The sequence below is a fragment of the Drosophila grimshawi genome, unplaced genomic scaffold, assembly GCF_018153295.1.
Source record: "Drosophila grimshawi isolate 15287-2541.00 unplaced genomic scaffold, ASM1815329v1 contig_311, whole genome shotgun sequence".
NCBI lineage: Eukaryota > Metazoa > Arthropoda > Insecta > Diptera > Drosophilidae > Drosophila > Drosophila grimshawi.
Genome location: NW_025063098.1, coordinates 9,764,699 through 9,818,046, shown reverse-complemented (window position 1 = coordinate 9,818,046; position 53,348 = coordinate 9,764,699). Strand labels below are relative to the sequence as shown.

Here is a 53,348-nt window from a genome sequence, read left to right as displayed (position 1 = left end):
GGGTGAGAGAAAGAGAGAGAGAGAGAGAGAGAATGAGATATAACCGACAACAACAGCAACACTGCGAAACAAACAATGCAAAATGCAATTGAGATGCAAATGCAAATTGCATTGGCCACATGTAGCATGTATGTGTTTGTGTATGTGTGTGTGTGCGTGTGTGTGTATGTAAGCCATGTGTTTGCCAACAACATAAATAAACATCAAAATAATGCACACCATTAGCATTGCCAATGGCCCCCAAAATGCAATGGGTCTGATGGGAAGCAGCTACGGGCAGATACAACAAGAGCAGCTGCAGCAGCAACAACAGAAATACCGACAGTTACACTACGAAAAAAAAAACAATTTTAATTTTAGGTAACCCGCATTCTCATTCTTATTACTTATTATTAAAGCTTTAGTTTGATAGTGTTTTTTGAGGATTTCCCCAACCTTGGCAATAAATGTTGGACCGTTTTTCGTTTTAATACCCATATTATTTTAAATAAATAAAAACCAGAGCTTTTTTCTAAACTTAAAAATTATATAATTTACAATATTTCATTTTTTTTATTGTTTACACAGCACTTTTACTCTTTTTTGTTAATTATATTTTTATCAAGCATTAGGGCCGATTTTAATTTTAGGTAGAATTTTTTCTGAGTGTATTCCAGGGCAGACTGCTTGACTGAGAGAATTGGCGCTGAAATGTCATTGGCATAGGCCAGCAGATGGGTGAGGAGGCGGTACTGCTGATGGTGCTGATGGTGCAGCATGCCCAAGTAGTAGACAGCAGACAATGAATGCATTGCATTGCAGTCGCGGACAGCCTCTATGGCTGACTAACTCTCTGGACGACAATGGGCGACAACTTTTTTTTTGCTTTTCTTGTTGCCTTTTCTGCTGCTTGGCTCTAATGAAGTTGCATTGCAGTCAACGTTTAACACGAACTCAGACTCAAGTAAATAAAAGCGGGCACTCAAGCACTGTCCAGCATTTAGTTTTTGGAAGCGAAAAAATATGTAAGAAAGTCATTGTAAAGCCGGATAATAGCAGCTGGTAGTATATCCTAGTGTATAGAAGGAGTTTTGTTCTGAGTGCGAAGAAACTCAAAAGAAAATGTTCAGGAATAGTTAAATTCATCATTTTTTAATTTGTAGATAGCTATACTACTATAATTCCAATTAAACTAACAATAATTTGTAAGTAGTAGTTTTACAAAACTTTCGAAAACTAATTATTATAAATTTATTATGATTCTTATGATGACAAATTATAAGAATATACTTGTTGCGCAAGGAAGGAAAAGTATTAAATAAAATATAAGTTTATAAAACCAATTTTTAAACATTTAAAAAAATACCTTACTATTTTTAAGAAATGTATTTTTAAAATATTTGCAAACATTTTTTCTAGAACTCATTTCGAAATGAAATTATAGCTTCAGAATCTGAATCTAGTTCGAGTGATAGTCAAGTTAAGTACTTTTTATTAATTTAATTATTTATATTTGTAAGCTATGTCTTAAGGTATGAAATCGTAAAATATTTGTACTTAATTATTTTATTATCAGATTTAATTTAACCGTTTTAATTTAATTAATTTAAATGTGTATTTACCCAGGATTTTTTTTGTATTTCCTAGAAAATCAATAATATAAACAGAGCATTTTAAAAGACTGGAAAATTGGATGGTAATAAATTTATCTCTTGAAAAACGCCCAACCATCATAGAGTTCAATTTTATACCTATCTCAGTCTTTCTCTTGCTGTCGTCTCTGTGCCAGATTCTGCGTGAGCGAGAAAGAGATTTACGCGATTTTTATTGATAGCTGAAAAGTTTATTGCATACAAAACGAAAGACTGCGGCAACGAACTTGCCGTTAAAGTACACAAAAAAAAACCCAACAATTGCGCATTGTAGAATTTATGATACATCTGAAATTGGGCGAAGAGAACTCTATTCGTGCAGCCAAGCGCAGCAGCAGCAGCAACAAAAGCAACAAAAGCAACAACAGCTACAAAAGCAACAACTATCACAATGCCAACTGCTGCCAGCATAACGGCCGAAAATCAGTCAGAAAGCAGAATCTCAAAGAAAAAATATAATAATATTAAAGAGACAACGCTTGGAAATTATAACGCAACGCAGCGTTTTGTATAGCGTAGCATAACGGTTAGCGGCTAGCTTAAGGAGAGCCAACAGACAACGGAACTTTTTTCACTTTTGCTGCATCTATATATATATATATATATATATTTCAATAGTATGAGAGACACAGATACTCGCACAAGAAGACGACTCTGACAACTGCCACCTGCAGCTGCAAGAAGATGCAGCTCGATGACTGTGCGCTTTGTGTGTTCCCTCATACTCCCAAATCCCCCCCCTCTCCACAACCCCCCTCTATCGTACGTGTGTTGTTTTTATATTTGTTGACTGTTTTTTAATTAAATTTTTGGGTGGGGGAGATCTTTAAAAAAAGAAAAAACGCCATGCAAGTCGGCAGCTTTTTGGATGCTGATAATCAGTAAAACGTAATGGGCCGTTGAAGTCTGGCATTAGGATAGCTGCATGACAGGGAGGGGGAAGGGCAGGGACAGGGGCAGAACGTCACAGTCACCGTTGTGTGGCTCGACTGGGTTACCGTTTAAGCGCCTTAATTGTTTAATTGCCATAGACACAGTCGCATTGCACGCTTGGGGGGCTTTTGGGTTACCGTTGTGACAATCCACTGAAGCAAATTAATCGATTTGCTGTTGCTGTTGTTGTTGCAGTTGCAGTTGCAGTTGCAGTTGTACAGTCACAGTCACAGTCAGCTCGATTACAAACACAGCCACCGCAAAGCCCTAGAAACGTGGGTGATGCTCCAATGATAGTAGCATTCATTCTTAAACTAACTCCGTTTGCTCTTCTCCCAGCTTCCGATTTGCATATCTGACTTTAGTTGCAGTCTCTCGTCTTGTTTCTCTGTCACTTTGCAATCAGTTTGTCATTAAATGCAAAGCATTGCGTCTTACAGATACGAGTGGAACTGACAGTATCTGGCTGCCAACTCTCTTTTCTATTAGTGTAACAAATGGCAGAGTTAGTTCAGTTGACTAGATAGCTTTTAGCATGATTCCTGGTTGTGTGCTACTGAAATGTCACTCAAGTCTTTTGATTCTGTACAAAATAGAGTGTGCCATAGAGATTGATAAACCTGATGGCATAATTAATTTTAGCTAAGCTAGAAATTAATTTTTGTTTGCTTACATTTATTTAAACACAAGATTGTTTTTAATTCTAAATTTATTTAAAAACAAAACCATGCAGACTGATGATGGGGAAAGACTTTTTTTAATTGGACCTATTCGCAATTACCATCATGAATAGTAAAACTATGATTTAGTTTAATTGTATAGTCCATCGTCTTAGGATTGTTAAGTTTTTCCAATTAATATTTCTTATTAACCGAAATATAATGCCAGTAAGAAAAATATTACATAAAATACTCATGTATAAAAATTCTTCGCTTTAATACATCATTACAAAAAATACTCTTCCCTTGGGGCACATCCGACATTTATTTAAAATGCCCAAAAGCACCACAAAATAAATACAAAGAAGTATGAAGTGAATGAAAAGAAACGGCAATTTGAGTTTTAATTTATTTTTAAACGAAATTCATCACAGATTGTATTTATTTTTCTCATTTATTAGCTGTATTACTCAGACACAGGTCACACTTGTCATAAAAGAAAACTTAAATCTGCAGCAGATTACAGATTTTGCCTTTCTTTGGCTGCTGTCAAAATGTTCTCCAGGATGAACACAAAATTTGCTCAACTTGAATCCGGAATTGAAACTGTAACTTGGGATTGGGGAAGAGCGTCAGCTTTGCGCTTGCCACACAATATTAACCCAATTATGAAAGGCGCAACATAATCAAAGTGGACATGTTGCCTCTGACGCAGCAGAGGCGAAGGAGACTGATGCAGATGCACAAGACTTGGCAAGTTAACCACTTGTGGTTGCAGACTTCACCACCAGCCACCATCAGGCACCACCAGCACCCCACCCAACCGAGCACACAAGCAGCAAACCCGAACCAAATTGGGTCACGTGCTCAGCTCAGCTCAGCTCGCATCACAGCGGCAACTTCAACTGACAATTTTCACAATGTGGCAGAGTCGAAGAAGCAGTCGCACTTTGTTGCAGATGGAGTTGCAAGTTGAAGCTACAGACTGCGGCTGCGGCTGCGGCTGTGCCAATGTGCGTAGCCAAAATGTAAGCTTGCTGTCTTTGCCCAAAAGATTCGCACCATTCGACAAGTGCAATGTAGCTTTATTGTTGTTTTTGTTTTTGTTTTTGTTGTTGTGTTGTTATTGTTGGCGTCGCGCCCATAAATTAAATGCACAAACGAGTTTCGCATCGCATTGTAAGATTAAGTGAAAAGGGGACAGCGGGTGACTGTGAGATGAATTCGAAGAAGACGGCAACAGACAAAGAGACATATAGAGAGAGAGGAGACAGAGAAAGAGAGACAGTAAATTCTCTGCTTTCGCATATAATTCAGCTTTGGGCTACATAATTAATTCCGCCAGGCCGCCCAGCGTTTTATTTAGGCCCCGGCAAAACGGCCACGTTCCTCAGATTCAGTTCCAGTTTTAGTTCCAGTCCGAGTCCAAAGGGAAGGAGTACCCATAGTATGTAGTACGTGATATGGGCCAACAGGTTTTCCGGCGCACTTGCTGCTGTCGCTAAGATGCCCAAAAATTCAATAAAATGTCGGCATTTCACGATTTTTATGATACTCTGTTTATAGTTGAATATTCAATTTTTAAATTATTTTTCCATTTTGAATAAATAAAATAAAAATAAATATCGTAATAAAATAAATACAACTAAAATACGACTGTTTCCTAGTAATAATCATAATAATTACTCATTTTAAGATCATCGATAAAATTTTTAGTATAAATATTTTGTAGTCAAATTTTTAGTAAGATTTAATAAAATACAAAATGTAAGAAATTTCATTTTAAAAGTAAAATTAAAAATAATAATAAACTATAATTAAATATGCAAAATATCAAAAAAAAATGGAGATATTCAAATCCAAAGCGAGCTTGTATGGACGAACTGCCGAGTTGACATTGTCTCAAAACCAATATGATCGTTTTCCAATTCAAAATAGAGTATAAAATCGACCAAACACAAAAAATTCATATGCGTCGTCGATCCGTGGGCTTCAAGTGGGTTTCGGGTTCGAGCTTGATTTTCAGGGGTTCGGCCGACCAACGCTTCCACTTGATTTGATTTTGGTATTCCATGCACCGTTATTCAAAATATTCGAAAAACGTTTTATCTGCTATCTGTGTGTGTGTGTATGGGTGCGAGTGCGTGCTTCTTTCAAGTTGTAGAGCCGCCGACGCCACTGTCTCACAGTGGTCAATATTTCAAATCTAATTACATCAACAATAAAAAATGGTATTTATTCAAATAGTTTATACTGGAAAAATATGGATTTAGTAATTTAGATAGTTACTTATTGAATAATAAATCTTAAATGTATTTATTGTAAAATGTTGTAAGACTGATTAGCTAAGTTCTTATCAAAGAAACGCAGGTTTAAACTCGTTTTGTGAATGTCAGCGAATAAGCGATTGAAAGTGTCGATTTTGAAATGCAGCAGCAACGAGTGGGGAAATTATTTTAATTTCCTACATTTTAGATTCACTAAAGACTGTAATCGCTACTAAAGAAAATTTCCAAGTTACGGCCACCCAAATGCTTAAGTTAGCGTTTTGTTTTCCAGCTTCTTAGTAGTTATTTTTTTCTTTTATTATTTTTTTAATTACAAGCAGATGGCGACCGCATTCGCAAAGAAAATGGAAAATGAAAATTGTGCGGGCAAGTTGAAAGCTTCAAATTCAGAAACAACAACTTAAAAGCCCCGCCAGAGGCAACTAGACAAACTGACAGACAAACAGACAGACAGACGGCCAGAAAGACATCAGAAAGAAGACAGAAGAAAACAGAGGCAGACGCAGACTGAGACTGAGACTGAGACTAGACCAGGCCAAGTGTGGAAACTAGTTAAATTCAGTTGGTATAATAATTGTTATTGTTGCTGGTAGTTCGCATGGTAATGAGCATCAGGCAGCAGGCAGCAAGCACCGACTGATTATCATGAGTAAGCATGATTATGCTTATATGTACATACCTACATATATGTAAGAATGTGCATATGTTTATGGAGCCAAACGAGTGTGCAGAGAGTAAAAGTGTTCGCATTGTAAGTGCATGTCTATACGCCTGAGCCTGAGCCTGAGTGTGTGTGTGTGTGTGTGTGATTAGAATAGCGTATGTTGGTGAATGTAGGCCAAATCTATTATGCGTCTGTTGGTAAGTGTAAGCCAAGTCTAGAGTCAATGTCTACAGCTGCAGGCTTCAACTGAGCTTTGAGTGGCACACAAGCACCTACATACACACATAATTATGTACATACATACATAAGCCGATATATATACTTACATACATAAATACATACTCGAGCATACTTGGTTATCTTTTATACAGTAGAAAATTATACTGCCCGAAATAATACTTCAAGCATATATTTTATGTGTGTAAGAAAAAACACACAAAAAATGTAATAATTTTTAGTTTGAATTTTCAACATTAGCCAAATCATTCTGCAATCAAAATTATTTGCTTAAAGGTGTACAAATGACGCATCCGGAATTACGAACAAAGAGTTGTTAAAATCTAAAATAAACAATAAAAATTGCTGACCTAAAAAGGTAAAATTGTTTATCACAGCATATGTAATAGGTAATATACAAATGAGGTGGAGCATTGAAATGAAAATTCTAATTTATTATATTTATTATATATATATTCATTTATTTAATAATTTTTCTGCCGTATGGCTTTTATTAATATCAACTTATATCAGTCAACGCAGAAAATGAAATTTAATGGATGATATATTTGCTTATGCATATTAATACAACCCAAAGAACTAATAATTCATTCAACGAACATTCTTCCAATACTTTTCACTGTCTGTATGAAACCAGTATTTATTTCATGTGCTATTAAAGATAATTACCTTTCCGAAAAGTATACACTTGTATATGTAATCAAACCCTTACCATAAATAAAAGCTCGGTGCACGAATTAATTTTAGGTTGGACTGTGTTATTATAACATATATATTACAATATTATTATAACATTAAATGCAACAGAAAAAAATGACAAGACTTATTGTGAAAGGCCCCATCAAATACATGCGAAAATATTATTGCCGATGAGTTGGTTACAGATAGAGTCTATTGTAATCATTACATACTTATAAGCAATTACATTTGAGCTGACCTGTTAGATAGTCTTCTAATACCACTTCCTATATTATTTGTATTATTTTATTGACAAGAAATATTTTGAGTTATATACAAAATTATTTTAAGCTGAGCTTGCTTAATAAGCGTATTTTCCTTTCGCTTAGCTTTGTCTTTCTTTTAATTTTTCTGCAATGACATCCTTTAGCATCGCCTGAAAACACAACCAGCATCTTTCTTTATAATACTTTTCCCACAAACACAAAGAAAAAAAAGTGGGAGCGACGCCCGCACGACAACTGCAACCTAAGCCATTAGATAAACTTGAGGTCCGCCTCAGCCATCTGTTTGGAGTGCTTGAGTGACGACTGGCGCTTAACCCGATGTCCAGGCAGTGGCCGTGGCAGTGGCAAAAGCTGAGGCAGAGGCCGAGGAAGCCAGACGCCAACACACAGACCCACAAATGTCATCATTGCACAATGCAACGGGCTCATGTCTAATGGACACTTGCATCAGGATCGGGTACGGGAATGGGAAGGGGTACAGCACCCATGTCGCTGTCGTCAGTCGAAACAAATTGCCATGGCATACGAGGCAGAAACCACAGAGCGGGGGGCTTACATATGGGCTTCCAACTTCCTTGTGTAATTTGGTCAAGTTTAGTGACGCATACAAGCTCCAAGTCACAAGTCCGGCTTGGCCAAGTATGCCAAGCAACAGCAGCAGCAACAAACAGCAAATAACAACTACAACAACAGTAAGTAAGAGTGCTCTAGTCGAGAGCGAACAACTAGCAGATACCTACATTGAAATACGTCAAAATCGCAACTAAAAGTGTTTTCTATTGGAACTCGTGACGATATTGAAAAAGGATAAATTCTTGTGTGTGTGTGTGTTATGCATATAATCTAACTAGTGCGATGTACAACTGATCCCAAATTAATGTCAGTAAATCTATATTTGATTTAAAGATTTTGAAAATAAGGTTAATATGATGTTTATAGTTCACAAGTGGTGTATAGTCTCTTATACTTATTCAATTGTAGTTGCCTCCTTCTCTGTGTGTTACGTTCACTTGCACATATTCAAGTTGCCCTGTATAAGCTTTTTTAATGGGTATATGGCATAGACAGCAACTAGTTAGTCGGGCCGAGGCCTATGGTATCTGGTATCCATTCATGCCAATCGCTATCGCCGCCACTTTACCTCTCCTTGTTTGTTGTTCTCTCTTTCTCTGTCACTCTCTCTATATATATGCATATGTATTTGTGTATGTGTGTGTGTGTGTGTGTGTGTGTGTGTGTTAGTTTTGCCAATTATGGTGTCCTCCTTATTTTGCGTTGTTGTCTATCTATCTAGCTAGTTGGGTAGTTGGCTGTTGGCTGTTGGCTCTATGCTGTTGTCTGTTGTCTGTTGTAGTTGTATTTGTTGCCGTGACAGTGGCTCTATCTTTAGCTTGTCATATTTGTCTGCATCGTCGACGCGTTCGTTGCTTGAGTCTTTCGTTTAGTTGCTGCTGTTGTTGTCGTCTTCGTCTTCGTCTTCGTCGTCGTTGACGTCGTTATGGTGTTGCCTCCAAGTGGGTCACTTGCGATTTCATGACCGACTTTTAAAATTTTTTTTGTTTTTCATACTCACACTGTCTCTTCTTCTACTCTCTTCTCGTCTCTTCTTTTCGTCGCCCCTCTTCCGTCATTGTGTGCAGTTATTTATGATTGTTGAGCTGGTGGCACTGGCGAATCCCATTCAATGCCAATGGCCAATGTATACGCTGTTAAAGAAATGCTTTCTATGCGCCAGCTCATTTCAGCCATTATGCATCCAGTATAATAAAATTTTAAATGATATTAATTGGTCTGCCTTACAAATGCAAATGGCAAGACATTTATTTCACTCTGTTTGTTTGAGTTGTCCGCTATGCTCCATTTTGAAAGTGACAGTTACAATTCTCTGCTTTTGTATATCTGCTAATAACCGGTGTAAATATACACATACATACATATTAAAAGGTTCTTGGTGGTTTTGCTTTGGCTCTTTCTTTGTCATACATTTGCTTTCGTTAACGCTTCAGTTGCGAAGACAAAACAAATATATCAAGATGCCAATTATGCGCTTGGCTCCCCCCTCAACTGTCATTATATATTATTCTGGACAGCAGCTTATACAGTTTTCCCTCTCCCTTCTGTCGTTCGTTAACACGTGATTTACCGTACATTCAATTGAAATATAAATCTCAGAGACCAGCAATAAATAATATAAAGAAAATAATCTGTATACATTTGCTTGAGTACTTTTCATAACTGTTTGCGGCTATCACAGCCCTCACCCCTAAACCCCCTCTCTTCCTTCAGCCCTTTATTATATTTGAACCATCCCAAAAATTTCTGGCCATTTCTTTGCACTGCCCACAAATTCAATTTAATGGCCATGTTTCGTTTGGCAGTTTCTGTTGCCGCTTAACGACTCGCTGAAATTGTTGCCTAATTCTATAATTATTTATGCATTCTGCCGCTCTGTTAACAAGACTCGTTAAATCTTTATTGAATATAATAAAAATGCGCATGACTCTCTTCTGAAAACACGTCCGGCGTTCGTGCTTATCCTTAGCCTCAGGCTTGACATGAATTTAATCTCTGGATTTTATGCGATAAACAAAAGGCAGATGCTAATTGTCGCAATAAGACGAGCTGAGATACGATGAGAACATGTTTTGTTTTTAGGGCAAGCAAAAAATACAAATTTTATTACATACAATTGCCATAAAACGACATTGTCATTTGCTATAAGCGAATTGTTAATATGTAGCTAAATTTTTTGGCAAGTGAAATATTATCGTATATACAGATCAAATAGATCATATGAAAACCAAAAAAAAAAACCTAGAATATATTTTGTAATTGGTTTTTTTAGGTTTTCCCCAATCCATAAATTTTAAAATTACATTTTATTTGTAACTTAATTAATTTTGTACTTTGTTTTTTATTTTTCTTATGTCGATTAACATTAATCAACATTAAATAAATAAGAAATAATGGCTAATTTACCACATAATGGACTAACTGGTTTAGGTTAAGGTACGGAGGTGGTCAGCAAGTGGTGAAGAACATTTGCCCACCAACCCGTTTAAACCATGATTTGGTTATTTGTGTTTTCGCACGGTCTTGGATTCCCTTTTGCCATATCTCCTAGAGTGCCATTCCGATGATTGAACATTAGACGGAACTTTAATATATCTCAGAAGGTAGACCTCAAAAATTGTATCCTTCTCTACGGGAAGCTGGGGAGTGGCAGTCGAAATTGTGGATTGATTTCTCTTATTCTTCATCGAGGTAAATTTCTGCAAAAGTCAGAGCTCAAAGTGTTTTTCGACCTGCATGGCCAGATCATTTGAGAATTGTTGCAGATAGTAAGAGATTTGAACTTCCTGTTTCCTTGAACTTCGAATTCTGGTTGCACCAAGAGTCTGCTTGTAGCGAGGGGCATTCTGAAGGAGTGGTGAGGTAGTGGCTCTGCAGTGCAATTTGATTCAATGACCTTTGACCTGTAAGCTGTAAGTAACGAAGCTTTTATTTGTTTATAATTTTCATTATAAGTAAAATATGAAAAGTGGTTATACTTTTTGTTTTTGTTAATTTTCTATTTTATCTTACTTTTTTTATTGAGTGTTCCACTTCTGAATACATATTCATAGCTTTCTTAAACTTACAAATGTAATATGGACACATTTTAACACTATTATGCTATTATTTTATTCGCAGCTATATGTGAAATATTTAAATAAAAACTTAACTTTGGAATTAAACAATAATTTATTAGGTATACAAGCTCGATTTATTTATTTATTAATCTAGTCCCTTAAACTTAGCTTAGCTCTTTTCTACCAACTTTATGGCAAATAGCTTTTGATGTGCATTTTCTTCAATCGATTGCCCGATAATTTAAATTAAAAAAATTGTCAACACTCTACAAAACAATTAAGTGCAACGAATAGCCGCAGCGTGCTAAATGCGTCCCAGTCTAGTCATCAACTAGAATAATTGTTCAACAACAGAAACAATTACTGAGACGGAGACGGAGACGGAGACTGAGACTGAGGCGGGCAGAAAACAGCTGCTAAACGACAATCACCATTATCATCACCATCATTTGTATTTAGCTGGTGGCGCGCACATCAACGCGACAATCAAAAACGATTAACAAGATCGCGACTGCGACTGCATCTCCATCTCTATCAGTTGTGCCACCACTGACCAGTACCCCAACCCCCGCCGCTGCTGCTGCTGCTGCCGTCGCCTGACCCACTTGGCTCACCTGACAGATGTGTGTCAACTGCGGCCGGAGAATTGTACAAGTTGTTAAGTGTTTTGATTAAAAAACTAGGAACTGCTTTGGCAGCGACTGCAAATGTTTATTAAAGTCGCCATGCAACATGTGCAACAAGTTTAGCAACTCCAACTCTAAAGGCGACTCCGGTTTGTATTTACTTCTGCTTGAATCCGGGTACAGGAGCAACAGCAACACCAACAGCAACAAATGTAGTGCAGCATTTGGTGTCATGTTTGCCATGTGTCATGTTTTTGGGGTGTTTCAGTCTATGCCACAAATTAGACAAAAATACACACGAACACACACACACACATATATATATATATATATATATATATATATATATACAGACGAGTTTTTTTGAATCTAAGCCAAGCGAGCCGAGCGTAAAGACAGAGCCGAATTTTAATTACCAATCATAAAGTCTGCACGCCCGCCCAAAATACTTTTTGGAACAGAACCAAAAGTGTAACAAGCATGACTTAGGGAGCCCCAAGGGCTACACTACTTACTACTAAGTAGCTTTCAGACTCCGTACTTAACATCCGCATTTGCAACGAGCCAAACGAGTCACGGGCCACCGAAAAAAAAGTGATCCGAATAGCTATCATTTGTATGTCTATAATATCTGGTAAATCAGACATTTTCCTAAATTTAACTAAGTAAATATATATATTTTAAGATGTCATTTATATGAACTTCCAAGATTCCCAAAAACAGCTGAGTTTTGTGCGTAATGTCTTTGATATCTTGCAAATCGAACATTTTACTAATTTCATATAATTCCTGTGTAAACATTTAATAACGATCTTTTTTAAGGCGCTAAAAAAATTTTTCAATATGTATTTCAAAGTTTTTTATGATCAGTTGAATTACTTACTTTCTTAATCATCTTAATCATTCATATTAAACACTATTTTATAGGAAGAGAGAACGTTGCAGTTTGGTGTAACCGGTGTGTGTACAATAAAAAAAATCCAACATATTCCATTATAAAGTCATATGAAATCTATTTATGAAACCGAAGATTTCTCCTTTATAATTATATTGCAAAGATATTGAATATAATCCAAGAAACGAACAAGTCAATGAGAAATTTTGTATTTAGCTCAAATTGATTTGGTTAGGTTTAAAATCATTTACTGAATGTTAGATAAAGTTAACATTCGTAAAGCGTCACATTTCTAGGTAGAATGGACATGGTTCCTGTTAAGTTCGCGTTGCCAACCGAAATACTTTCGTCACTGTCGCATATAAGTGGCATGGGCTGCTGTTGGATGCTTCAAAAAGCAAGTCCAACGAGCTTAAGCAACTTTCATTTAAGTGCGCCCTCTCGGTGCTGTGGCAATAACAACAGAAAATCCCATTACAATGTTCAGCAGCAGCCAGTCAAAAAATATACTATAACGACGTGATTCTTTTGCATTGTCTGACTGCTCAATTTTTTTTCCTTTCTTCTTTTTGCCACGAGCAGAATTGCAAAAACAAACTGAAAAAGAAGAAGAAGAAATATAATATATAAAAAACGTTGCCTGAAAGTGTGCGCATAATTAGCCCTATTTGTTGTTGGCTTTGCTATTTCTGTATGTCATTATGATTATCGTTGTTGTGCTACCAAATGAGCATCAATTACATTTCTTTTGTTGTTCTGACTGCCCTTGTTGCTGCTTGCCACTAATCTTGGCTCTTAGCCAATGTGAAAGTAACAGTTTTTGTCAATTTCTGCTCACAGCCCTTCCCTTTATCATAATATCCATATATTTTTGCTTTTATTATTTCGAGTACCGGCCAGACAAAAATCTTGCTGTGAATAATAAAAATACTGAACAGTATTTGCAATGACTTAAATATCATTTCTGTGAGTTTCGTTTATTAAATTATACATCAATTAACTCAACTGATTTAAAAACTCATTAAATATAAACCAAGACAATTTAATCAAATGCCGCCAGAATTAAGCATTGGGAAATTATATCAAAAGACTTAGGAAAGGAACTGGCAGTGAATTTTATTATATATGTGGTAAAGTAGATTGGTTAACCTTTTTACTTACCTGTAAAGCACTTTCTCAAATTGTGCAAAATGCATTTATTTACTTGCGACAACAAATATGAGGTTAATATTAATCTAAGAATAAATTCCTATTTTAGGATCCAAGTACAAATATGAAAATCTAGAGCCAATACTATATGTTTAGTTTCAGTATGTTTATTCTATTAATATTTTTGAATCAAGACTCGATATTCCTTATTATCACCATCATCATCTTTGGGGGGTTTATATGCCTTTCGAGAATCCCAACGCGACTCATATTTTTCTCAGTAGGCAGAGTCTGATCAGATAATCAGATAACTTCTTTGTCTACATTTACTTATCTTTTTCTTTTCCCCCCATTGATAGTGTTTGCTTAAGTCGTTTTTAATTAAAGCTGCACGAGAAACAATTTCCAATTCCACATACTCTCACTTTAACCATATTTGATGAATAAACATAATTATATTATATGATTTTTTAGAAATCTTCATTGACTAGTTAAAAATATACCATACGCTCAAGGAATCATCAAGTGACTGGCTTATGTAACTATGTTGCAATTATTGTCAAGGTTGTAGCTGAAATAATTGTGCAGACATGTGTGCAAAGTGTGTGTGTCAGTGAAAAGGATAATAAATTCTAATAAAAATACGACGCGTGTCATTCTGATATTATGTAATGGAGTATAACTGTCAGGCAAGACTAGACTCAAGGTCATAGAGAGACAACTCGCAAGAAATGCATTTGTAAAGGGTTGCTCGGTTTTAGTTTTGCGTAAGTTTGAGTCTAGAGAATTTGCCGCGCTGCGGGCAACTCTTACTGAAAACACGAATCTGGGTCAATTTTGTGTCACATGCAAAACACTATCGAATGATTTACGACTGCCAAGAAGTGCAACATGAACAGCAGCAACAACTGAATGCGGATGCAATGACAAATACCAAGACGAAGACCAAGACCACGACCAAGACGGGGCATAGAGAGGCAGATAGGCGACGCTGTCATCTTTTGTCATGGCCATAAAATGTAATTTTTAGCATGTCTTGGCTGTGAGGCGTGCTCGCTGACTGTTTCCACTTAAGTCGTGGTCTTTGTTTGTCATAAAATCGCGCATTTCACTGTTTGCTGTCCTTTGGCATGAAAATGCCTACCTGATTGCTGATTGACCACCTACCAAGGAAACAATTTTTATTTCTCTCTTTCCTTCTCTCTCTCTCTCTCTCTCTCTCTCTCTGCCGTTTGCCACGACTGGCCCAAATGATGCAAATGCGCTTTTCAGTTAACGACCTTTCCATTTGCCTGTTTCGGCGATCGAAAGGGTTTTGCTGCACACAATTTACGTTTGGTGGGCGTTTTGTTGGCACAACTTTATGACCTCACTGGCTGGCAACACATTTGCATCATCGGTGTAGAGAACTCGAATAATTTTACTACCCCTTTTAGGGTGTACAACAATTCGTTAATGTACTCAATGCATACTCGGGTTTCGGAGTAGCCGCTGAGCTCATGTCTAAGTAAATAACAGAGTCAGAGTTAAAAATTGGGTCAGGGCACACCTCTTTATAGCTCCCGGCTCATTGACAGATCGATCGAGCTGAAATACCGCCTGCTCCAGCATACTCACATCAACATCCACATCTCCACATACACATATACAGCTCACATAACTCACAGTAAGCAACGCCCACAGAACATATAAAAACAAAATCTTGGCCGAACTGACGCGCTTCACAACTTTTTCACAAGTCCGCACTAAGCGAAGAAATGTTATACAAACATTTATAAAATTATGACGGACAAGAATTCGCAATAATTTGGAAATAGATTTAAATAAATTTAAAAAAGAAAAAATGTGAATTGATTGATGAATTTTTCATCTGAAACGGAAAATCAAACATGTAGAATTTTAAACTCAAATTAAGACCCTCAAATTGGTTATTAATAATGGGAAGCAAATTGAGGAGGAGAGCAGTACTTTTATTTTAAGCCACTTAGCGTCTATATTAAGGTGTGGGAACTGCATTTCCCCTGCCTGCATCTATATGCACACTTCTTTTATTTTATTGTCTTGAGATTTATGTCACTCTTTTCTTTTAATACGTTTTATACATATACAAATTCTTGATTTTATTTTCGCCACAATATTTATATGGAATTGTTATCGAAATATTAGCACAAGATTATATATATATAAGCATTATTTATTTAAAATGCTTTTAGTATTATAAATATAATTTTGGAATTATAAGAGTGGGAGATATTTCGTTTATTTTATTTCGTTCGATTTACGGACAAATTATAAACAAATGTTACAAATTTACTTCATTTAAATTCGATCTACTGAATTGAAAGCTAAGCTAAGAGCTTAAACTAAAACTGATCCCTTCTGCCCATAGCTGGCTACGCTCCTCACAATACTAATTAATTATTACACGATTTTAAATCTTGAATAGATCATAAAACATTTGCTACTCAATAAAAAAAAGTAAGATTTTCGATCAAGTTGTATAAATATTTGTGTGTGAGAATAACGGTCGGGGGCATCAAGACATTTGCATATATCAATATACATATATAATTTTGTTTTGTTTGTTTGATTTTTCTCAGAGCTTATGTTTCACTTATCAAGTTAATAAATAACATTTAAATGTTTAGAAATTTGTGCTAATTTAACAACAACGATAACAACGCTTATTCTAAGACTTTGTTCGATTAGGTATCCCATTATAAATTCCCTTTTCGATTTTGGACATTCAAAAACACACAACGCATTAGGGCGGCGAATAAAGCGCGTTTTGGCCAATAACAATAACAACAACAACAATACTGACATATTCAGGTTAAAGAGATGCGACTTAAGCCCACTTTTGATCTCATTTGCTTTGCAAAGAGCAGCAGCAACAACAACAATAGCAATAACAACATGAATAACAACAACTACAGTTAGCATTCTGATTCACTTTCATGCGCAGCGCGATCGTTGATTCTGATTGTGATTCCGAGCTAAGCGGCCCAAAGCCAAAAGACGCACAAGCAAATAAAAACCACGACCAATATTCACACACACATACACACACACACACGCACAGAACGAAATGCAACAACAACAACAGCAATAACAACAATTACAACAAAGCTGAGAATGAGATTTTATTTGCTTTGCCAACGCTGTGAATATTTAATTTGCACACACACACATACACACACATAGAGACATACACGAAGAGCTTTAACGACACTGCTGACCCACTTTTCGAGCAGAGGCAGCTTAAAAGCTGACTGCAGAGAGCCATACACAACGCTAATAAGAACAGCAATGCCGCCATTACGAATACAAATACACACACACACACCAACACACACGGAGAACAGCGCCAAAACGCGTTCGTTGTTGTTGCGTGCGTGCCGAGGAAAGATACTCACTAATTAACTCAACGAACAGTCAACCAAAAGAATCAAGCAACTCATTTGCAAATTGTGTCTGTGCGAGCGAGAGGCAGACTCACAAGCTGAGTGGGAGACAGCAAGAACAAGAGACAGACAGAGAGAGTGAAAGACAGAGAGACAGAGAGAGAGAGAGATAGAGAGAGAGAGAAAGAGCGTAGATCGTAAGACTTTGGTGAAAGGGCATGCAACAGCGTAGAGGTAACACCCATATAAATTATGGTTAGGAAACCCCAAAAAGTTGGCCAAAAAAATACAATGACATCATTTCATCAATTTCGTTAGTAGGTCAGTTAGCTGGGAATCTGAGCTGAGCACGCATGCTAAAAGAATTGATTACATATATTTTTACATATTACATGCACATTCTTCTTGAAGTCGAAACTCAAAAAACTGTTCATTATAGACATATACATATAAATATATTTAGCAGTATAAAGAAGATAACTTCAGTTGATTTCTGTATTCTGATGTAAGAAATGAAAAAGAATGAATAGATTCAAAATTCAAAACGTTTAATTTTTAAGCTCAGTTGCGCATATAATTTATGTTTATTTTATTTCTGTATTCTTGCGTAATAAGTGAATAAGGATGAATTGATTAAAAACTCAAATTATTAGTTTTTAAGTTCCCTGTTCACTTGAGTATATTTATCTATGTCTTCTGAAGTTATAAATGTATAAAACTTTTGAAATTTTTTTATGTTTCCCTCAACAAAATCGCAATTAAAAGTGCTTTGTTTTCTGTCTTAAATACATAATCATACATATCATATAATTTAAAATAATTCACGGTTTATTAAAAAAACGAAAACAGTTCTCATGTTCTCATTTTTTTAGTGCGTTTATTTAAATATATATAAACAAGGACCACTTATTTTTTTGTGCTGATTTTCCAATATATATTTCCCCCACCGAACAGTGTACTAGACTTCAAAGCACTTTCTTTTTACACGTCCAGCTTCATCAGGAGGAGGAGGGAGTCATTGGTGATCTGGGCAGATCAGACAGGATTCCACAAGAGACCTTTGAAGGGGCCTTTAGACTTTGAAGCAAAATACCACTTTCTATATATTTCTTCTAGTGCGAATCCATTATTAGTAATCATAATAATACCAACATATGGCATACATCAATCATACATATAAATCATTCTAGGAGTTGTGTATATATACAGTCAGTCTTTAATACCCATTCTAAATCGTAAGTTATTTATTATACAGACATTAGTGCACTTGACGAATCAATCGGTAAATCCCGGCGCAACTGTAGCCTATGTTTTAAGTAAGTATTATTCTTCGTCTCTTTTCTCGGATCGTATCACATACACTAGCAGAAATATGTGTGTGTTTTGTGTGTGCGTACTTGTGTGTGCATATGTGTGCATATATATGTATCTGCCTCATTTATTGTTCAACACTGTTAAGTAACCATCATCATCCAAGTTTTGTTTATGTCCGCTGCTTTGGCCCAAATTCTTTAAAGCTGACAGCAACCAACCAAGAACCACAGAGAAGAAACAAGGGAGGGGGCTTATTCAATTCCCGTTCCATTCCCATTCGTGTTCCTGCTGTGCGAGTGCGAGTGCGATGGACAAATGCTGCGGTTCTTGTTCGTTTCAGTTTCAGTTGTTTGTACGTAGGGTAATCATTGTCATGCAGGCGATTCTGTTTCATTAGTGTGTTTCGTACCCACGCTTCTCTGCCTTGTTTTCTTCCACTTATGCCCGCTGTTTCCCCTTCTTCTTCTGCATCGCCTGACGATGATTCCACTTGATAGCAATCGTAATGAGCTTTAAGTTGAACGTTAGCGTTCTGCCCGCCTGATCGTCATCATCATAATCGTGATTTTCTCGCAAGATGCAGATGCTGGCACCATCGTCATCATCATTTGTTGGTCACGCTGCGGTTTTTTTATACCCCCCTCCCTCCTTCCTCCAGCGTACAAACTTACTTTTTAACTTCTTTCTTTGTTTCTTTCTTTCCTTCTTTCGTTTTCATTGTTTTTGCTTGCTTAACCAATATTTTGCCGCTCGATAATGAAAGGAAAGCAAAACAGACGGAGTCGTCGAGTGCCCCAAAAAAAAGAAGAAATAACAAGAAAACTTTATAATCATCAAGAGTGAATCTGCTTGGGCCTCGACTCGACATGGCTCGACTTGACTCGACTCGCCTCCAATCTGGTGAAATGCTTGATGTTGGTGTTCTTCGCCAGCTCCTCCTCCTCCTCCCATCCTCATCCACTGCTGTGCCCACAGGCAAAAGCAACAAATTTGGTACTTGTTTTTGGCTTTCATTATATTACGGTGGATTTCATAATATTTGCACTGTATCGTTTTGTATGTTTGAGTGCGAGTCTTTCTTTCTCTCTTACAGGTGTGCAACCCACATTTACAAGCCAAAAAGGCCTGAGAAAATTCTTAAATGGTTAATGAATGATGCGACGAGCATTTCCTGGAACCGACCTCATAATGATCATTGATCACAACAAGCGCGAATTATTACCCGAAACTTCGTTTGGTTAATTATAATCAGCCTAAAGCTTTGCTAGAGCTTTCGCATCGCCCTAAAGTAGGCAATAGAAGGTCGCTTCAAGTCATATACAGTTATGCATATATACTAAATGATAGAGGCAGATTTATGTAGCAAAATAATGACATGAATTCATTTATTTCATAAATTTCGCTTCAATTAACTACAGACAGAAAAAAATATACCTTTATTTAATAAATATTAAAATATATAATATATTCTAGGCTTATAATTCATTACAAATTATTACAATTATTAATGTATTATTTTAATTTTAATTATAATTTTAAAGTCTGCGAGCAACTACATTAGACAAGTATATATATATATATATTTTTTTATAGAGTCTAGGTACAAGGTATTTCCTCTTCGAGAATATATATATATATATATAATAATTTAATAATTGTTGATTACAGTCTATCTACAAAGTATTTCCTATTCGATCACTCTCGATTAGAATATTTATGTTTTTTGTCACTTAACCATATTTATTACGACAGTTTTTTTCATGTGCTTGGGTGACAATGATTCGAGTATTTATTTGACTGCCTGTCTAATTTATAGAATACTGAATATACAAAACAAGCCATCGAATATTCCATTAATGATAATTACACGAAAAACAACAACAAAAAACACAAGGAAGCCATAATACAAACACAACGACAATCATCGTTCAAGCTGCTTGCTCTAGTCTATTCCAATTCACTTGATAAGTGCGTTGGGTGGGGGATGGGGAATTGGGGATGGGGAAAGGGCGTGTAGTCTGCCTGGGTGTAGTCTGCCTGGAAGCTACCAGTTGCTGCTCCTCAATTCAATTACGCAATTGATTCACTTATAGTTTGCTGCTAACTACAAAGTTACAAACCAAATATTACAGCATATTGCAAACGGAAATAGAGAAAGAGAGGGCGGGAGGCGGGCACGAGGTCGCTTGCCATTAGCCTAGTTAAGGTGTGTTTGTTCTAGTTGTTGTAGACGCCGTTTATCGACAGCGACGTCATCGTCATCGTCCACATGCGAGCCCCTCAATTTCACGATTTAAAAACGTGCAATGGCCGCTCTCTCTCTCTCTCTTTCTCTCTCTCTGCTATCTAAGCGAATGGAGCTGTACTGTGGAATATGTGCTCGATAGTGAGGAACAGCCAAAGTCCATGTAATATGTATATAGCTACTGATTCAAATATTCGAAATAAAAGAAATATGAAATAAAATAAAAATATATTATTAAAATCACTTGAAATAAATTTTATGCTAAATCTTGCCTGCTATATTATTTCTAATAATTTTCTAAAATGTATAAATAATAACCCAAAAAATAAAAATCCTCAAATTAAATGCAATTATATACATACAAAATTGCATATACTACAATGTTTAAATAATAACACAAAAATGAATAAGCTTTCTGAAAATCACTTAGATTAAGTACACCTCAATATTAATAAAAAAAAAAATTAACTTTTGGTCCCAAAGTATCGAAATAATTGCGCGCTCGAACAGCTCTTGCACTGTTTAGTTGAGTCAGCACGGAGAGTAAAACTCGACAGTCAACAACAGCTGGCGCTCTCTCTCTCTCTATATATATATATTTCGCTCTCTCTCTCTCTCTGTTTCTGTCGGTCTGTCACTCTCTCACTCGCTGCCATCGTCGCGTGTTTTGGAAGCAACAATTCATTTTCAAATGGTTCGCCGACAGTTTTGGTTGGAGCTGCGCAATTGTTAGCTTCCAATCGGATCGCAAAATTTTAACAACGGAAACCGAATTAATTCCAAGTGTCAAAAATCCTACTGCTTATCTGCCGGACGTACAAATTAGCATAGGCCACGAGGCATGGAACGTATATTGAGAGGAGTTATGCGCTATCGCAACACAACGCGAGAGCAAATGGTCAAAGAATTTCAGAAAGTGCGAGACAATCCCGAGGTGAGTACCAGTTGCAATTGGGGAAGGTCAAATCACAGTAAATCACGTGCATTTATTAATTTTGTATGCCAGTATTATTTTAACAGTGGCATACACAGTTTCGATATACATATATATATTTTTGTTGGCGTGCTTGTCTTTCGATTATGAGTTGTTGCTGTTTTTGTCAGTCGCGGTCATAATCACACTTTATAATGACTTTTCGAACCAGACTGCGACCCAGACAATTCGAGAGCCACAGCTCGCAGCTTAGTCAGCTTCACTCACTCTCTCTCTCGAAATATTTCATTTGAAAGGCATTTCAGAAATGCCCCCCTGAAGAGAGGTTAAGGCTCTTTTAGAGTTTGCTCTCTTGCACTCATGCTTGATTTTGTTGTTATCTGAATTTGGTAAACAAACAACAAAGGCTAACCGGTCGAGTTTACCTAAGTGCAAAATTGATGTTAAATTTTCGTTTTAGTGATTCTTATACACCTCACCAGGTTAAGTTAAGCTTTTAATATTCAGCAAGCTATTGCTAATTACAAATTTTGGATGGAATTTTTAAACACAGGCCTACTGCACTTATTAGCATAAAGTAGTCAATAGTGATTTTAGAAATTTGCCTTACTTTTGGCATCAATGCTTCCAAACCTTATTATTCTAGAAGTCGATTTCTAAAATCGAAGGTTGGAGCTTTCTAAAAGACACGGTTTGTGTTTCTTAATTTCAGTGTTGATTTTTTTAAAATGTGGAGCAAATATTTTTCTATTTGTGTACATTGAAGAGTTATTATAATATTAAATTTCATTACTTGTTTCTGAATTTTAGAATGGAATTTTTTTCTAAAAACAAGGGCTTGCTTTTATACTATTTAGAAATATATTTCTGAAGGATATAAAGAACACCATAGTTTTGTGATTGTAGATTTTGGGAGTCTTCTTGGTTCTTATTTTCAGAAAATATTTCTAGAAACAAAAACTTTTTAATTTATGAGACGGTGTTCATTTAATGATTCTTTTTTCTTTTGAGTGTACATATATGTATATTTGTGTAGAAAATTAAATTACTCTTTGCTAATGAACTTTATACACACAATGACTACACAATGACTATGCTGACAATGTTTTTGTACGACCATGAACCTATTTGGATTGATTTTTGACTCAGTTCATCATTTGCCATTCACTTTGGCACTTTGGCTGTCTTCCAAGTGTGCCATAACTTTGACCACAAACTTTAAAACTAAATATAACCGTGTACTCTTCTTATGTTGAGCAAGTATCTATCTAATCTAATATTAGAACAATTTCCCCTTATCAGCCGAAGGCCGTATTTTTTACCTGCATGGACAGTCGCATGATACCAACAAGATATACGGACACCCACGTCGGCGATATGTTTGTTGGTGAGTAAAAATACACAATATCAACATATTAAATATATGTGAGATTTAAACACATGTTCTGGTTGCCACGATTAGTGCGAAATGCGGGAAATCTGATACCACATGCCCACCACTTTCATGACGAATACTTCAGCTGCGAGCCGGCCGCATTGGAGTTGGGCTGTGTCGTGAATGACATCAGGCATATTATTGTTTGTGGTCACAGCGATTGCAAGGCAATGAATCTTCTATATCAGTTGCGTGATCCCGAATTTGCATCCAAGGTGAGTTGGCTTAAAACGCGACGAAAATCAACCAATTCATTTCGGCTCTGATTTCAGCTAAATCGCCGACTGTCGCCGCTGCGCTCCTGGCTTTGTACACATGCCAACACCAGTTTGGATCGGTTCCAGGAGTGGCGGGATGCGGGCATGAAGGATGCGCTTGTGTTCTCATCGGAGACGCCGCTGCGTCGCTTTGTCGCCTACATCGATCAGGACGACAAGTTTGCCATTGAGGATAAGCTGTCGCAGATCAACACGCTGCAACAAATGTCCAATGTTGCATCATATGGCTTCCTCAAGTCACGCCTCGAATCGCACAATCTGCACATCCACGCCCTGTGGTTCGACATCTACACGGGTGACATCTACTACTTTAGTCGCGGAGCGAAGCGCTTCATTGCCGTAGACGAGTCCAGCGTTGAGCAGCTGTCCGCGGAGGTGAGGCGGTTCTACTCCTAGACAGAGTAATGCTTACTTTGCGTGCCTTGGATTTTATGTGTCTGTGATAGTCGTCGTCTGAGAAGTGGCATTTATATATATATATATATAAATATATATACGTATATATATTTGAATATGTCTTATTGTTTAGCATTTTGTATTTATAAATGTTTGTTCTTTTTTTATAACATATTGTATGTGTTTCTTGTATATAAACTTAAGGTCTAGTGGTTTAAACTTTAAAGCATTACTCTTACAAATGTAGGAAAAATCAACGCTCATTCTCGCTCTCGTTCGAAATACGGCGGTGATGATGCTGGGCTATATATATATATAATAGGGGAAGCAATAATAATAATAAGAAATATGCGGCACGCGGGCCGCTTCGATGTGCGACAACGTGTGTGCTTCTCGTAACGGAAAACAATCAGTAACAGAAACGATGAAAAACTTGAAACTTAACGTTGGAGCAGTTTGGAGTGTCCATCAGTGGTACTTGTGATTGTGATGGTTCATGGCAATGTTATTCGGATTCTCCAGCTCTTCAAAAAACTTGCGCGCATTCCGTATGTTGACCAGCGTTGCTTCCGATGGCAGCGTGGGATCTGACATGACAACCAGCACGTATGTGTTGCTGGTGAATGTGTCGATGAAGGCGGCAAAGGCATTGTTGCGCACCTCCATCGATTGGAATTTGGCGCCCAGCTTGGAGCAGCTCAGCTTGAATTGTTTGATGATGTTCGAGACCTTTTCGAAGCGATGCGAGTCGCGATTCTTTTTGCTCCGACAATGCGAAATGACCAAAAACGTGGCCTTCTCAAAAAGCAGCACCTCATCCGCATCGATCACATTGGCGAAGTGCGTCAGCGAGTTCTCCAACGCGGCCACATTCGGAATCAGCATGGTCACAATCGAGGACCAGGCTCTGTGCGTGGGAGTACAAAGGTTAATTCAAGGCTAGAACCCTATTAAAAAGATTACTCACTTGTACAGCGTTTCATCCCAGATGCTTGTGCGAAAGCAGGTCACACTGCCGGGCATGGACAGGCGGATGAGATCACCTGCGCGCTCCTTGAAGATATTCTCGCGCTGCTCCTCGGCCAGCAAATCCATTTTGTGCACCAGACAGAAGATCTTCGCTTCCGGTGAGTTCTGCAGCAGGGCCTCGAGACAACTTTGATAGTAGTGGACGTCGCGCTCCATTTCCTGGCTCTCCACATCGAACACATATATGAGCACCTCGACATTGCGAAATATGTTGTCGCGCTGCTGCGTAAAATATTGATTCATGAAACTCTCCTGGCCGCCACAGTCCCACAGATTGAGCACCAGATTGCCAAGGAAACGCACATGCGAATGCTCCACATCAACTAAAACGGGAAAACTGATTAGCAGTCTCACAGCGACAATGATAATGAAAAAGCTGATTACTTGTTGCGCCCAGGCGTGTCGTATCTCTGGCAATATAGTTGGCAAAAATAATGGAACGCATACTCGTCTTGCCCGAGCCGCTTTTGCCCATCAGCAGTACCTGCGGAGCGTAGAAAAAAATTTGCATATCAGCTTGCAAGTTATTCGCGCTGCACTTGGCAATTATTTACCTTTTTCTTCATTTTATTGCGATTTTGGATTTGTTTTGTTAATAAAAAGGCTGGCTCCAATCGGAATAAAATGTTAATAGTATTTATCGGCCATCGGACGAGAAGCCATCGATACACTGTGGCGGTTCGTCGATTTCGTTACAACAATTATCAGCAACTATCGCTAACTATCGAACTAACTATTGCGTGTTGGAAAACACTTACTAATTGCAACGTGTACAAAAGCTGTTTGCGATGTGAGCGTTTTAATTAATTCATGTGCGGAATCAATCGCATTCGAACTACTACTTCTATATTCGAAGTACTGTACAATAATCCAATGGCATAGTTTCCTTGATTTTTTCCGCTTCTCAGTTGCCAACTTGCCTTCTCGGTTTCGGGCAGAATAATTCCTAATCCCTTGGCTGCCTCCTCTGCTAATTCCAGATTTATCACTTGATTCGTCAAAATAATTTATTAATTTGCCATGTCTTCAAAAGCTGCGTACTATAGTTTTATTCAATCCATAATATATGTTATCATTAAATAGGTATTTATAATGAACATAAACAAAGGAAAACACATTTTAAAAAGGCAATAGTTGTTTTTTACATTGCATGCAGGTAAAAACATTTCTATTGAAATAAACATATTATATACAACATTTTAATAAATATAAATTAATTTATCATTATCTGCTTATTTTGAAGTATTTTATTTCGTACACAACTATATTTTATATTCTAAATATAATGCTTTATAACTTCCAATGCTGACTGGTTAAAAAAATATATTTAACGCTGAAATCTTTAGAAAATCCCATTCAAATTCATATATTTGCGTACAAAATAAAATACGAAAAAATAAGCAGATAACGATTAAAAGTTATTTTCAATGTATGGTATACTGTTTGAATGAATCACATTTAAATAGAATTATCACATTCATCTTTCCACAAGTTCTTTAACCATTTTACATTCCTAATCTGTACTTTTTAAGTTGACCTTCTTTCTTTTTCTTTTCAATTGCATATACCATTTTATTTATTAAGTGTTTTATCAATAACACCTTTCCTGCTGTTGCCTTAAGCGGGTATTTCCTCTAAAAGGTACTAGATCATTGTAAGGTTCTTTTTTTTGCGGAAATGAGCATTGTGAACAGGGAGGGCTTAAAAAAGCGTGAGAAGAGAACAACAATATTGAAAACCAGGTGCCGTGTCCACAGCGTGTTTACAGTTAACACACACTATTATGAGTGTGTGTGTACAATTTTATTGGGAACTCAAGAAACCCAAGCAGCAGCCCAAAAAAAGAAGCGAAAAAAAAAAAAACAAAAGTGATAAAAAACCGGCTTAAAAGAGAGAATGGCCGCACCTCATTGACTGAGTGTTTGAGTGAGCCCCACTTGCACTAAACTGAAACTGCCACAGCTCGAAACTAAGCCCAACATATGTGACAAAACGAACAGTTGCTGAACTAAAATCGAATTGAACGGTCGCATAAGCTTGGGCTTGGCATTCAGTGAAGGCAACGACTGTTTCGATTCTTAAAGTGCATTGAAGGTCGCTTTAAATCGATTAAACTTAACGCAATAAACACCTTGTGTGTAGTGCAAAATATAATAAACATATATGGAAAATATTAAATATATGTAGCTGAAAAATAAATATTATTAAATAATTATGTTTAAATTTATTACGGCCCTTTGCGTTTTGACCGTGCTCAGCTTTAGCCTGGCTGAGAAAAGTGACCGTGAAAAGCGTCAGGCTGAAAAGGTTTCAGATACTTGTAAAATTGTTATCATTTGGCATTCTAATATTGACTTGATCTTTATCTTTACCCTTAGCTGCACATAACGCTGCTCTATGAGTCGCTCTGCCCCGATAGCCGAAAGTTTATGCATCAATTGGGCCCTGTTCACGCCGAGCTGGAGCCCTACATCAATATTGAGCTGGTGCCATTTGGCAAATCATTGGTAATTGGTAGTTAGTGAAAGTGTACACTCAGAAAACAAAAATAGACCTGAATTTCATTTCGTCACTCTCTTGGCGCCATGGCTGACTCACCTTATTATTGAGAAAGTATACTTCGAAAAAATCCGGGTTTTTCTACTCTTAATTTCCGGGAACAATTTTCTAAAATGTAGAACAGATATGTCCAATTATCAGGGTGTATTTTCATAAAAAATCGTACGAGATCTGAGCTACTCTAAGACAGGCGACAGAAAATAAATTTCATTACTTGCTTCTGAATTTAAAAATTATTTTTTCTAAGAATCACGGTTTGCATTCCAAATTTTTAGAAATGCATCTTCTAAAAAGTGAAAATAAACAACAGATTATTGGTATTGTTTATTTGGGACAAGCCTTTCTAATGCGTAGAAATTTCTTTCTTAAATTTAGAAATTATTTCTAAAAATAAGAAATAACTTTCAGTTCGATTTTTATTTTAGGGCGATATTTTAAAATTGAGGAATATTATTCTTCGCAGTTTAAGAAACACACAATTTGGCCATCACTTTCCCTCTCTTTCCCTCTCTCTCTCTCTCTCTCTCTCTGCATGTAGTCTCAGCAAAATGGAGCCATTTTTCACTGCCAGCATGGACCAGCGGAGTGCGAGGGAAATCGCTTGCAGAGCTGCGTCTGTAGCAGCACCCAAAATCAGGCAGCACAGGTGAAATTCGTTGTATGCCAAATGTTTGCACCAAATCATGCAAATGCGGACAAGGTGCGTATTGAAAGCACACAATTTACTTAACCACTTAAGCGCAAACTGAGCAAAACTGCGATATTCGAAATTTTAGTGCGCCAACGAAGCGGGTATTTTAACGGAGGTGGAGTACTGCATGAAGACTCCGGCGGGCACCAAGCTGCAACTCGATGCAGAGCTCATCACGAAACGTTATAGTCCCAGCTTTGTGCCCACCATTGTCTACAATCACGTAAGTAATCGCAACGCTAAGTGCTAATACCGCTTCTTTAACAACCAACTGGTTTTCATTATGGACTACGCACTGACCGGCAACAACAACGACAACAACAACAACGGCAACAGGTATTCAATCAGCAGCTGCAGGACCAGTCGCTGCGCAATTTCCGGGCCACAGTTTGCTATTTGCTGCGACAACAAATCACGCTGCCCGCCACAGTTTGCCAATAAAATGTGATGCATGTAATTACTACCAGAAAAGTGGAGCAAATAAATGTTGCAGATTGTAATGAATCAACAAAAAATATATGATAAATATTTACTTGTCGAGGGCATTGTTATTTTGATATGAATTGTGCAACGTACTGAAATGGTGATGTCTGCCACCACAATAATTATAGCTGTAATCAAGCTGAAATCTCTTTCAGCCTGTTATTGTATAACCTTCTTTTTAATGCATGCTGAACAATAAACAATACAATACAACACAGCATAAATATTTTAAAAGATACCCTGCAAATTTTTTGATAATTATAGTCTGTTTGGGCTGCTTATTTTGTGGTATAACCTGGACAAATCTGGGGAAAACGAGTTCTTGGTGTTTATTTTTTTTTCTTAGGTATTTCAATTATTAATTTTTCTTTTTAACGTAAATATCTTAAAAGATACACTGCACAGATTCAAGAATGTACAATCCTATTTGTCCACCTACCTTTTGATTTATTGCTAGGAAAAAGTCCATGTTAATTAATATATTTTTTTAGATGTTTTAATTTTTGACTTTCTTTTTTAAATTTTTGATGCAAGCTTTGCATCTTGACATATATGCTTCTGTAGTAGATGCTACTTTTATTTAAATTTTTAAGCATTGAATTATTGGGCTGCTTACATAGTGTGCTAAATTGTGGTGGAAAATATTTTGTTAAAATGTCAGCAAGTGGACACTCTTGTGCAAGCGTATGCCGTCTTCGGCATGCTGAATTCATTGCAATTCTTTCGTGTTATGCATTTAAATGAACTAAACATTAGACTATTATTTATTTCCACTGACGAAATCTCAGCTGAGAGTACAACAATTAAGTTGAATTTAGTTTCGTGTCTTGATTAACAAATAAGATAGAAAGTACTTAACTTGGTAATACCGTATACCCTGGTCTTATGTACATGTCACATATTAACAATGGTTACGTTGGGAATTTTTAAGTATTACAGTCTTCCTGATCGCATCTTTTATTTTTTTATTTAGATCGAAACACATGCATTCCTAGATCGACCCGCCAATTGTATTACTAAGGCATTGATAAAGCTCAAACAAACCAAACGTTGCGTGACAAAAGCTATATTAAATAATACATATGTATTTAGAGTCAGCATAAAATAATAAAACTAGCTTTGCCTTTAAATTGCCGCGCTAATTGAATTAAGTGCATCAGATAGTTCGAAACTTTTATGATTAATGCTTCAATCCAAACGCGCAAAGTGCGAATCTTTGTCTAACATTAAGAAAATTATTAATAGTGAATAAGAACTAATGTGGAAAATAGACTGATAACTTTTTGAAGCAAGATATTTTGTAATTGTGTTTTAAAAAGATCATCTGTAGAAATTTTCATTCATTCTCTAATGAAACGAAGAATAGAAAAATAATAAATAAACATTATTGGGGATATTTCCGACTACTTTGTTGACTGGACTTCGACGATGGCAAGCGCTTGGTAATAAGATATGAGAAATATGCATTTCATAAATGAGAATAAGTTGTCAGTTTGAGTTTTAGCAATCAGTTTTATTGTAATAAGACAGGTCTCCAATCAAATCTCTTATACATATGCTAGAATCCCAAATAATAAGCACAAATATAAATGTTCGTTACTTTAGTTGCATATATTTCATAATAATAATTTATATAGGTAGGTAAGATACAATTCATGGATTAGAAATAGTACATGCAGTGCTTGGGGCGCCTTATTTATTTACAGAGCATATCATATAGATTCATTTCAGGGGAAGTGCAGAAGAGCCCGATGAAATAAAGAAAAAAACAAATCCATCTGAAATCTGGGAGCTTAACACGAAAAAAATAATAATATGCAGACATATGTAGATATATATATATAGTATAATGATTTGCGCCAAAAAAGCAACATTTATCGCAATAATATCGTTAGGTTATTTTCTTTGTATGATGAACCGACAACAAATGACTTATGGGCTAAACAACTTAAACAACAAGCCTACAGCTACGACTACGATAAGTGATTAAATTTCTTGCACATTTTGTGTTGAATTATTTGTTGTTTTGTGTGTGTTTTGCTGATGGGTGCGTAGAAATAACAAAGTGGGGGCCACGTTTTTAAAGCATACTTTCGGGCGGGCGGGACTTGCATCAGACCGGCGTCCCCGTGCCAGCTGCCTGGCTCAGGCTGAGCGAGCGACGCGGCGCCGGCTTGGGCGGTAGCTGCGGCTTGATGGTCGCTGCCACAACGGCCACAGCGTTGGCCTGGACGCGCTCTTTCTCCTGGAACTCGACGTAGCCGCTCTCATCGCTGCACTCGGAGTCATCGTCCGAAACGCTGCCTACATCGGCCGGCTCCTTGGCATCGGAAATGGACTCGGCGGGTGTTGAGGAGGCGGAGGAGGAGTTCAGCTTGAGAGTGATGCTGCTGGAGCTGCTATAGTTGGTGGCGTCGCTATTGTGACGCAACTGCTGCCGTCGCTTCGACTCCTCCAGTCTTTGGTAAATCAACATCGACTCGAGCATCTGCTGCTGCACATTGCTGCCTTGCGGCTTATTGTACTCCTCCTGGTTGGCATTGGTCACAGTGCTGGCCGTTTCGCAACCACTGGAAATGGAGCCCTCATCGCTGTCGGGGTGGGCCAAACCCGGCTGACCGCTAGCGGCGCCCATTTGCGCAATGCCGCTGGCCGTCGTCGAACTGGAGGTATTCGACGAGATGGATGATTGGGGCTGGTGACGATACTGTAGGCTGGCATGGTTGCTGTTCCGTTTGCGCATCGAGCTGCGATGCAGCATCGTTAGCATCGCTGCCTGCCGAAAGTAATGATCATCCGCATCGTCTAGATAATCCTCCTCGCCGTCGCTGCAGACACCGTTGCGCCGCAGATGCACTGCATCCTCGCTGTCAAAATCTGCCTGCGGATCGGCACTGGGATCACTGTTGATAGTGGGCAGCAAGCTGAGCGGTTCCTCATCATCCTCAACATCGTCATTATCAGCGACCGCCACGTTCTCCTCCACTGCATCCACCTGCAGCTCGCTGAGACTGCCCAGGCTCTGGCTGCTGTTCTTGTGTAGCTGCATATCAAAGTACGGCAGCAACTCATTGCTCAACGTCGTATCGAACTTGAGCAGTTTCTCGAACTCATCCGAATCGGAGCCATCATTGCCACAGACGGGAGTTGGGCATGCCCCAGCGATGTTTGTCACCGTCTCCGGCTGTGGCTCCAAAACAGACTCTGCCTCTGCATGGGAACAGCATGTAGGTGCCGCCTGAATCTTGCCCGTGCGTCGTATGGAATGACCGCGACGACAGCGTCGCCTGCCCAGCGTCATGGCCGGATAGAGGGAGTCGCGCTGGCAGCAGGGCTTCATCTCTGGCTCATTGGTGTCCTCGATCTCATCGCCCTCCTCCTCGCCAATGGCCTCCTCAATGGCCATTAGTTTCGGCGCCGATTTCGATCGCTCCAACGGAGGCCTATAATTGTTGCCGCCCACGCTCAGCATGATCTTGCGCCGGGGCAAACTGGGATTGTCGTAGACAGCGTTGGCCAGACTTAGACGAGCATTCTGTTTCAGAATCTTCTCACGCTTAAATTCACGCAATGCACTCTCCAGATTATCCTGAAAGACAAAGAGTGGAGCATGTCAGTCGAAATGGGCAGATTGAGGATTTATCTAGCACTTACCCGTAACGTTTCGCATATGTCCTGGGCAATCTTCTCCTTGCTGCAGAGCACCGCATGGCAGCGCAGCTCGTGCTTCAGCTTACGGCCCTCATGCCTGTAGATCCAGCAGAAGACACGCGGATAATTCTTGGGCGCACAGCAGTATGTGATCCGATTCGACCAGTACTCTGTGAGGCCGTGTTGACGTGTTGTCGCCTTCAATCCGGAAGCGCACACCTTGACGCGCATTATGACATCCGGCTTGGTGTGCTGGGTGTAGTTACGCCACAGTGTGTTCAGTTGCTTCTCCACACAACCCTCGCCTGCGCAATACAAATGTGAATGGAAAGAGTGAGTAAAAGGAAATAAATTGTGATAGGAATTCACTCAGAAAAATTTCAAACAGAAATAATTTCTAAATATAAAAAATTCAATTAAATAAACGTAGAAATGCAAATCCAAACTAATTAAAAATTCTTCCAAAAATGTAGATTGAAGTAATGCAATTTCCTAGATCGGCTTTTATATAAATTAATGCAATTTTCTACAATGAATTATATCGTTCTTTCTCATTTTTATGCTCAAAATACAAATTTCATTTAAATTTAAAGAATTAATCAAATTAGAAAATATTTGTAGAAGCCAGATAAACTTTCTCTTGATTTTTTATTTTACTTGGATTATCTTAAAGTCAAGTTGATTATTTGTTTAATCAAAGTGAAACTTACCCTTGGCCCAGCCGGTGAGCACATTGCCCAGATAGGACACCTTGTATTCGGGATCCGGTGTGCTAATGTCCACGCTGTGGCTGCGCTTCCACCAGAGCTTGCCGAGACCCCGGGTCAAAGTGCGCATTGCCTTGCTGCTCAGCTGATCCTCGTCGCGGCGTCCCACATGCTCTTGCCGACTGCCATACTGCAGATCCCGTGAGTCTGTCGTCAGCGTGACTACATTGGTCACCTGCACCTGCAAATCATCGACGCCGTTATCGCCTGCTATATCGCCATCTTCTTTGGACATGCGCTTGAAACGCTCCAGATACGGGCCCGATCCCCGCCGGCGTCCATTGTACGTGTGAAACTTGCCGCTTGCCTCGTTGGCCAGTCGCTTCTGTTCTTGCCTCTCAAACTTGCGGGCATTGTACGTGTTGCCCAGCAACCGGGCAATGCTGCTGCTCTTCACAAATTTGTGTTGTCTCGGCGGCGTGCCAATTGGCACTGGCGGCAGACTACAGGACAAGGGTGCAGGCGACGGGGTGGGTGCGGGCGTGGATGTGGGTGTGGTTGTGGCAACTTGAACTGCGCCACTTGCAGTTTGTTGTGACTTGCTGCTCGCATTTTGTTTTTTACTACCGAAATGGAAGAGTGTGCGGCGTTCCTTGGATTTCTTCAAAGTGTTGTTGTTTGTGTTGGTGACATTTGGTTCATTGTTTGGTGTGACTGTTGCTGTTGTTGTGGTTGCTGTTGCTGCTTGTTGTGTTGTGTTTGATCCTTTGGCGCTGATTACTGCGACACCGACGCTGCTTAAATCTCCATAATCGTTGTTGTTGTTGTGCGTGGCAGATATAAAGTCAACTTCATCTCGACTTTCCATCAACTCTGATGGATTCGTCATCGCTTTGCTGTTGCTGTTATTGTTGTTGTGGTTGGCTGCCATTATGTGTGCGTCGCTGTTGTTTGTCTTGTAATTGTGCTGCTGCTCAATATCCGTTAGATTGTGACATGTTACAGAGCTGTAATTAAAAGAGAGAAGCACAAAAATGAAAATGAAATCTACTTTGGCTTCCGTTTTATTTTACTTAGAAATATCTTTTCTCATATTATAACATAACATATAATCTTAGACTAGGGATTTGTTATAAATTATAAAAAATCTAACTTTGCTCGTGATTATTATATTTATTAGATTTGATTTGAGTATTTTGAATATAATAAATTATTAAGTGTAGGAGAGGGTTTTAAGCAATTTATTAGTTTTGATTTCAGTTTTTTAAATGTAATAAATTATTAGCAATTAGACAGTTTGTATAAAGCGACCAATTTTTAGTAACCACCGATAAGAAAGCTTTTCCTGTCACACCACTTTCACACTGTTCAATTACTGCCTTTTTCTATATGTAAGTTTTCTTTCAAAGAATTTGTCACATTAAATAGTTAATAAATTAAGATTTGTTAAATCGACTTTGCTTTTTTTATATCGGATGAGATTTCGAATATATAAAACACATATTTACACCCATATTTTAATGTTACACAATTTAATTTGTAACTTTAATTTTAATTTTAAACTTTATTGACCACTTTTAATCTCAAATTTATTTTTCTTTCAATTAGTGCACTTTTTCAATTTGCAGTACATAAATAAATATATGAAGATATTTTAATTAACAAAAATTCCCATTCCACACGCAAAACTACTATTATATTGTGAACATTTAAGTAGTTAAATTTATATAACTCTAAAATCAATTAATTGGTGAGGAATATTCGACACTTTCAATTATTTGTTGAGTCTGCCTGTCTGCCTGTCAGTCAGTCATTATGCCCTTTACTAATTGGCTACTTTCGCTGCGCCTTTCGGGTCTGTTAAATAACTGCAATTAATAAAAAAAGAGTGAATATTTTTTTGGTGGTTTGTTTGCGACAAGTGTCAACCTTATTACATTGAGTAATTACCTCATAATTATCACCTAAAACACATGTAACACCTGTAAAACAATTGTGGATGTTTTTGCATTTTTCATTTGGCTTGTGTCTTTACAGCCCCAACCGAACGAGTTCGGATGTAATGGATTGTTACGAGTCTACAATATGCAAATATTTTCGCTATTACTGCAATGGGACAGTTAATTTCTTTGTTGTTTGAATTGTCGTGCGACTTTTGTGTGTTCCAATTGGCTTTATTGTTTTATTATCTGTTTTTAGTAGTTGTTTCTGTTTTTGTTTTTCACATTATTTGGATAATAATTGCCGTTTAAAAGCATTTAAAGGCGAAACTATCAAAACCATTAGCCAAGAATATTAAATTCATAATTATATTTCGACGTAGTTGCTAGCTAATTTTGTGCTGTTTTATTGTCTTCATTTTAATTTCATTTTTTAACTTTTTATAATTGAGAGGTAATTGTCTGTGGCGGTAGCTTTACCAAATGGAAGTCAAATTAAAATGGTTTTGTGTGACTAAATTGCAATTTGAATAATTGCATTTAAAAACCCCAATTGTTACACATTTGCCAACATATTGGGTTAATATTACGCCGGAAACAGACCACTCGTCTAGCTAAGTCTATAAGCTGGCGAAGATAACGTACCAAAAATAAGTGAATCGTTAAGTTGTTAATAATGCCTGAACTAATCACCATTCGACTTAAATTTAGCATATCTGATTCGACACGTTTCTCGATTATGATCCGATCAAGCCACATTTGAAGTGCGCCAATAGTAGAATTCTTATTAACAACTCACTCACAACTCATGTGACTGCAATCAGTCCTTGTGGTATCAGCACTTGAGCCTGTTTGGCAAGCGTTGGTCATCACCACAAATAATTTACTAATCTTTAAGTGACACCCAAATCTTAATTTTTATGCCTTAGTTATCTAATCATTACTCTCAACAACGCACTGATTTTTTAAAAACCCTGACCGCATTCAAAAGTGCTAAAACGGGTATATTATTTTACAGGCAGCATATTGCTAATAGCCATGTTCGTCTGTATGAACATGCAGTTCCGAGACAATATAAAATGTTTTGAATATAAGTCTCGTATACCCCGCGCAGATTAAGCTTATTTAATTTTATCGTTGCTTTGAGTGTGCAAAACTTTTAAAGGAAATTTCGCATTAAAGCTAGAATATATTAAATAGTTGGATTCAGGGTATCTCATAGTCGAGCCCAATCGAGTATTGTTATTTTTATTAAATTTCATTAGTTATAAATAAAATGGTTTTTGGACATTATTATGTTATTAATCTATAAATTCAAAACGGAGCTAAGAATGAAGAATTCTTGCATTGGTTGCCAGTCGCTTTCTTGTCTGGTTTATCTACAAGTACTATTTGCCGACTACAAAGACAAAACCACAATTGTCTTGCTACAAAGTTGTTTATGGTAATGCAACGACCTTGAAGTTGTGCAGGTGCTGACAAAGTCGATAAAGTTTTACGATATTTGCCTAAAGGTTTGCATGGCTGCTTTCACTTTTGCCATAAAAGCCTGACCAAACAGACTGCAAGCAAATGTCAGCGGTGCGGGCGGCCCACTCATTCGGAGACAACCATGTATATATATAAAAAACCTATCTGAGAAAGCCCAGTAGTCGAGGCCTAAAACCAAAACCAGAGACAAACCCGAGCTCAAACCCCCAGGCCATTGACATCGTCGCGCAGTTTTCACTCCACAGGAAAAAAAATATGTAGAGGTAAAAAAACAAAAAAAAAATAAATAAAAAATACACACTGATGATGGCGATGATGAAAAGAAGAAGCAAAGAAAGCGCGCTGAATTTGTAAGAAGAGTTAAACAAAAGTAAGTAATTGTTTTCTTTGAGACGCCCCTAGCCCATTATCATTTATGGCTGCCGCTTTTGTTGTGGAGTTGATTTCCTTGTCTGTCTGCCCTTAGTCCATAATTGCAAATCTTTTATATAATTATTTATTTATTTTGTGCGTGATCGTGCATTTTGAATAGCACAGCGCAAATGACATTAAATTAACGAAGCTAACTAAGTAACAATATAAATGCAAAAATAAGTAAACGACACTTTTGTATTATTTGGTTTATAAGAAATGCAAAAAACGTAACGAGGAAGTGTTGCTTTGCTGCTTAAACAGCTTCAGTTTGTGTGCGTAATTTTAATTTTCAGGCGCAGCAAAAAACACAACAGGAGCGCTGTATTTGTCCACATTAAGTGCGCCCAACAGGTGGGGCACAATAAATACAGATGCTTAAAATATGCTGTTGAAGTTGACCTTCAGCCTGGCATATATTAGACACAGAACTGAATCCACTTTATATTCGGACAACAGATGTTGGTTATAAATTGTAAAAAAAAATAAATAAAAAAAATAGAAGGCTGCCAACCATTTTCGAAACTAGCAGCTAGTAGCCAAAAATGATTGATCATCATATCACATAATTTGTAAGCGCTTGGAATTTATTTGTTTGACTTGGCGTCTAAACGTATCACACACAGCGCATCAGACAATGGAACAAGCTCCAGCATTTCATCAACTAACTACTTAAAACCGAAACCAAATCCAAATCAAAAAAAAAGTTAACAAAATGGTTGTCAAGTCATTTATCAAAATGTATATATGAACAGTTTTAACAGCTAAATTTGCGTTCGCTGCTGCTTGCCAAGTGTTTCCCAGGCAGCTTAAAATGCAAAAACCGCAATTCAACAGCAACAGCAACAGCAACAACTGCAAACTTCTAGTTACATATTTGTCTAAAGTCAAGCTCCAGAGACAAACACTTGAGACTTGGCATTCTCAATGGTTAGTCAGCCTTTGTGGGTACAACAAAAATGCAATTTATTATTATGCGGCACAGAGTCGACTCCACTCTGCTCAGGTGCAACGGGGCTCGGGCTCGGAAACTGTGTCAACAGCAAATTGAAAAGTTGATTTACAATAAAGAAGAAAAACGAAAAACGAAAAAAAAAACATAATGTTTACCTGGTATAGGCCAAATTCAATTTAGCCACGGCTACGCGTGTGGCTTCAAGCCAAGTGTATTTGTGTGTGTGTGTGTGTGTGTGTATGATGTCGGTTTAAATAAATCGTTAACAACACTGAATCGCTGACCGAGACACGTCGAGAGACCTCAGGCTCAAAGCGGTGCCAAGAATGTCTCAAAATAAATAGATACAATGAAGCGCAGAATAAAAAAAATAAATAAAATTAAAAAACAAAAAAATCGAAAGAAACAATTCGGCGCGCAACTAAATTAAACGGTTTCGCAATTCGATTTTTGGGCATGTGTGTCACGCGGTGCTGTCGGCAACAAAAATGCAGCAAACACTCAAATCCGAAAACGAATAAGAAAACTAATCCGAACACGAATACATATCTGAATATCAACTTAAGGTAAGCTGCGTATGCGAGTGCAAATGAAAAAGGAAAGGAAGTTTGCCCGTGGACGTGCGAACGCATCGGAATGCATTTAATTGAATGAGTGAGCAAAATATTGTGCTGAATTAAATAAAGTATATTTGGCTTATAACAGAGATTAAATCGATATTGAGATAATGAGAGAAAAACATTGAACAAAAAATGCTAAAAACACAACAAAAATCAATTCAAATACTTCCATTAAAATATAATCGCTATGACAAAATTCATGTCATTTTCCATCAATTAACCAATATAATAATACAAATTAATTGAATGATACAGCAAACATTGAGCTGAATTAAATTAAATATTTGGTTTATAACAGAGCTAGAGTTCGAGCTTATTGCTTATAGCATTCGATATCTAGTGCAAAACAGTTGCAATCAATCCAAAAATCAAAATCAAGAAATATAGCTTTCTTCAATTAATATTCTTCATCGATAACAATTTAATCTTTGTGAAACATTCTTGTCATTATATATCCATTAATTAACCATTATAATACCCCCTGCATGGCCTTAGTTAAGTTTAGAAAAATTATAGATAATTCATTTGGGAACTACGTCAATTCAACTGCAATTAAATAAATGATTAATGCACTGAAATGGAAAAGAATATCAACTCGAAGTTAATGAAATGCTATTGCCAAACAAATTAAAAATGCATTTCCTCACACACAGATAGAGAGAGATGCTGCAGTGGAACCAATTGCTTGACTATCTATTATTTTATATCCTGCTGATAAGCTCTTTGGCCTCAAGACTTATCTCACCTGTACAATTCGCTGAAGCTCAAGTGACTTAACTTGTCAATTCCACAAATTCCGGGCAGCCATAAAAAATAATAAAGAAAGATGTAAAAAAAGAGAAACAAACGAGCGTGTTTTATTTTTTATTTATTTTTATTGACAGGAGTGAAGGCAAGCGTGGATATAATAAAAGTGCGTTTTAACAACAGCAAATTCACAGCAATTATGTGGGGTAATTTTGTACGGGTTGTGTTAAGAGTCTGACGCCCAGAACAAAACTACGTCAGAGACTCGAAAAGAACGATGCAAAATTGAGGTATAAAGGCAGCACAGATTGGCTTTAGTGCCGATCCGACATAGGTAAACAGATTTATGTTTACATTTTAATGGGGTCCAGAGGGCTCAGCGGAGGCGTCGGTGTCGGTGTCGCTGTCGGAGTTGCTTTAATGGATCCCAGTTGAACTGGCATTAAGTTCATTTTGCCTTTATACCTTTAGTTAATTGAGGTAGCAGCAGGTTTTTGAATTATTATTACTTTTTTACTTTGTACTTTTTGATGTCTGCGTAATACTGAATTTTGTGGCTTATTAAATTTCTGGCTGTTCGAGTAAAAACCTTTTTTTTTGTATTTTTTAAATTGGTTTTTGAAAGTGAATGCCTTGACATCATTTTGCCTGACTGAAGTTGAATATTAAAATTTACATTTATAAAGATATCTTTTCGCATATGCGATTTGAATCGAAGTTACTCTATTTATGGCATATCAATTGTTTAAAATCGCTGGCCACAAACTTTATTAAAATGCTAAACAACACGGACGTGAGCAGAATTTATGTTCAGACAAATAAAAAAGTTTGATGGTCTTTATGATATCCTGCAGCTGATATCGCATTAAAATAATAATAGGTATATATGACCGTTTTAAAAGTACACAGCATTCTGAAAAGGCAAACGTGAGTCGCTCGAAATGGCATCAAACATCAATATAAATATAAATATTTATGCATGAAAATAGCAATGTAAACAGTCCAATACAATAAACAAACAAAAATGTCCCGCAAAAATAAACTAAGTATATATTAATTTACGTGTAAATAATGAAAATGGCGAAAGTTAAGCCGAAATGTTTGTCGTTTTGGCTAATTATTTGACATTTTCAGTTATCTGTCTGTGTGTGTGTCAGTTATCTTGACGTGGTTGCGTTTATCATAGCAAAGATTCGCATATAAATTTCATCTGTCTTATTGTACAAATCATTTCTCAACTACAACAATGGAGCACTTGCAGGCGTGCCAAATGACGAGTTTCACCAGCTCAAAAGCGAATTCAACAAAAAATTTGTCAGAATTGCTTGGCAAGGAGAGTAGTCGACCATGAGATGCTCTGTGAATAGGTACAAATATTAATCTAGCTAAAAATACTCTTCAAATGTGCTTCTTCAATTCCAATGAAATATATATACGAGTATATATAAAGTCTGCAAAAATTACTATCAAATTTTTGAGTGCAATAAGATTCAACAATAAAATCCAATAAGTATTTTTTCAACATAATTCAATATTTACACACATATTTTACACATATTAAAGTTATTTATTTATTGTTCATAGCATCGCAAATGCCTCATTTTTGTTACCTTTTTTATGGCCAGAGGTAGGTGCAAAAAGTAGCATGGCAAATTGTTTGTCATGCGGCTTGAAAGGGTTTGTTTGCGAATTGCACGGCTAAATTTATTAGCGAAAAATGTTACTAAGGGGGTTAATGGTGCAATAACAAAATGCAAAGCATACGAGTACGTATTTTATGTGTTTTGTATTGCAACCACAACAACAACAAAAGCAGCAGCAACCGCATCGCATCATCAACACAAGCAGTTGCAACAACAGCAGCAACAGGTACAGCTGAACACGACTGCGAAAGACTCTGGTGACAGTCAAATACCACCGAAAAACTGATGGCAAATATCCATCTTGTGGGGTAGGGGATGGGCGTGTTTTGACCAATGAGAACGCAGACATTAATAAATAATTAATATTTTCCGGTTACTCCAGCTCCAAGATTGTGGGATATATAGGTTTGAGTAATTTATGAGAGCAAAATCGTGACATTCTAGCAATCTACACAATCTCAAATTTGGTAAGCGTGACTATAAAACTATGCGAGATTCCTTAAATGCTGATCTATGAAGGACTCGCCAGCAAACTACCTTCCAATTTTAATAATTCTAGCTTTAATATTGTGCGAGGTAAGAGGCCTTATCGATTTACAATTAAAACCACTTCAAGGGTGGCCAAAGAAGTGAATATAGACAGACAGCATAAGCAAAACTAATATGCTCTACAACCTTCAGTATCAGAGTATAAAAATAACAGATGAGATGCACCAGGAAGCTGTTAATGTTTCATTTTACTTGTGGCTCATACATCATGGTGATTGTTGTTGTTGCAGTTGTTGTTGCAGTTGTTGGTGCAAGCACCTTACAGTTGAGTGCAATTGTTGCCGAATGATCATTGAAATTTTGCAAATTAAAATTACTTTATATGGATTATAATTGAGTTTGCAGTAGATTTTCAATTTGAATTTTAATTAAGTTCAACAGCTGCCGGCGGCGGTAAAAGTTAAGCCTCAATCATCGGCTTATATTACTATGAAAGTGTATGTGTGTGTGAGTGTGTGTCTGTGTACGAGAAAGTGTGTGTTCCTCGACACAGCTTTTTGGCTAATCTCACAAAGAGATGCGAGTTACGAACTGCTCTGCTTCCTAGCCAAAAATCAACAAATATTTACATATACGATTCGCAAGTGATTCCAGCTAAATTGTGACTTGCACTAATTTAACACAACATTTTTTTATCACCCAAATACTTGTCGAATACTTATAATTAAGCGGGCCTTCCCCACAAGAGTCGCAGCTGTTTTAATCTTAATCGTGATTGGTTTACCAACCGTGTTTGGACTTGAAACAAAAACACACGATTAACAAAAAAAATGTGCGTGTGTTAGGTATTTGGCCAATTACGCATTGGCCAAGTCACTTGGTCTGCACATGGACACGTCCATTGCTGTTTTGGCATTCAGATCACGCGATTGTCTAATGATAAATGGCATAAATGAATATGCCAAGACCAAAACCGATACTGACAACGCCAACGACACCGACCTGATACCTGAGGCCAGTTTTATTTTAATTTTTTTTATATTTTTAGCGGCAATTGAGGCAAATGTTTAATTATTTAGTGCACAACTGCTAAGAGGCGACTAATTGAACGCTTTAAATTGGCACACGGCGCGCGTTAAAGAAATGGAATATACTAAACAAAAGTTATAAATATCACTTGCACAAAATAAATGCTTAGCTCACTGGAAACGTTAATTAGACACTCAAATCACAGGCAACAAACAAAGAGGAGGCTGAGTCGGATTGATGCGCCATTTACTGGATAGTGTATATAGATGCCATATGAAAATAAATTGATATTCTGTATGTCTCTAATGCCCGATTAAATAACACATCACGTTTGCTAGGAAGAGCTGCACAAAAATACAAACTCACACACACACGCACACACACACATTTATACATATGTGATTATGTGTGTATATAATATTCATTAGTGCCTTAATTAATTGCAAATTATCACGCTATTTTATTACAACTAAAAAAAAGGCAAACTGGTTGCATGTCCGTTCACTAATCGCTTAAGCAACTGACACTTATCGGATATATCTGAAATGGATATGAAAGTGGCGAAAGAATCTCTGGAATGGTGGCCAAATGCTTGTTGAGGTGTGGCTATTGTTTTTAGCACGGTTGTCCATTGATGATATCATTAGTGAACACCCTTGCTTATAGGGTTGTCATCATTATTATTTTTAGATAATTAGTAAACAGCAAGCTGTTGTTGCTGATGTAAATTCTTCGCTTTAAAACAAACAAAAGCCGTCAACAGATTAATAGAATTACTATCTATAAATAATTAAATTGTTGAACAAAATTAATTTTGAGTTAAGACGAATAAATAATACATTTGTCATTATTCAAAATTACTCAATAAAAATATTTAATAAATTGTAAAACTAAAACGTCATTTTCTGAAATGAAAAAATCGCAGAGCTGTCATATTCTTTTTTACGGACTTTTCCGCGCGCAATTATATATTTATAATCATTTTACTTTATTTGCATATATTTACAAACATCTACTAAAAAATTTAAAAAATGATTCATACAATTTTAGCTAGTATTAAAAATTATTCAATAAAAATATTTTTAATAAACTGTTAAACTAAAACGTAATTTCCTGAGCTACGAAATGGAAAAAACGCGGAGTTTTTAGCTGGTTTTTAAAGATATTTCCATGCAAAAAAAAAAAAAAAAAGTGATAACTAATTGAATCGTTCTATTCAATTTAAATATATTTCGAAAATACTACAACAAATGATAAAAATGGTTCGTAAAAAATGTTTGTGCAAAAAATACCATCTAAACTATAAACTGACTGCCGAAAGCTTTTGACAACGTCTTTGGACATTTTAGGTCTGTTTGTTGAGCGAGCTTTATTCGATTGGATTGGGCGCTCAACATTTTTGCGATATGTACTGGTATTTTGTCAAGCAATTAACGCGCATTTGTTGAATTTCGTGTGAAAATTTTCCACTCGAGCGGGCCATGTATAAATGTGTATATGAACATAGAGGGACAGTTTTGCTGGGCTGGCGCAGGCAGCCTCGTAAAAGATCAAGAGTCAAATTCTTTGCCAAGATAAACAGGCAGCAGACAGAGCGGACTGCCTGCTTAGTCATAGCCAGCAAATTGGCCAACACACATGAGCCATGCCGAGGCGAAGCCAATTGAATCGAATCGAATCGAATCGACTGAAGCTTGAGCTACAACAGCTAGAAGTCAGCCAGTCATTTAGTTAAGAGCTGTGCTTGCAACATGCCAAGAGCCCAAAAAAAAGAAAAAGAAAAAAAAAAACATCCAGCTACAGCTCCCAGCTGTATGTTGATATCTCCATGTCAGTCTACTGGCCATTAGCCAAGGTTGTTGAGTGTGTTGAGTGGAAGCCGCGGCTACTTGCATTGGCCAGATATTAAGAATCGAGCTGAGCGTGCAACATGCAGCGATCAACGAGCTGCTAGCCAGCTAGCAGCTTAATGCCCTCTTATGGATTGCGCAGACGCCAAAAAATTGGCAAACATGTTGCCAACAAAATCGCATACCAACACACACACACATACAGATGTGCAACTATGAATGTACTCTGTAACACCAACAGTGACGCCAGGTAAATTGTCCGGGCCCAGCCCGCTTGTGTTTTTCCTTTAGATGTTTTTTTTTGTGTACTTGTTACGTGAGAAAATTTTTGAAAAGTTTGGATTTTGTTTAGTTCTCCGTTTTGGTTGTGCGGGCCAGCTGCCAAAAATGTGAAACTGCTAACCGTTTTTTTTTTCCTTGTTTTTTTCTTTTGCAATTTTATGGCTTTGTTGGTCACCACCATTCGATGGCTGTGATCGCAATATGGTCTCACAAGTGGTCTCTGGCAAATGCATTTGCTAGACTACAACACAGACTAGCCAGACCGCACTGTGACCATGTGGCCCCAGGCCAGGCCAGGTGAAAACCTTGGTCTGCCTCTGGCGAAGGGTGCTGCTACTCTTGATTATGTAGAGCATTGGTTATGGGAAGTGTGCAGATATGTATAGCCCTGACTTCCGCACACCAAACAATACAGAACAATAGCTTAGACGGTTAATTGTCTGTGTCAAATCATATGTAAATAATATACTATACATTTCTATAAATCTGCACGTGTTTAGGCATTGTCTAAGTTAATTTATTTATTACAGAGCAAAATTGTAAATTGTTTTGCAAATAATTTTAGCCTATTTGAAAACGTTAAGATTGCAATTATTACTATTGCGGGCTGCGGGGCTAAACAAAACCAGTCGCAGTCCATTGAATTTCAATTAACGCACAAATTGCCTATGGATTTCAAATTCAATAACGAAAAGTGCATGTAACAAATATAAAAATAAATAAATAAGAGGCTCAAAACTGAAAGCTTCAATGCAAACAGTACGCATGAAATTAATTTGAAGGAAATATTGCCAAATGTTCACACTAAAAAAAAGAGATATAATAAAATGAAACCACATACCACAAATAACAATTCGCTCTAATAAATATTTCGCAATAACAAAACTTGATTAAATGGCAACCGAATAATTTAAGTTATTTTTATATGATGTTTTTTTCGCAATTCTAAAACGTTTGAGTCGCTTTCAGTTAATTCATAAATTTATTTATTAGCTCATTCTAACAAAATAGGCAAATAAAACTAAGTGCCCGGCGCGTAGCTAGAAAAAAGATGCTTGTGTGAGGTTTTTAGCAGTTTTTTTTTTCACTTTTATGGGAACTTGTTGAGATTAACACGTATTCAAGTGAAGTTCTTGTTTTTTTGTTGTTGTTTTTTGACAAGTTGGGCTCAAAAACACGCCGCAATTCTTTGCGTTGAATTTGCTTGTTGATTCATGCTCTTAGAGTAGAGTCAACCTTTTGAGCAATGCCTTAATTGAATAACAAAAAATAACAGACTTCACTACTTCAAGCACTTCAATTTACTCTTCAGTAGACAATTGAGCTGAGCAGAGGCGGCAACAGGTCTCACATAAGTCAAATATATCTTAGACCGTCATAATCTTTGGGAAGAATAAACTTTGAATACTCATCGCACTCTTGCCTGAATCTCGTACTCTAAAAAGTCAGTTGACTGAACTACGTATAGTCACAAGACAAACGAGACGGGCAGAGGAGGCAACAAGTCTCAGATAAGCGAAATATCACTTAGGCAGCTATATCAGCAACAGGCTTTGATAATATTGCTGCAAGGGAGGATCCTCAATATATTTAGTATTCTATTGAAACATGTTATCAAGTTGATCCATTAACTTCTCTTAAGACTTACAAATTTCATCGGAAAATTACCCACTTACAAATAAGATACAATTAAACTAAAGAGAACTCCTTTGAGACTAGTAGAGTAAGCAAATATAAAATAAATAAAAATAACATAACTAACAATGTAATCAATTTGAAATAGAATACAAATCCTCAACACCCGAGGCTTGTTCTAAAATTGGGGTTGATGTAATAGTTGTAGGACAATAGATCTAATAGATCACATGAGACCCCCGACTAATAACAGTGTGTGGCTCGCTTGTTCTATTACTTAACCGATTGGGATGATTTAATAATAAACACATGTTTGCATGAGTGCTTATATCTAGATTCTAGCACGCACTCAAGTTCAAATACTAACGAGTGTCATGCATGTCAAACGTAATAAAGCGTGGCAATAACAGCATTAGAAAATGCGCAATTCGAAATGGTAAAAAAGCATATTGCTTAACTAAAGCTCTATAATATGGGCGAATTAGTGGCACGCTTTCAAATAAATTACATTAACCTGCAGTAGATTTTGAAATGAAAATGAATTTAAAATAAGTGACATTGCACACAAAGTGGAACTATTTAATCTGAAGATCAGATTGATTCCCAGTCACACTATTACGAAATAATAATACCCCAAAAAAAAAAAACAATTGCGGCTAAAAATCAAAATTGTCGTTAGATTTGAGTTTTAAGACCCCTACTTCGTTCCACACATTAAACAATTTAAATGACAAACATGACAAGTCGCTTGTAGCTGCTGCTGTTGTAGCCTGTTGCTGTTATTGCCAACTTGTTGGCTACAAATTGTCAGTGCATTAAGTGCATTTTTATTTGAGACACACAGGCCCAGTAGCCAACACCACACAGGCTGTTATTTTACCTCCCAGTTGCCACTGTAATTGCATTTTGGGCAAAGAACACCACACGCAATAAAAATTACTACTATTTTTTACCATATAAGAGAAGAGGGAACTGCCTCCTTTCACTCGTTCTGTCTTCCGTGTTAGTTATGTGACTCTCTTGGGGTAAAAGTTGGTCATTAAGCTAAGCACCTGTGCATTGCAGTGCAACATTTTACAGAGAGTATCACAAACCAAATAAGTATATAAGAAATTACTTTTTTCAATTTGTAAAAATGAGTTAAGTTTTTAATATAGTCGTGTAATTAACTGTACATATAACTATAATGCATTTGACCAGTTGAGTAATATTTAAAAAATGTTTGCGTTTTTTTGTCAAGATATATTTCAATCTGATATGCTGTAGAAAGAGAAACCAACAGCTATACAAAATTTAATTACTATAATACTGGCTAAGCAATATTTAAAAGTGTTTGGGTATTTTGCCAAATTTATTTCAAAATACTAAACTGTAGAAAGAGCCGTGTAAATCCCGCTGCTCATTTCTGAGAAAACAACATCCACACATATCATATGCCATATCAGGTATAATAATAGTATAAAACTTAAATAATTAATATTAATCCACTCGACTTTGATTAAGCAATATTTGAAAGGGTTTGGGTATTTTCCAATAAATATTTCAATAAGCTAAGATGTAGAAAGACCCGCTGCTTATATCTGACACATATCAAATAAATTTTATACATTTTGTAAAATTAATTCAGGTATTAATATTACAGTTAGATTTATAATATTAATGCACTCGACTAGCTGAGCAATACCTAATAATATTAGCTTTATTGCCAAGTTATATTAAAAGTTGCAAAACCGCGGAAACAACCGCGTATAACCCGCGTAAAATTAACTTTTTATTTTGTAACATTAATTTAGCTTTGAAAATAGAATAGCTAGATGTTTAATAAGAATAATGCACTCGAACAGCTAAGCAATATTTATAAATATATGGGTTTTTCTTGCCAAGTTTAATTTGAATATGCTAAGCCGTAGAAAGAACCGCGTAAAGTCCGCTGATAATTTTCGATAAATTATTCATTTGCTGCTTGAGTAAAAAAAAACAAAATCAAATTAATTATTACAAATTAACACAAAAAGCTGTGCGCACGCGTCCAACGAACAACTATCAAATAAACAATGAACACAACAACAACAACAGCAGCAACAAATAATCCACGAACTTATCACCTGAAGCACTGTTCGCCTTGCGATTTTACTGGCAATCTAATGAAACGCTTCAAAAACAGGCACTGGCCACAACATTTTCTGCTGACGCACATTTGACGTAAATGTCGTGGCCTTTCATAAGAATTTGGGCCCCCCGCCTCAGCGGCCGGCTTCATGATAATTATCAAAGATTTCAGCTACCGCCGTCGCCATAGAGCTTGGCGAATTTATAATTGTTCCCCGTCGCTGTTTGGACTTTATCTGTGGCCAGCTAGACAGGTCTGTCTGGCCAAATGGCCAGCTGGCTAGCTGGAGCTAACCAGTAGTAATTTTGGGGCTTGTGCCAAAATAATTTGTAGATAGATGCCTGTGTCTGTGTGTCTGTGGCTTTGAATCGTTGTCTGTTTCTGAACTTGAGCTTGTTTCGGTGTCGAACATCACTTTTACTGTAGGAATTTTGTTGTGCTTTAATCATTTGGAAGTAACTCTCACTGTGCACAAACTGACATGTCATGTGGCTACGTGCCCCGGCCAGGTGAAACTGAGGCATGTCCAAGACAATTTCAAAAGATATTTGGAAGAAAAGTGAAATTGAGAGCGCAATAAGAACATTGAATTTTACAGGTAGCTAATTAAATAAATTAATCAAAAACAGAAATTTAATGCGTGTCTCTCGAAACTTTCGTATCTTAAATAAAGAATCGAATTGTTAATAATACATTTCATAGCTTAATTATAAGTACAGCCAAATATTTTAACTTTTTAACAAGTTTTATTCACAACTAAAAAAGAACAGAAAAATATGGATGTAAGTGGATTTAACTATACATATTCATATGTATTTATAATTTATATCTTTACGTCATAAACTATAAAAGCTAAGATAAGGCTAGTCAACCAGTTATGAATAAAACTAATTTTATTCACCGAATATATTAAAAATAGGGAAAAACGGTATTATGAAGTTGTGCAAAATTATGTAACAAACAGGTGAAGCCTGTCCGAATAAAATATATATATATCCTTGATCAGCATCAAAAGCCGCGTCGATTGAGATGCAGCCTTACGCTAAATCATAATGTACCCAGAAATATTATTGATCAACTGTACCAATTTGATTAAGATCGTATAGGAAACACTGAAACACTGAATACTGCTAAGGGCAAGCCTAATATGTATTTACACAGCTGATTTCAGGGTATCTCTAAGTTCAGCTGTCTCGACTAGAGCATTCTAACTTGTTTATGTTAGCTCTGAGAAATGACGACATTTTGTAATTTATGCATCCAAAATGTTATGGAAAACATTTGTCAACTCAATTTCGTTAACTTTATGTTTGGCTAATTTATTAGTTTGGTTGCCAATTCGGTAATTCTTTTGTTCGAGCCAAGTTCAAAGTTCAGCAAAATCTTTAAATATTATAAATGGTACACGCAGTGAATGCTTATATAATTTTTTTTATAAACAAAAAACAGCTATATATTTATATTAACAGTGCGGATATAACATAGCAATAATGTTTATCAATCCATTGGTAATAAATGAAGCGAAATAGATTAACTTTCTCTCTTAGCCAACCATTAACTTTATTTGTTTTCAATCTAAATACGATCAACTCAATTTGAAACCTTGCTCTTCCGTCAAGTAATTAAACGTCTGGATACTAGACCTTTATTCATCAAATTAAGCAGTTTTAATCAGCTAAGCGTGGAAAGAAAAAAAAAAAACAATTTTAAATTGTTCGACTGTGCTAAAAACAAAAACATTTATTTTTAATGCATGTGCAAATTTAAATCATTGTTCAATTTCCGCTCATCGACATGTACGATAATAATTATGTGATTTGCCTGCTTAGGTTGTGCAATTGTTTTTGTTTACGTGTACAGCAAAAGATGCATCGATGTATATAACGAGGCAGATCATTCAGACATTTATCACATCCATGTAATTACTTAGATTGTAAGGTGCTTAATTCTGACCTCAAATGCTAAAAACAAAAATATTAATTAATATGCAGCCGGCGCCACAAACTACAACAAGCTATAATAAATACGGGTCCGACTAATGATAACGTTTTGCATAAGTTCGAGCTGAAATTCAAGAGGCGCCACTTAAAACTTGATATTGTGATGATTTTCGACCCCATTTGTAATGCTGGCTGGAACGAATTTAGCCATATCATCATCACACAAAAACCAGTTAAAGGTTAGGGCCAACAGCAGCGACACCACAGAGTAGGCCAACATGCCAACTGCCATGTGTGTAGTAATTACGTCTATGGGGAATGGGAAATTGCAGGGATGGGGAAGGGGGAAGGAAGTGAACGGAATCGGCGACTGCAATTAAAACGCACAAGCTCGAACCGAACGTGCTGAAAAGTCAGCGTCAGTAAGGCAAATTAACATTTAAATGCCGCTCAACAGTTACAACCATATACTACAGACTCTCAACTGAACAGTTGTTCAGGCAAAACAGTTGCAAAGTTGCAAACAGGTGTAACACTAAAAAACTAATGGCGCCCGATGGGAATTGCTCGCTTGCTCACCGGCCATTATTATATAAGAAAATATGCCCCCTCAGCGACGAACTGGCTGACCCACATTTAATATTCTAAACGCTGCCAGTGGACCATGGACAACTTTGCGTGCTTCTAGCACTAATCGCTCCAAAGTTATGAATTGTGTTTTTGTGTTTGGGAACCGTTACGCTGACTCTGCATGGCAGTAACTAAGATTCGAGAGGGAGGGGGATGGGGGCAAATGGGGCATTATATGTGACGGTAACTTGAGGTGTTTCGTGCATTACCCTTACAAAAATGAACAAGTTTTAATGCTTGAGTCGAGAGATCTCCACTATATAATGCACTGAACCCTTGCTGATCATCAGTTTTTTCGAAGTAAAAATACGTTTTGGTTAACGAAATCTTATACGATCGTATGAAATGTTTACAGTTGATCGACATTATATGTGGGTATATTATATGTATACATATTTTATTTTATTTGTTTTAGTTAATTAAGAATTTTTAAAAATGCAATTTTAAAATTAAAATTAAATTTAAGAGAGTAATTAAATTAAACATTTCAATTAATTAAGAAATATGTAAAAAAAAAAATAAGGATATACTAAATCTAAGCCTATTAAAATTTAAAATGGTCTTTGGGTTCCGAAATGCTTCCTTTTGCTTGTTACATACATCTCAACTCATTATTTAATTTTTCGAGCTTTACAAATAAATAAATTGAATAAATGCGTATGTGTATATAATAAAATGTAATTACCTGGCAAACTATTGTTGCGGTTTTTTTTTTTTTGGTTGCGTGTGCGTCTGCGTCTGCAAAGTAAACAAAAGAAGAGCAAATTAAAATACTTTGATTTCATGTTTGAAGGCGTATTAAAGTCAATAAACATAACAGCATTTGCATTTACATGTGTTTTAAATTTTTTTTTTTTTTTTTTTGAGCAATGGCAATAAAAATGTTTCACACGCGTCTCAAAAATATGCTCGCTTTCTCGAAATAGGTGAAAATGAAAACACTTTCAGTCGATTCGTTGTAATCTTCACAAAAAGATCTGCAATTATGTGGAGATTTATTGAAAATGAAAATGAATATCGGCGCACAGCTTGAAGTTTCAAATCAAAAAAAAACAGACAAATTGACCGACTTGTGTGAGAGAAAGAGGTGGAGAGACACAGAGAGCTAGAGATAGAGAGAGAGCGAGAGAGAGAGAGAGAGAGGTCTATAAGGCCAATCGCACAATGAAACTAAAACTCAATCAAAAGCAATCAGCACGAGGAGTCCAATTGCTTGGCCAGCAGATGCGTCACAAACAGAAACAGATTCCAGATACTATGTAGGTTGCTTCTCAGCCTCTTTGTTGTCTCTCTTGTTTTTTTTTCATTTTGACTGGGCTTCGACGTGTTGCATGAATCAGGCAATTGTTCAAGCGTTTTATTGCCGCAGATACAACAGCAGATACAAAAAAATTCGTACCACATTCAAGATACATTCTCGCAAGTATTTTTATGTTGTGGGCTTGGTAATTGGCTGGGCCAACATCGAAACGGGTTAGTAGTCCCAGCCTGGCCCAGCCGAGTGTCAATGTCTGCGTTTAAGCCACAACCTCTCATGCAAAGCGCACATATCTGTCAGATATAAATGGGCCCCACTAAACTTGACTAATTGTTTGGGCCACGGCTTCGTTTTTGGCCAATATGCTTACATGCGACAGCTTAACACTAAACAAGTCATTTTGGAAAGTTCTGGGCCGTCTGACCTTATTTTTACAACGAACTCTCAAGCGCCATTTGGAGACGATGGCGATAACGACAACAATGGCGATGACGACGCCAAGTAAATAAAGCAAAGTGTGGCTAATAAGCCACCAAAACACAGCACGGCACACAGAATAAAACAACAACTATATGATTCCACACTTTGCCACTGTTCCAACAATTGTGTAAACAGAAAAAAAAATATAAAGAAAAGAACAACAACTAACAAAAAAACATCTTAAAAGTACTTAGCCACTTCGCACACACAGTTAGTCAGGCCAAAACACATTCAGTTAGTTTCAACGTGCAGATTAATGTATGTACAAATGCTTTTATTTTAGTGTTATCATTTAAAAACTGTCACGAAATTTTCCTATTTTTGCTTCTATTGGAATTAATTTCTCTTAGAACCGACCAATCTCCACTTATTATGTAATTTAATTTAATTCGAAAAGCAAAAAAAATCGCACCCTTGAGTGTTCTCTACTAGTTGATAAGGCTTTGTTAAAGATAAGATTACTGTATAATGAAGCTGTTTTTTGATTTTAATAAGTAAAGGGGATTTACAGGTAAGCATTCTAACAAGAATACCGAAATGTTAAAGAGTAAATTCTCAGAAACATCTAAACATAAATTTTGTTGTTTTTAACAATTACAATTAATAGTACGCAATAAAAAGTAATAAATAATTAATATTAATTGTTATGAAAGACTTGCTTTTTACAAGCACATCTAAAATTAATTTTTTTTAGGTATTTATATCCATTTAGATTTTACATACATTGTATTAAGATGTATATATATATATAACAGGTTATCAAGTTATTTTTATTGATTTTTAAATCTAAGCGACATTCTTCGCTCAAAAAAAAAAGCAAATAAAAGCCAATATTATTCAATTTGTTTATGGCTTTTGTTAAATGAGATGGGCGCGTCTTTTTACGAGTTAGTGCTCGAGGCATAACACGAATCATCCGAGTTTATGAATAATTTCAGAATATTCGTGAGTGCATTGATTCACAAAACTCACCCATATAAATACATACATACATATATATGTGAGCTTAATCAAGTTAATTAGCATGCCTTGT

At 36.7% G+C, this 53,348-nt stretch overlaps 4 protein-coding genes across 5 annotated transcripts; 2 read left to right on the top strand and 2 right to left on the bottom strand.

Annotated features, from left to right (window-relative positions):
- The first annotated feature begins 21,354 nt into the window (after positions 1 to 21,354).
- On the top strand, positions 21,355 to 23,852 carry LOC6563344 (beta carbonic anhydrase 1). The gene is made up of 4 exons (XM_001989791.3): positions 21,355 to 21,576; positions 22,879 to 22,963; positions 23,039 to 23,226; positions 23,284 to 23,852. Exons 1-4 carry the CDS (start codon positions 21,484 to 21,486, stop codon positions 23,683 to 23,685), a joined length of 768 nt encoding a protein of 255 aa, XP_001989827.1. The 5' UTR covers positions 21,355 to 21,483; the 3' UTR covers positions 23,686 to 23,852.
- Positions 23,808 to 25,338, bottom strand: LOC6563345 (ras-related GTP-binding protein A). Its single transcript, XM_001989792.3, has 4 exons — positions 25,269 to 25,338; positions 25,099 to 25,198; positions 24,653 to 25,037; positions 23,808 to 24,592 (listed from the first exon to the last, which is right to left on the bottom strand). The coding sequence occupies exons 1-4, from the start codon at positions 25,278 to 25,280 to the stop codon at positions 24,154 to 24,156; spliced, it is 936 nt and encodes a 311-aa protein (XP_001989828.1). The 5' UTR covers positions 25,281 to 25,338; the 3' UTR covers positions 23,808 to 24,153.
- Positions 25,339 to 26,562: 1,224 nt separating this feature from the next.
- LOC6563346 (GILT-like protein 1) lies at positions 26,563 to 28,481 on the top strand. The gene is made up of 5 exons (XM_001989793.3): positions 26,563 to 27,021; positions 27,093 to 27,221; positions 27,812 to 27,973; positions 28,050 to 28,187; positions 28,301 to 28,481. Exons 1-5 carry the CDS (start codon positions 26,929 to 26,931, stop codon positions 28,403 to 28,405), a joined length of 627 nt encoding a protein of 208 aa, XP_001989829.1. The 5' UTR covers positions 26,563 to 26,928; the 3' UTR covers positions 28,406 to 28,481.
- A 1,558-nt stretch (positions 28,482 to 30,039) lies between these two features.
- Positions 30,040 to 51,299, bottom strand: LOC6563347. 2 transcript variants are annotated; one of them, XM_001989794.2, is made up of 4 exons: positions 51,263 to 51,299; positions 32,809 to 33,812; positions 32,102 to 32,403; positions 30,040 to 32,036 (listed from the first exon to the last, which is right to left on the bottom strand). In XM_001989794.2, the coding sequence occupies exons 2-4, from the start codon at positions 33,734 to 33,736 to the stop codon at positions 30,561 to 30,563; spliced, it is 2,706 nt and encodes a 901-aa protein (XP_001989830.1). In that variant the 5' UTR covers positions 33,737 to 33,812; positions 51,263 to 51,299; the 3' UTR covers positions 30,040 to 30,560. The 2 variants fall into 2 exon arrangements, with proteins under 2 accessions (XP_001989830.1, XP_032592712.1); XM_032736821.1 differs by lacking the exon at positions 51,263 to 51,299 and adding an exon at positions 37,758 to 38,258.
- Between the last annotated feature and the right edge of the window lie 2,049 nt (positions 51,300 to 53,348).

What these genes read in the sequence shown, in the direction of transcription:
- LOC6563344 (XM_001989791.3), top strand. Translation starts at nt 21,484, where the DNA reads ATGGAACGTATATTGAGAGGAGTTATGCGCTATCGCAACACAACGCGA. An exon ending in CGTCGGCGATATGTTTGTTG is followed by an intron (nt 22,964 to 23,038) that starts GTGAGTAAAAAT and finishes TGCCACGATTAG; the next exon opens with TGCGAAATGCGGGAAATCTG. An exon ending in ATCCCGAATTTGCATCCAAG is followed by an intron (nt 23,227 to 23,283) that starts GTGAGTTGGCTT and finishes CTCTGATTTCAG; the next exon opens with CTAAATCGCCGACTGTCGCC.
- LOC6563345 (XM_001989792.3), bottom strand. An exon ending in GACACGCCTGGGCGCAACAA is followed by an intron (nt 25,038 to 25,098) that starts GTAATCAGCTTT and finishes TTCCCGTTTTAG; the next exon opens with TTGATGTGGAGCATTCGCAT. An exon ending in TGGGATGAAACGCTGTACAA is followed by an intron (nt 24,593 to 24,652) that starts GTGAGTAATCTT and finishes TCCCACGCACAG; the next exon opens with AGCCTGGTCCTCGATTGTGA.
- LOC6563346 (XM_001989793.3), top strand. Translation starts at nt 26,929, where the DNA reads ATGTTTAAATTTATTACGGCCCTTTGCGTTTTGACCGTGCTCAGCTTT. An exon ending in AAAAGCGTCAGGCTGAAAAG is followed by an intron (nt 27,022 to 27,092) that starts GTTTCAGATACT and finishes CTTTACCCTTAG; the next exon opens with CTGCACATAACGCTGCTCTA. An exon ending in ATCATGCAAATGCGGACAAG is followed by an intron (nt 27,974 to 28,049) that starts GTGCGTATTGAA and finishes TCGAAATTTTAG; the next exon opens with TGCGCCAACGAAGCGGGTAT.
- LOC6563347 (XM_001989794.2), bottom strand. Translation starts at nt 33,736, where the DNA reads ATGGCAGCCAACCACAACAACAATAACAGCAACAGCAAAGCGATGACG. An exon ending in GCTCACCGGCTGGGCCAAGG is followed by an intron (nt 32,404 to 32,808) that starts GTAAGTTTCACT and finishes TGTATTGCGCAG; the next exon opens with GCGAGGGTTGTGTGGAGAAG. An exon ending in ACATATGCGAAACGTTACGG is followed by an intron (nt 32,037 to 32,101) that starts GTAAGTGCTAGA and finishes TTTGTCTTTCAG; the next exon opens with GATAATCTGGAGAGTGCATT.